Raw genomic sequence first — 60,948 nt, forward strand, 5'->3', positions numbered from 1 at the left:
CCCGAAATGTCACCTATTCCTTCGCTCCATAGATGTTTCCTCACCCGCTAAGTTTCTCCAGCATTTTTGTCTACCTTAAATGCTTAAACAAGATATATTTATTCATTACTTACAAAGTTAAATCCTGACATTTGTGGTGGTTGAGGAGGAAGACGATGGTTCCAAGAAGACTGATCCATTCTTGATTTTGGTTTGGTTTCATTTGATTGACGTGGTTTATTTTTAGGTGAAACAGCATCACTCTCATCTGTTGACTGTTGGCCGGTTCCATTTTTCTACGTTCAAAAAGAAAGTGTGCCCCTTAAAACATTACTGACAGATCTTAATTAATAGAATGTGCCTCAAAAGCAATTGCCGCTTACCTGTTCAACACTCTCATTCTCTGCTTCAGATACATCAACTGCAACCAGGTCTGATAAATTCTGCTCCTCCTCATTTCCATAACCAGTGTACACTACGACACATGTTCCTTGCTTTTCATCAATAGACTGAATGGTGGCCAAGTACACGCTGCCATCTTCTGACCACACTGCACTACAAGCATCACCAACTTGCCACTGTATGTAAAAACAACATAGAAATTATCCACCTTTAATAATAATTTCTCTGCAACCTTTATTTACACGTTTAAGTTAATGGACACAAGAACACACGGGGGGGGGGGGGGGGGGGGGCGGCGGCAAACGGAGGAGATGAACGGTGTCTGTGAGCAGGCAGGTTTCCCACCTCCCACTCCCTCGGGGGCACCCTGGATATTCCAAGGTCAGCTGCGGGAAGCACCCTGGCTGTGTGATGTGAGGAACAGCACGTTCATGGGACGACGTGTCCTGGTTGATGTATTGTTGCAGTGGGCTGTCGGAGGCCCTGCAGCAAGCCTGGTGATCAATTGGATGGTGTGCTGCTCCAAGATGTTTAATGTGGCCAGATACTGCTCTTGATGTTTTCAAGAGAGTTAGAAATAGATCTGAGGGCTCAAGGGATATGGGGAGAAAGCAGAAACGGGGTACTGATTTTGGATGATCAGCCATGATCATATTGAATGGCTCGAAGGGACAAATGGCCTACCCTTGCACCCATTTTCTATGTTTCTGTTTCTAAGATGCAAACGCGTGGATCGGACACAGCCTGCGGCGGCACGGAGCGGAGGAGGACATCAACTGCATCGCCCGGCTGACCCTGGCAACTCAAATCCAGTGCTGCCACTAGGACAACGGGCCTTTAGTAAGAACTTTGACACTTGAAGGATGCAAGAAGGCATCGGAAATGTGGGAACCCGTGTGCTGTCTCGTGAGCTGCTTCACATTCTTATATTCAAGTTTGCTTAAGCGTGGCAAGATTTTTACTGAATTGCATGCAAAAACGGAATTTCACTGTAGCTAGGTGCAGGGGCGGAAAACCCGGGGGGGCCAGAGGGGACACGTCCCCCCCATGTTTTGAGAGGTGGGCGACATCCCCGCCAGGTTAACCTGCCTGGGCTTGCGGGAAATATGGCCAGCGCGGAGAAGCAGAGCTGGTATCCCGTCAGTCCAGACAAGGCTGTTGGTTAACCCTGTGAGACAGGCACAGTTGAGCTGCATTTAGCGCTGGATTGAGCCTCCCAAGCCTCGCGCGTGTGTGAGTGTGCGCATGCGCGTGCGGCCGCCAAAAAATTGTGTCCCCCGTCCCCTCCATGTTTTGATAGTGAGTTCCGCTCTTGGCTAGGTACAATCAACAGTAAAGTACCATACAATACAGAGCAATACAGGGGTGCAGGAGCACCCCAGGTTACGAATGACCCGATTTACGCGAATTTGATTTCACACAAATTTTCCAATACATTTTCAAAGCATTTTTCAAGTTAGTAATAAAATGCTTTGTGGTGCTCATCAATGACTGGACACAATAGATTTAGTTTTGTTTAGTTTAGTTTAGAGATACAGTGCGGAAATAGGCCCATCGGCCCACCAGGTCCACTGCGACCAGCGATCCCCGCACATTAACACTATCCTACACCCAATAGGGATATTTTTTACATTTACCAAGCCAATTAACCAGCAAACCTGTATGTCTTTGGAGTGTGAGAGGAAACTGAAGATCTCGAAGAAAACACTCGCAGGTCACGGGGAGAATGTACAAACTCCGTACAGACAGCACCCGTAGTCGGGATAGAACCCGGATCTTCGAAGCAGCATTCGCTGTAAGGCAGCAACTCTATCGCTGCACCACCATACACTGGGGTATAGTGAAAAAAATAGTTTTGTGTAGTCAGAGAAGACTACACATGAAGATGCCAATGAGTTCGATGGGAGGTCAGGACCACACTTCAGCTGGAGATAGGACGGTTCAGTTGCCTGATAACCACTGGGAAGAAACTGTCCCCAAATCTGGAGGTGTGTGTTTTCACACTTCTGTACCTCTTCCCTGATGGGAGAGGGGAGAAGAGGGAGTGACCGTATGAGAGTGGTCCTTGATTATGGTGTTGGCCTTGCCAAGGCAGCTTCAGGTGTAGATGGAGTGCATGGAAGGGAGGTTGGTTTGCGTGATGGTCTGGGCTATGTCTACAACTCTCTTTAATTATGACCAGTGTTAGAGGGTTTATTCAACTAAATAAAATTATAGCAGGTGTGCAAAGACCCATGGGATATGGGCTACTATAGAAAAAAATATGCCCGACATGAAGAAATTGGCTTATGGACATTTCTGAGGAACTGAATCTAACTGTCAGTACCACCATCAACTGGAAAGTTGGGGATGATATGGCAAGAGGAAAATTCCAAGTTCTTAAGGAAAATTATATATGCATTCACAACCTATTGATCCAAGATAAATGTGGCCAGTTACTGGCAAAAAGCAGCAACAGTTTGAAGATGGACATACTTGTTGATCTGGATGGACATTACTCTTCTTCTTATTTTTGTGTCTCTTGTTTTTTCGTTTTGTTCCAGTTCCACTGCTCTCCTTAGTACAAGGCTGAACGCATTCACCATTTTTCAGGGCATTCTGAAGAAAGAAACAGCCAAACATCAAATCAAATATACTCCACTGAGTAGCTGGGACAACTAGAGTCAGGACCTGTTTCTGTTCCCTTTCACCCACCGGCATGCCGACTCATTTACATCAATCTCATTTTATTCTCTCTGCATTTCCATCAATTTCTCCCAGTTCCTACCACTCATGTGCAGAGTGATTCCCTTTGGACCTGGCTCCCATGGGAATTTGTTGAAGGTCTTACTGGAGTCCATGTGGACAATGGCATCAGCTGTACATTTTCTCCAGAGATGCAGGCTAACCCACTCAGATACTCCATCATTTTGTATCTATCTTTAGTCAAACAAGATCTCCCCCTAGCTTACTTTTCTCAATTTAATCCTACCACTGCAAATGCAGATTGGAAAAAGTACTGAGAAGGAATTAATTTCCAATCACTAATGTTCGAACCATCTACATGGAATTACCTAGCTTCACTCTTCTTGTATAAAAAGAACCAAAATGTTGCCCACAACCAATCATCAGGCACCCCTATGGCCAGAGACCACTTGATAATTTATGTCACAGATCTGAGGTCAAGAATAGTCCATCACAAGGTCTATTCAAAGTAAAGATTGAGATTTTGGCCAGGCCGTGGGTGGAATTGACACAGTAAAGGGACACTTCTATTTATTTTGTTCTTTCAGGCAGATCTGAAACAAAACTCAAATTTGCAAATATAATAAGTCATGTGGCTATGTCTGTGCCACCTTGCTGTAGCAATCCAGAACTCGTCAATAGTCCACTGTTCCTCCTGACCTTATCTGACTTTTCTTCAAATATTTGGCCATTGAATTATCTCACACACACACAGCAGTTCAATCTGCCATGTAGGACATCCATTTGCCACTGATCATTCTCCCAATTTAACACAAATATTTATTTAATTTAACTCTTAGATTTAAAAGGCAGACAAAAAATGCTGGAGAAACTCAGCAGGTGAGGCAGCATCTATGGAGAGAAGGACTTGGTGACGTTTCGGGTCGAGACCCTTCTTCAGACAGATGTCGGGGGGGCCAGAAAAAAGAAATTAAGTAAGCGGAGACAGTAGGACTTGTGGGAGAACTGGGAAAGGGGAGGGGAAAGAGGGAGAAAGCATGGGCGTTCTAAAATTACAGAAGTCAATGTTGGGGAAGGAGGAATCACAGTGGGGGAGCAGTGAGAGAGGATGTTGCTAAGCTGTCTTCAGAGAGAGGAGGAGAACTTCTTCAAAGTAGACATACCTTGAGGAGATTTCGCAGTGGAGTGGACGAAATGTTTAAGAAAGAACTGCAGGTGCTGGAAAAATCAAAGGTAGACAAAAAGTGCTGGAGAAATTCAGCGGGTGAGGCAGCATCCTCTCGCTGAAGATAGTTTAGCAACATCCTCTCTCACTGCTACCCCTCTGTGATTCCTCCTTCCCTAGCATTGATGTCTGTAATTTTAGATAGCCCTTGCTTTCTCCCTCCTTCCCCTCCCCCTTCCCTGTCTCTCACAAGTCCTACTGTCTCCACCTACTGCCTCCCCCCCTCCCCCCCAACATCAGTCTGAAGATGGGTCTCGACCAGAAACGTCGCCAATTCCTTCTCTCCACAGATGCTACCTCACCCGCTGAGTTTCTTCTGTATTTTTTGTCTACTTTCGATTTTTCCAGCATCTGCAGTTCTTTCTTAAACAACTCTTAGATTTAGTTTGATGCAAATAAACACTTCTCATCCATTCAATGTTTAAACAGCGACAAAGAAGTAGGTGCCTAGCAGATTGTGAGACAAATGTTTGAATTCTATCCAAAATCGTTCTATTTATAACAATGCTGGTACTGGAGCAAACATTTTTAAAAACAAAAAGAAAGGTTCGGTAGTGTCTTTTATTTTTAAATCCAGCACTCTGTCTTTTCTGTAAACCAGTATCTGCTGTTCCTGGTCTTCAAAAAGCAACCGTTTTGCTCTATGCCAAGTTCCCTCTAATCCAGAATGTGATCAATTGCAGCTTTTACCAAAACATTTATTTACCATGTGTCACAAATTTTCTGTTGGTATTAGCACAGATTCAGATACCGAGAAGTGACACAGAAATAACTATACAGACTCCTTTTCTCTTTGATTAATACAAACCTAAGTGCTTGAAAGGGGTTCTTAGCTTTGAGAAATAAATAGCTTCCTTTCTCCTGGAGTGTTTTTGTACACTTTATCAAAATTAAGTACTCCCTGGACAAATACAGCACAGATGGAAACAGGAAATTCCCCCTATTCTGTCTCAATGCAACTGGATTAATATTATATGCTCCATTCCATGCATATCCAACAGTCTTCTAAATGCTACTAGCGTATCTGCCTCCACCACATCCCCCAGCAGTGTGTTCCAACACACCACCTTCTGTGTAAAGGTTTTTGATATCAAGTTTTCCATTTTCTTTGAATAGAGGTTTCTTGTAAAATTCATGACGTAGCTGTACATAGTAGGGGCATTACAGAATTTACGCATACACACATTTTGAATTATTATGAAATAGCATATTAGCTATTATTGCGAAGATATTCAAGTACAAAAATAGTGATGGGTAGAGGAAAGAGAGGGGATAGTGAGGCGATGGTGGCAAGAAATTTGTCCTCAGTGGCTCAAGTTAAATATCCACATGTTACAACAGGGTTTGGCGAATCACACTTGACATACTGTGTACAGTTTTATTTTCCTTACGGGCACACCTTAAAGATTTGACTGACCTTGTTCCTTGGAAGATGTTGAGTAGAATGGTCAAAAATATACAATGCAGGTGTAGAATGAAAAATAATCTCTAGAAACAAGACTTACGATGTTAGATTGAAGGGTGCCAGAAGTATATTTCCCAGAACAAGGAAGAAATCTTTACACAAAGGATTGCAAATCTCTACTTGAAAGTTATAGATGAATAGATTGGTCAATTGGGGAAGAGTATATGAAAACAAGATATAATCAACTTTATTGACACCAAGGGAACCAAGGGACATGGGAATATAGTTGGAAGCTGGAGAAAGGGAAACGATCAGCCAAAAACCTATAACAGATCAGACTCGAAGGGCAACTCTTGCTGCTTTATATTCCTGTGGAAAAGAGGTTCCATACAACCCAATTAACTTCCTTCATTATTTTGCTCTGCTGAGTCTGGCAATAACACATAGAAACAAGTGCTGGGTTATAAGGTCATGAGATCATAAGTAATAGGAGTAGAATTAGGCCATTTGGCCCATCAAGTCTACTCTGCCATTCAATCATGGCTGATCTATCTCTCCCTCCTAACCCCATTCTCCTGCCTTCTCTCCATAACCTCTGACACCGTACTAATCAACAATCTATCTATCTCTGCCTTAAGAATATCCACTGACATGGCCTCCTCAGCCTTCTGTAGCAAAGAATTCCACAGATTCACCACCAAATGTTAACTCAGTGGGTCAGGCAGTTTCTGGAGAACATGGATAGGTGATGTTTTGGGTTCGGACTCTTCTTCAGACTGATTGGGAGGAGAAAGGAGGGGCAGGGCAAAGCCTGCCGAGTGATAGGTGGTTGCAGGTGAAGGGGGTTTTGATCAGCGAATGGTTGGACCAAGACCAGAGATGAAAAGACAAAAGATGTGGGATAAGAATAGAAGTGCGAATTGTGAAGAGAAAGTAATATAGGTGGAAGAGGAGTAGAAAGGGTCAAAAAGGGTGCAAGTCCAGGTGGGATACAGGGAAGGTCTAGGAGGGGGATTGTTTGTAAGTTAGTTACTTAAAATTGTAGAATTTAATGCGCATACATTCAACATTCATCTACCTCACTGCTACATGGGTCATTAATTCATGCAAATCAACTTCCATACTTCCCTTAAGCAAAACTAGGTTTCAAAATATTTAATGCGAAACCTATTTGTTCGCTTCCCCGTTTATGTTATCTGATCTGCCAAGTCTATCCAGCACTGTTTTTTCCTATTCTGATTATCAACATCCTCAACACTTAACAGGTCAGGCAACAGCTGTAAAGAAAGCATTAACAGTTTCTCTTTACGATCTGCTGAGTGTTTCCAGCAAGTGTGTTTTAATTTCCAATTTTGAATCTTTCATATAAAATGCCTTCCAATCTTTAATAGCAAAGACTCACAAGAATCATTTGCTGCCCTTTCCTCGCATTGCAATTCTGACTAGAGGTTGCAGTGATGAAACCTTACAACCAAAAGAGCGAGAAGGTGGTTCTCAGCACTCTTACTTTGAACGAGGTCACCGCCTTGTCATAGGCTTTGATCAGCGCTGTGTCATCCCAGATATCTGAGTCGTCGCTCTAAAAGAACAAACCAGACATTGAGGGGAGACCTGATAAAAGTATGTATACTTATGAGAGGTATCGATACAGTAGGCAGTCAAAACCTTCCCCCCCCCCCCCCCCCCAAGGGTGAATATATCAAAGATTAGAGTGTATAGCTTTAAGGTGAGACGGGCAAAGTTTAAAGGAGGGCATGTTTTATTTTAACAGAGTTAATGATGGGATGCCTGGGATGGTGGTAGAGGCTGGTATCATAGTGGCAATTATGCAGGTTTTGGATAGGCACATGGAAATGCAAGGAGTGGAGGGCTATTGTGTGCAGACAAGATAATGTTTGCTCTAATCATTATGATGAGCACAGACATTGTGGCCCAAAAGGCCTGTTCCGATGCTGTGCTATGTTCTGTGTATATAGGAACTTGAGGAGCTGGGCAGTGCGTGAAATAGGGAGGGAATGGGGGAAAGGGGAAGCGGCGACTGGCGGGACCCGTGGTTGAGAGGGCAGCAGATGACTGGTGGGGCTGGAGGTTGGGAGTGCGTGAGGGGGATGCTACTGCTGGGCTCACGGCGAGGGTGATGCAATGCTTAAGAAACAGTTAGGCCGGTACATGGATAGGGCAGGTTTGGAGTGATATGGACCAAATGCAGGCAGGTGGGACTAGTGTACCTGGGACATTGTTGGCTGGTGTGGGCAAGTTGGGGCCGAAGGGCTTGTATTCCACGCTGTTTCACTCTATGATTCTGCATGAAGAAACGATTGAGCAGTATTCTTCCATATCGCAGTTATGAAGAATGAAAGGTGATCGTATTGAAATATATGATTTTGAGGGTGCCCAGCAGGCTGGATGCCAACAGGGAGTTTCTGCCAGCGGAGGTCTGTACAACAAGGATGGAGGAGCTGGTCCTGGGGACCAGGAGAGGGGGGGATGGTTCCGGGGTTGGGGGATGCGAGGGAGTTGATGTTGTTGGGTCTGTGAGGGCGGGGGCTGAGGTGTGTGTGTGTGTGTGTGTGTGGGGGGGGGGGTGAGGGAGTTGATGTTGTTGGGTCTGTGAGGGCGGGGGCTGAGGTATGTGTGTGTGTGTGTGTGGGGGGGGGGGGGTGAGGGAGTTGATGTTGCTGGGTCTGTGAGGGCGGGGGCTGAGGTATGTGTGTGTGTGGGGGGGGGGAGGGAGTTGCTCCTGGGTCCCTGGGGAAGGGAGATGTAGCGGGGGCTGAGGTGTGGGGGGGGTGAGGGAGCTGATGTTGCTGGGTCTGTGGGGACGGGGGTGCGGTGTGTGTGTGTGTGTGTGGGTGGGTGAGGGAGCTGATGTTGCTGGGTCTGTGTGGGGGGGGGAGGGTGAGGTGTGTGTGTGTGTGGGGGAGATGGTGAGGTGTGTGTGGGGGGGTGAGGGAGCTGATGTTGCTGGGTCTGTGTGGGGGGGGGGGAGGGTGAGGTGTGTGTGTGTGTGGGGGAGGGTGAGGTGTGTGTGGGGGGGGTGAGGGAGCTGATGTTGCTGGGTCTGTGTGTGGTGGGGGGGGAGGGTGAGGTGTGTGTGTGGGGGGGGTGAGGGAGTTGCTCCTGGGTCCCTGGGGAAGGGAGATGTAGCGGGGGCTGAGCCCGGGGTTGTGAGGAGTTGCCGCCGCCGTTGGGCCTTCGGGGCTGAACGTGGCTCCCACGACCCCCACCGCCACCTCGCTTCCTCACACGGCCCTGGCGGGGCGGGGCAGCGTTGTTCCGTTCGGCCCCGCCCTCGACTACCTACCTGTCCGTAACCCCGGCGGAACACCAGGTCCCCGGCCCGGCTCTCCTCGCCCATCTTGGCTCAGCAACGCCGTCCGTCCGTCCGGCAGTCCCGCCGATGTCGTCATCGACCCGCGACACGCCGCCGCCGCCGATGACGTCAAAAACAGAGCGACACGGCGCGGGCTTTGCGTTAAAAGGGAGCGACACGCGCTGGTTCCGCGTCATTTTCGAATGACGCGGGGCCTCGAGCTTTGTTCAACAGCTCCGCGCTCGCGACCTGGACCTGGACCTGGAGTTATCACACGAAGATCACAGAGAGTCAACGCCGTGGAAGCAGCACAGAGAGGTCACTTGTTTATCCGCAACGTTTTATTTCTACCTTTTTAATATAAAATGTATTCTCTCACTTCGGCTAAAGTACTAATTTGTATCCTAACTGATACAATTGGCACTGGTACAGTATATATGGCACAGTATGTATGTATGGACAAACATGCTGGAGAGATTCAACGGGTGAGACTGCAGGAGGCGGGGACCCGCGTGGCGTGGAGGCCCGGGGCAGCGAGTAACGGTGAGGGGGCGATAGTTGGAGGTAACGGTGAGGGGGCGCTGGTTGGAGGTAACGGTGAGGGGGCGATAGTTGGGGGTAACGGTGAGGGGGCGCTGGTTGGAGGTAACGGTGAGGGGGCGATAGTTGGGGGTAACGGTGAGGGGGCGCTGGTTGGAGGTAACGGTGAGGGGGCGATAGTTGGGGGTGAGGGGGCGATAGTTGGGGGTGAGGGGGCGATAGTTGGGGGTGAGGGGGCGATAGTTGGAGGTAACGGTGAGGGGGCGATAGTTGGGGGTAACGGTGAGGGGGCGATAGTTGGGGGTAACGGTGAGGGGGCGCTGGTTGGAGGTAACGGTGAGGGGGCGATAGTTGGGGGTAACGGTGAGGGGGCGCTGGTTGGAGGTAACGGTGAGGGGGCAAGGGTCGGCGGTCCTAGGTGGGCAGGTGAAGGTCGGCGACCGACCCTTGCCCCCTCACCGTTACCCCCAACTATCGCCCCCTCACCGTTACCCCAACTATCGCCCCCCTCACCGTTACTCGCTGCCCCGGGCCTCCTCTTGACATACTGTGTACAGTTTTATTTTCCTTACGGGCACACATTAAAGATTTGACTGACCGCCTATTAGGAGGACCTTGTTCCTTGGAAGATGTTGAGTAGAATGGTCAAACATATACAATGCAGGTGTAGAATGAAAAATAATCTCCAGAAACAAGACTTACGAGGTTAGATATAAGGGTGTTTAAGAAGGAACTGCAGATGCTGGAAAATCGAAGGTACACAAAAAAGCTGGAGAAACTCAGCGGGTGCAGCAGCATCACCCTGCTGCACCCGCTGAGTTTCTCCAGCTTTTTTGTGTACCTTAGATATAAGGGTGCCAGAAGAATATTCCCCAGAACAAGGAGCAAATCTTTACACAAAGGATTGCAAATCGCTACTTGAGCGTTATAGATGAATAGATTGGTCAATTGGTGAAGAGTATTTGGAAAAACAAGATATAATCAACTTTCCGAGGGAACCAAGGGACATGGGAATGTAGTTGGAAGCTGGAGAAAGGGAAACGATTAGCCACAAACTTATAACGGGTCAGACTCGAAGGGCAACTCTTGCTGCTTTATATTCCTGTGGAAAAGATGATCCACTGTGGTCCGGGCCTGAGGTCGGTCAGGGAGGCGATGAGTGCTGGAGCTGCTCCTCGTGGCCAAGATGGCGTTGCGGGCCTAGGCCTCGTGGTGTTCGGGCAGGAGGTTTCTATATGTTCCTTTGTAAAATATCCACAAAACTAGATATAGTCGCGGAGTGTTTTTGAAAGTGTGTGTGGGGGGTGGGGGTGTGTCCTGATCGATCACTGGCCTTGGGGGTACCCAGCGAGGGAATGGAGTGACCGAGTGGGAGGGGGGCGACCTCCTCCCACGGTAGGGACATTTTGAGATGTGATGTATTAAAATCATGTTTTAGTGCATTGTAGAAGTATGATTTCAATGTTTTTGTTTGAAGTATTTTTAAGATAATGTAGGACCTGCATGAGAGTTTGGAGCCGGTGATTATTATTTTTGTTGTTGCTCGACCTCCAAAAGCTATGGGGTAATAATACAGGCCATCCCCCAACTCAAAAGTGGATGTGGGGGGGGGACTATATCCCCCATCCTCCCGGACCGACGCCAGTGCCTTCCACGGTACAGAAAATGTGCTTTTGTATGTAATTGGAAAAGGGGACAAGAAATAATCATAACATTTCCTGATTTTGCAAAGTCATACAAATAATGTTTTGCTCGGGGGGGGGGGGGGGGGGGATCAGTATTTTGACATATAAATTCAAATCAAAATGAAATATAATCAAACCATGACATTTATAAAGGGGGTATATGTTTGGAAACTTTTTTTTAAAGTAAGACTTTCGAGAAATCTAAATTGCATTAGAAATACACATTTCAATACACCACGTCCCTTGCCCAGAGTAGGTGAATCGAGGACCAGAGGACATGGGTTTAAGGTGAAGGGGAAAAGATTTAATATGAATCTGAGGGGGTAACATTTTCACACAAAGGGTGGTGGGTGTATGGAGCAAGCTGCCAGAGGAGGTAGTTGAAGCAGGGATTATCCCAACATTTAAGAAACAGTTAGACTGATACATAGATTGGACAGGTCTGGAGGAATATGGACCAAAAGCAGGGTGTGTAGCTGGGACATGTTGGCGGGCGTTTGCCCGAAGTGCCTGTTTTCACACTGTACCACTATCACTATATTATACCATACATGAATGCTTCAAAATCAAGTGGTCGAGATTCATTACCATATACACAAGCATAGAAACATAGAACACAGGTACAGAAATAGGCCATTTGGCCCTTCGAGCCAGCACTGCCATTCAATATGAGCATAACTATTCGTCTATAATCAGTGCCATTTTCCTGTTTCTCTTCCCCCCCCCCCACATTCCTTGGTTTTGCTAGCCCCAAGAGCTAAATGTAACTCCCTTGAAAACATCCAGTGAATTGGCCTCACTGCCTTCTCTGGCAGAGAATTCCACAACTCTGGGTGAAGAAAGTTTGTCCTTATCTCAGTCCTAAATGGCCTACCCCTTATTCTTAAACTGTGACCCCCTGATTCTGGACTTCTCCAACATCAGGAACATTTTTCCTGCAGGTACAGTAAGTGAAGATCTAGCAGGCAAGCAGGATGCTTTCTCCAACCACCCCATTTGAAGGCCACTATCTTCCACCGCTCCTACCCAGTGCTTGGTACCTACTTCCAGCTGTCACAGGGTATCCTTCAGGATGCACCAAGCCACAGCCTGTTCGATGCCAGGGTGAATACGGTGCAGAGATTCTCATGGCCACGGCGCATACGACGGCCCGGGACTCTTGCACTGAGGCTGCTCCATGGCCAGAGCTGCAGCGAGTGACTCACCAGCCCCACAAACACTCGCCAGCCCCGGCTCCCCATCTGCATCTGCCCCCGCCACTGATTATGTTTCCATTCCTCTCTCCGCCCCGGCTCTCCAACACCCACGACCAGGTTGCTTAGAGCACAACAGCTCCTCGTCCAAAGCCGGAGACTGTGAAACATGTCTAACCAAACAAGTGGGGGGGGGGGGGGGGGGTCTGCAGCCCATCCCCAGCTCCCCCCGGTTCTGCCGCCCATGTATTCTGTATTCCCACAAAAGGCTAAATGGTGTAGGCTAATAGAATGTGTACTTGTATTTAATTCAAGTAAGAACTGCCATTTAAAACTTCCTCATGCATAATTTAGACAACATTTAAATGATTTAATGGGACTTCAAAAAAATCAAGATCACGATTTTCTTTTGGTAGACAGAAATCGGTGCATCACATCTGTTTTAAATGATAATTAGTGGTAGACGCTGAATAATTTACATGTATATGCTAAATCTATTTCATTTGTATACTTCTCGTTTTTACCCCCATTCTCATGATTTTTTTTTTTCCTTTTCTTGTCAGCGTCACACAACATACAGGCCGAACATTCTTTCTGCTTAAGCTGCAGACCAAGTTCACGAGATTGAACCCAGCAGTGTTTCTCCAACCCCTGAACGACAGCGTACTTTCCGCCTCAAAAAAAGAGTAGAACACATTAAACTACCAATGGAAAAGGAGATTAAAAAAAGTAAAATTCGTGACTTGATCAGAGGAGCTGGTAATTTTTTACGTGAGCCAGCACGGTCTTTCTTTGCTTCACAATTGCGTAATACGTCAGGACGTAGAATTATAGCAGGAAGACGATGGACTTATTCAGACATGGTAGCTGTCTGGTCCCTCTACCACCAGTGTCTCGATGTATACCAGACCTGCCAGCGCATTTTCACACTTCCATCAATCACATCCCTGCGTATGTGGTTGAATAATATCGAAGTGAGGCCTGGGTTTCTCCCTAATGTTTTTGAACTTTTGAAAGGCAGGGTAGCAGGAATGGCAGAGAGGGATAAGTTCTGTGTAGTCTCCTTTGATGAAATGAGTCTACGTGTAGGCCTCTCGTACAATCTTAGTGAAGATTCAGTAGAGGGTTTTGAGGACTTTGGATCCCTAGGGAAGACGTCACGGCTTGCTAACCATGCACTCGTTTTCATGGTTAGAGGCTTAATTGGAGAATGGAAACAACCTCTAGGCTACTTTCTGTTGCGAGATACCACAACGGCTGACAAACTGCAACCATTACTAGAGGAATGCTTACAAAAGGTGAAGGCAATTGGACTAAAGCCTAAGGTCGTGGTTTGTGACCAAGACTCAAGCAATGTTCAACTCTACAGCAACTTGGGTGTGACAGAAGATGATCCTTTCTTTGTTCATGGGGGCGTCGAGATATATTGTATGCATGATCCATCACACTTGTTGTTAAACACTAGGTCAAATTTGGAAAATTATGTATTTGAAGTCAAGGAAGAGGATGGCAATAAGAAACATATCCGGTGGGCACATATTTGCGACTATTATGAACATATTTCGCAGTTGTCCTTTAGAAGCCATCAACTGACCAGAGGCCACTTTGAACCAGTTCTATCCGGCTTCTCTAAAATGAAGGTTGACCAGGCAGAGGAGGTGTTCAGCCATTCGGTAGCAGCGGGCATCAGCCTCTATTCAGCTTTAGGAAAGTTGCCTGCGGAGGCTGAACATACGGCGGATTTTGTTGAAATTATTGATGGACTGCTTGATTCATGTAACAGCAGGTATTTAAAGGACACCAAAATGTTGAGGAGGCCTATTTCAGAAAATTCTGCACATAAGTCATTCTTTGACTTATGCTTGCCTGTACTCCAAAGCTTGACAGTGCTTGGAGCAAAAAATGTGTTGTTTGTCGAAGGATGGCGGCTTGCAATTTCTTGCATTTCACAGCTGTGGCAGCACATGAAGGACAGCGCTGGCACTCGTTTTCTGTTCACATGTCGGCTTAATCAGGATGTTGTTGAGAATTTGTTCTCTACTATTCGGCGTAAGTGCGGATGCCGAGACAATCCATCAGCGAAGGAGTTTCGATGTGCTTTTCAAATGGTTACGATAGCTGAACTGAAAAAGCCAGTCGTGGATGTAAACTTTTCCCCCGACTCTACCAAATTTATCTTAACACTGCATAGACTGACAAAGAACAGAGTAAAGAGACCATTTTCGTCTCTCTCCTTTGCCAATAAGACAAGACAAAACCATGCAGTCTGCAGCATTTCGCTTGATCTACCTGAAGAGAATACACTGGCTTGCATCGCAGGTCACATCTGGCGCAGAATCATCACTTCACATGAACTGTCCTCAAAATGTCGTGCATGCAGAGAAGTTCTACTGCGACCTGATGCACCTTTAGTTGATCCTGCCATCGCATTCGTCCATCACAAAGCACATGGCACATCTATGTCTGAATTTGGTTGCTTGATGTCGCCATCTGAATACTTTCTAGAGTTCTGTGAAGTGTGTGAGAAAGTGTTTTGCACAGAATTTGACGATGTCAAAATGGCCAGGAACAGCATTTCCCATCTAATAAACACAGCAATACATAATACACGAGAATACAAGGACATGAACTTGTGCAGCGAAAGAATCAAGGCTAGAATTGTCGCAATCTTTGTGAGTGTTCGCATACACATTGAACTCAAATTTAAGAACAGAAAACTGCAGGACTGTTAAAAGGAAGTGTAAGAAAGCTAAAAATGGTAAGTAAAGTATGTAAGTTGCTTAAAATATATATTTAAAGTAATACACTTGTTTAGCTACATAGTGTGAAATTTTGATTTGTTACCCACACAAAATGATGCAAATAACGATTTAATTAGTGTCTATAAATTGGGCATTTTGGCCTTTGTGGTAAGGAAGGGATGAGGCTATCATTGTTTGAAATATGTTGAATTTTACATAATTTAACATGCTTTTAAATATATATGATACATAGTGGAATACTTGACTAGGTTGTAGCTTGTGTTCCTTCTCAAACAGGCTTTCTCTAGTGGATTGATGTGAGAGAGAGAGAGAGACAAGCCCAGGCTCGTCTCGGGTGGATGTATATTGAGACAATGACTAAGATGCCTTTGAAATGTTTTGTCTTGGAAGTTCCAATTGATAAGAGACCTCGCTGGGACCGTCAACGGATGACTGTAAGAGGCTATAGAATGACCGGGATCGGACATGGAGAAAACTGAGCTCTAATCGGACCCTTTGAGACCAGACTCCCGTAGAAGCTCCCGGGAACATCTGTGGTCCTTCATCAGAGGTTGACCTGGTTCCTGCCGAGGTCCGTAATACAGACAAGGGTAGGACCAATTTTGTATATATTTGCTACCAAGAGAGTAGTCGTCGGCGATTGGGCATGGCAAACTAAAAAGGTTTGGTGTATTTTACTACTAAAGAAAGTAGTCGGCGATTGGAGAGACCATGTGTTATTTTGCTCGACAGGTTACTACTGTCGCCCCATGCCTCTGCCAAGGTACTGAATTCTGCACATTGGCCTTTGTTAAAATTCCATGTTAATTCAGTACATGCAGTATTGTGCTAGTTGATTACCTCAGACTGTAGCTTACAAAAGGGGGTTTGAGGGAACTCACTACGGGAGAGTAAAAAGTGAAAGATAAAGTAGATTGGAGAGGAGAAACCGATTTGGACAATTGAAGAGAAAAATACCAACTAACCCTGACCTTCCCAGCGCTGGGATTCTCATATTTGACTAAAACTCTACCATTTGTGCTGTGATAATGGAAGAGGGGTACAAAAAGTGGTGGTAACAGACCATGAAGACGGAATGAGGCCAGTTGCATGCTGTACAGTGCTAGCTGGGCTGCACTGATGTGCGTAAGCAAGTGACTAGGTGATTCTTCAGTAACTGTATACTTTGGTGTTTGAAGCTATATATAAGGAAAATCCGTAATTCTATCCCATTTCTTTTTCTCTATTGTTAATGAACATAATCCTCATAAATAAAGATTAAACCCTAAATGAATAAAGTCCCCAATATTCGATGGCAGCGCCCCCTCCTCCGGGAAAACCGCACAATGGTTACTTGTAAAAATTTGTCAGCATATTTATTTAATGGGCTGGTTACTTTTAAATGGTAAATATTAATAATTAAAATATTCATCAGCTTTAAATTTCTCTACTCTTGATAAAATTATTAATCTTTCCATTTTTCCCAAAAATGCCCCGATGATTGGAATGGTATACCGCCACTCGCCTGTGTTGAGCCACCCCACATGGGTATAAATGGAATGGACGCACACTTCAGCCCTCAAAAGACCACGGAATTAGAAAGTCATCTGCCCTGTGAATTTCTTCTAATTCGCGGGACGAGAAGCGTGTGAAAGCTCTGCTTTTTGCTGCATAACAGGTGAGCACCTTTAATCAGCCTTTTCCAAACGATTAAACTCTTAGAACATTAAAAAAAATGTTCTTTTTTGATTTGTGCTGGAGATGTGTTCGTGTCATGTTCCATTCGTCCATAGGCCATGCTGGGCTAAAGGCTTGGGCCACCATACCCGTCACGGCCATCTCCGTCACTTAATCTCCGAACTCCATCTAGCTCCAGCTTCATCCCCAGCTGGACACAAAGGCCTAGTTACCTGGGGTGGGGAGGGGGGGGGGGTGGTGTGCCTCCCGCAGCCGGCCTCGATACACGGAGGATAAGGTTCCTGGGTTTTCTCACCGGGCCCCTGTGCAGCGTCTGCCTCCGTTCTCTTCTTTCACCCCCCCGCCCGCCACCTCTCCCAGTCCACGGGAGTGTCCTTGCTCACCAGGAGTGTCCCAGCCCGTTAGTTGATCCACGGGATAATTGCCAGGACTCACTGTCCATACACAGACCGTGTTTATAGTTTGCAAATGGCATGTATAACCCTGCCCCTAGTCCTAAAGGCAGTTTTGGTCATCTCCGTCATGAGTATTTTATGCTCATACTGTGTAAAATAATACAACAATGGCCATTATCGATTGTAATTGATAAATAAACAGTATGCTTCTGCCTATTCGTCTGAAATTAATATTGTTTTAGAGGAAGTTGGTGAAAAGTTATGTGACTTTTACCATTCTTGCTGCAAATCACCACTTTTTTCGGGAGTAAACTTATGAATCAATGCCTGAAAATTTTTGGTGGTTTATTTGAGGAAGATACTCTATAATTTGAAAGACTGACAAAAAAATTTGATTTTATTTTCTTAAATCAGTTATATGTTAGTGTTGTTCATCATAAATGTGACGGATATGACCAAATGCAATGGGCAACCTGGAAAAAATTAAATTCTCTAAAGGATTGCTTCAAACATATTTTTCCCTTAGTAGAGCTGTTCATCTATGTGGAACAACATTCACAGTTGCAAAAATTAAAGTTTTATAATCAGTTTTCCAGAAACTTAAAAGTAGACACTTACTGAAGAATCACCGACTACGTAAAGATATTCCCATGCCAAGATAGAACAGCTAGAATTATGACATGGAGTCAAAGAGATAATATTTAGGTGGGGGTCCCTCTTCAGATAGACTCTGATTAGGGAACACATTCACAGGGAAGGCAATGAAGGGGGCTTCTGCCTTGTCAGTAGTTAAAGACTGATTTCACATTTCCAAACCAGCTGCAGTTTTGGATTAGTGGAGGGAAGGAATAGGACACTAAAGACTTGTAAAGTAAAGCCTTGACCAAGACTGGACAGCCGTTCTGGTGGTTCAGAACAACCCCAGCTAGAGAGACAGGACTAACGCCTTTTGAATTGACAACAAGAAAAGCTATGAACCTACCAGAAGATGACCGTCCATGAAATGAGGGTGACCCAAGGCTACGTACCCCTGTGGTGCGACTGGTGTGTGGAAGTTACACCTACAGGCCCTTAACTAATTATGTATGCACAGCAATTAACCCATGCTTTGTCAGGTCTGCATTCCCAGGTACGAGAGGCACCAAAGCCACCACCAACCAGTTGAACACAGGGACGAGTCCATACTGTCAGACTACGTACTGATAAGGTACAAGGACCGGAAGAAATTGAGTCTGTTGAAAGGGATTGTACCAAGTGCTACCACCATCAACCGCAGTGAAGATTGAAGTTCACCCCCGTTGGATACATCTGATTTGACTAAACGGTTCGGAGAACCAAGAAAGGACAATGGGGCCATTGATCCTCCTTTTTATTCTACCAACTGATAAGAGACCGATGCCTTTGAAATGTCTTGTAATGAAAGTACCATCTGATAAGAGACAAAGATGCCTTTGAAATGTCTTGTCCTGGAAGTACCAACTGATAAGATGAGTTTAAAATGTATTTACTAATTTATAAGACAACCAACTGATAAGAGACAATCTCAGACGTCCTGTAGTGATGTATATTGGCTGCATCTTGTGACAATGGCTGACATCTTTGGAATGTTACTAAGTAAAACACCGTGCAAATCTTTGTTCATTGAAGTGGTGGCGCAGGGAAGTCAAGTGTCACTTCCGCCAGCTGATAGAAACATAGACATAGAAACATAGAAATTAGGTGCAGGAGTAGGCCATTCGGCCCTTCGAGCCTGCACCGCCATTCAATATGATCATGGCTGATCATCCAACTCAGTATCCCGTACCTGCCTTCTCTCCATACCCTCTGATCCCCTTAGCCACAAGGGCCACATCTAACTCCCTCTTAAATATAGCCAATGAACTGGCCTCGACTACCCTCTGTGGCAGGGAGTTCCAGAGATTCACCACTCTATGTGTGAAAAAAGTTCTTCTCATCTCAGTTTTAAAGGATTTCCCCCTTATCCTTAAGCTGTGACCCCTTGTCCTGGACTTCCCCAACATCGGGAGCAATCTTCCTGCATCTAGCCTGTCCAACCCCTTAAGAATTTTGTAAGTTTCTATAAGATCCCCTCTCAATCTCCTAAATTCTAGAGAGTATAAACCAAGTCTATCCAGTCTTTCTTCATAAGACAGTCCTGACATCCCAGGAATCAGTCTGGTGAACCTTCTCTGCACTCCCTCTATGGCAATAATGTACCTTCCTCAGATTTGGAGACCAAAACTGTACGCAATACTCCAGGTGTGGTCTCACCAAGACCCTGTACAACTGCAGTAGAACCTCCCTGCTCCTATACTCAAATCCTTTTGCTATGAAAGCTAACATACCATTCGCTTTCTTCACTGCCTGCTGCACCTGCATGCCCACTTTCAATGACTGGTGTACCATGACACCCAGGTCTCGCTGCATCTCCCCTTTTCCTAGTCGGCCACCATTTAGATAATAGTCTGCTTTCCTGTTTTTGCCACCAAAATGGATAACCTCACATTTATCCACATTATACTGCATCTGCCAAACATTTGCCCACTCACCCAGCCTATCCAAGTCACCTTGCAGTCTCCTAGCATCCTCCTCACAGCTAACACTGCCCCCCAGCTTAGTGTCATCCGCAAACTTGGAGATATTGCCTTCAATTCCCTCATCCAGATCATTAATATATATTGTAAATAGCTGGGGTCCCAGCACTGAGCCTTGCGGTACCCCACAAGTCACTGCCTGCCATTGTGAAAAGGACCCGTATACTCCTACTCTTTGCTTCCTGTTTGCCAGCCAGTTCTCTATCCACATCAATACTGAACCCCCAATGCCATGTGCTTTAAGTTTGTATACTAATCTCTTATGTGGGACCTTGTCGAAAGCCTTCTGGAAGTCCAGATACACCACATCCACTGGTTCTCCCCTATCCACGCTACTAGTTACATCCTCGAAAAATTCTATAAGATTCGTCAGACATGATTTACCTTTTGTAAATCCATGCTGACTTTGTCCAATGATTTCACCACTTTCCAAATGTGCTGCTATCCCATCTTTAATAACTGATTCTAGCAGTTTCCCCACTACCGATGTTAGACTAACTGGTCTGTAATTCCCCGTTTTCTCTCTCCCTCCCTTCTTAAAAAGTGGGGTTACGTTTGCTACCCGCCAATCCTCAGGAACTACTCCAGAATCTAAAGAGTTTTGAAAGATTATTACTAATGCATCCACTATTTCTGGAGCTACTTCCTTAAGTACTCTGGGATGCAGCCTATCTGGCCCTGGGGATTTATCGGCCTTTAATCCATTTAATTTACCCAACACCACTTCCCGGCTAACCTGGATTTCACTCAATTCCTCCAACTCCTTTGACCCGCGGTCCCCTGCTATTTCCGGCAGATTATTTATGTCTTCCTTAGTGAAGACGGAACCAAAGTAGTTATTCAATTGGTCCGCCATATCCTTGTTCCCCATGATCAACTCACCTGTTTCTGACTGCAACGGACCTACATTTGTTTTAACTGATGTCTGATGATCAGTAAAGCTTGAGTTGGTTTACCTAACGTTTTTGTGAGTTGTCTGTTTTTAAAGTAGTGAACTGTATCATTCATTGGTTAGCTGATATGCGAAACACTGCAACCCAACCCTGTTATTTGCACTACCAGTTTATTTATTCATGTGTGTATATATTTATATCATGGTATATGGACACATTTATCTGTTTTGTAGTAAATGCCTACTATTTTCTGTGTGCTTAAGCAAAGCAAGAATTTCATTGTCCTATACAGGGACACATGACAATAAACTCACTTGAACTTGAACTTGAACTTGTATATCTCTCACGCAGAATGATGCAAATTATGTAAATCTTACCATGAATGACAAAGTGTTACCCTTGTTAATGAGGTTCAATTTTGAATTATTTTAAATTGAGGTTGGTGCAACATGTGTTGTTATGAGATATTCACACTTGGAAAAAGCCAAAGATCACAAAAAAAAAGCAAGCAGGCGCCTATGTTATTTGAAACTTATTGGTTGAATTTAAATAAGAAATTTCTGCATGTTGTAGGGTCGTGGGTAAGGATTGTGTTAATGCACGCAACACAGAAACAGTAAGAAAGAATAAACTCAGATAAGAATAAGCAAGGGGAAACATTTAAAAAGAAAAATAACACAAATGTTTGAATTGATTGGCCTATATTCTGCATTTTTAGAGTGTCATCACACAACACTGATTACCATGCGCGAGGCATCACGGACAGTAGGTTTTGCATACTAAAATGGCGGACATTCCGCTCCGTTGCGTACTACACCTCTGCATGGGATTTTGCAAGAGTTGTCTATCTTGCTCTGCTCTATGATCGTTGATATCAATGGAAGAGAAGCAAAATGCTGGAATAGCACAGCGGGTCAGGCAGTAACTCCACTGCATCATTTTAATGGTTGAAAGCAATGCTGCAGTGCAGGAAAGATCTGCCTTACACCCAAAATACTGGCGTAACAACGGGACAGGCGGCATCTTCTGGAGAGAAAAAATGGGTGACGTTTTGGGTCGACCCTTCAGACTGCGTCGGGGTAGAGGGAGACTGGATTTATGGAAGGGTGGAAAACGGATCAAAGCAGATATTGATCGAGGAAATGTACAATGGTTCATTGTGTAGAGACTAATTAACCAATTGGAAAAATATCCATGTTAAATTTTGTTAGCCATTTCGTGTAGGAAGGAACTGCAGAAGCTGGTTATCACCGAAGATAGACACAAACTGCTGGAGTAACTCAGCGGGTCAGGCAGCATCTGTGGTGAACATGGATGGGGCCGGGACTCTTCTTTACACCAACCCTTTTTCTGTCTAAGGATGGTGCCTAACCCACTGAGTTCCTCCAACAGGCATGTGAAACCGCAGATGCTGTTTTACAAAAATAAAGTCGTAAAGTGCTGGATTGACTCAACGGAGTCCGGGACCAACGCTGGAAGATTTGGATAGGTGAAGTTTTTGCTTGGGGCCTTCAGATTTATTTGGGGGGGGGGGGGGTGGCTAGAAAGCTGAGAGAGAAGAGCAGGGCAAAATGGGGCAAGTAATGAGGGGGTGTGTGTTTGTTGGTAAGTTATCTAAAATTGAAGAATTCAATGGACCCAACATACTGATGGAATTATGAAGAAACCTCATCAATGCCTCTACTTCCTGAGAAGATTGCAGAGATTCAGTATGTCAAAGAGGACTCTCTTGAACTTCTACAGGTCTACACGAGAGAGCATATTGACTGGTTGCATCACAGCCTGGTTCAGCAATTTGAATGTTCAGGAGCGAAGTCTGCCAAAAATGATGAACACTGCCCAGTCCATCATGGGTTCTGACCATCCCACCATCTAAGGGGTTTACAGGAAGGCAGAAATGCTGGACAAACTCAGCGGTGAGGCAGCATCTATGGAGCGAAGAAAATGGGAAATGTTTTGGGTCGAGACCCTTCAGAGGGATTTACAGTTGCTGCCTTGAAAAGACAGCCTGGCCACACACTCATTTAACCCCTACCAATAGACAATAGGTGCAGGAGCAGGTTATTTGGTCCTTTGAGCTAGCATTGCCATTCACTGTGATCATGGCAGAATATCCACAATCAGGACCCCGTTCCTGCCTTCTTCCCATATCCCTTGACTTTGCTATCTTTAAGAGCTCTAACTCTTGAAAACATCCAGGGAATCATCCTCCACTGCCTTCTGAGACAAAATTCCACAGATTCACAACTCCCTGGGTGAAAACGTTTTTCATCATTTCCTTTCTAAATGGCCTACCCCTTATTCTTAAACTGGCCCCTGTTTCTAGACTCCCCCAACGTCTACTCTTTGTTTCCTGTCTGCCAACTGCTTCTCTATCCATGTCAGCATTCTACCCCCAATACCATGTGCCCTAATTTTGCCCACTAATCTCCTATGTGGGACCTTATCAAATGCTAAAACAGGAAAGTAGACTTATCTGAATGGTGGCCGATTAGGAAAAGGGGAGATGCAACGAGACCTGGGTGTCATGGTACACCAGTCATTGAAAGTAGGCATGCAGGTGCAGCAGGCAGTGAAGAAAGCGAATGGTATGTTAGCATTCATAGCAAAAGGATTTGCGTATAGGAGCAGGGAGGTTCTACTGCAGTTGTACAGGGTCTTGCTGAGACCACACCTGGAGTATTGCGTACAATTTTGGTCTCCTAATCTGAGGGAAGACATTCTTGCCATAGAGGGAGTACAGAGAAGGTTCACCAGACTGATTACTGGGATGTCAGGACTTTCATATGAAGAAAGACTGGATAGACTCGGCTTGTACTCGCTAGAATTTAGAAGGTTGAGGGGGATCTTATAGAAACTTACAAAATTCTTAAGGGGTTGCACAGGCTAGATGCAGGAAGATTGTTCCCGATGTTAGGGAAGTCCAGAACAAGGGGTCACAGTTTAAGAATAAGGGAGAAATCGTTTAGGACCGAGTTGAGAAAAACATTTTTCACACAGAGAGTGGTGAATCTCTGGAATTCTCTGCGACAGAATGTAGTTGAGGCCAGTTAATTGGCTATATTTAACAGGGAGTTAGATGAGGCCCTTGTGGCTAAAGGGATCAGGGGGTATGGAGAGAAGGCAGGTACAGGATACTGAATTGGATGATCAACCATGATCATATTGTTTGGCGGTGCAGGCTCGAAGGGCCGAATGGCCTACTCCTGCACCTATTTTCTATGTTTCTATGCTTTCTGAAAGTCCAGGTACACTACATCCACTGGCTCTCCCTTGTCCATTTTCCTAGTTACATCTTCAAAAAATTCCAGAAGATTAGTCAAGCATGATTTCCCCTTTGTAAATCCATGCTGACTCGGACCGATCCTGTTACTGCTATCGAAATGTTCGGCTATCTCATGTTTTATAATTGACTCCAGCATCTTCCCCGCCACCGATGTCAGGCTAACTAGTCTATAATTGCCTGTTTTCTCTCTCCCACCTTTCTTAAAAAGTGGGATAACATTAGCTACCCTCCAATCCACAGGAACTGATCCTTAGTCTATAGAACATTGGAAAATTATCACCAATGCATCCACGATTTCTAGAGCCACTTCCTTAAGTACCCTGGGATGCAGACCATCTGGCCCTGGGGATTTATCAGCCTTCAGTCCCATCTATCCAACACAATTTCCTGCCTAATGTGGATTTCCTTCAGTTCCTCAGTCACCCCAGATCCTCTGGCCACTACTATATCAGGAAGATTGTTTGTGTCCTCCTTAGTGAAGACAGATCCAAAGTACCTGTTCAACTCATCTGCCATTTCCTTGTTCCCCATAATAAATTCACCTTTTTCAGTCTTCAAGGGTCCAACTTTGGTCGTAACTAATCATCCTCTCATCCTTCTAAATTCCAGTGTATAAAAGCCCAGTCGCTCCATTCTTTCAACATATGGCAGTCCCGCCATTTCAGGAATTAACAAAGAGTAGGTATTAACGGGTCCCTTTCAGAATGGCAGGCAGTGACTAGTGGGGTACCGCAAGGCTCGGTGCTGGGACCGCAGCTATTTACAATATACATCAATGATTTGGATGAAGGGATTCATCGTAACATTAGCAAATTTGCAGATGACACAAAGTTAGGTGGCAGTGTGAACTGTGAGGAGGATGCTATGAGAGTGCAGGGTGACTTGGACAAATTGAGGGAGTGGGCAGATGCATGGCAGATGAAGTTTAATGCGGATAAATGTGAGGTTATCCACTTTGAGAGCAAAAACAGGAAGGCAGATTACTATCTAAATGGTGTGAAGTTGGGAAAAAGGGAAGTACAACAGGATCTGGGGGTCCTTGCACATCAGTCTATGAAAGTAAGCATGCAGGTACAGCAGGCAGTGAAGAAAGCGAATGGCATGTTGGCCTTTATAATAAGAGGAATCGAATATAGGAGCAAAGAGGTCCTTCTGCAGTTGTGCAGAGCCCTAGTAAGACCACACCTGGAGTATTGTGTGCAGTTTTGGTCCACCAATTTGAGGAAGGACATACTTGCTATTGAGGAAGTGCAGCGTGGGTTTACAAGGTTAATTCCCCGGATAGCAGGACTCGTATGCTGAGAGAATGGAGCAGCTGGGCTTGTACACTCTGGAGTTTAGATGGATGAGAGGTGATCTCATTGAAACATATAAGATTGTTATGGGTTTGGACACGCTAGAGGCAGGAAACGTGTTCCCGATGTTGGTGGAGTCCAGAACCAGATGCCACAGTTTAAGAATAAGGAGTAAGCCATTTAGAACGGAGACGAGGAAACACTTTTTCTCACAGATAGTGGTGAGTCTGTGGAATTCTCTGCCTCAGAGGGTGGTGGAGGCAGGTTCTCTGGATACTTTCAAGAGAGCTAGATAGGGCTCTTAAAAATAGCAGTCAGGGAATATGGGGGGAAGGCAGGAAGGGGATACGGATTGGGGATGATCAGCCATGATCACATCGAAGGGCCGAATGGCCTACTCCTGCACCTATTGTCTATTAACCTCGTGAACCTACACTGTACTCCCTCAATAGCAAGAATGTCCTTCCTCAAATTTGACAATATACTTGGGGATGATTGGTTTTGTGTTTTTGCACCATTACTGTTTTGGGTGGGGTGGAAGGTTGCAACCTTCACGTGGTCCGCCCTGTTTCGACTAATGCAATTAACTCGACGTGCACAAACGGAAGATCAAATAGAACAAGTTGTCCAACAACTTTAGGCTGTGCACGCCACACGAAAGAAGACGACTGTTTTGGGTTTTTTGTGTATGTATACGTGTGTATATATATAAATATATACACAGAATTAACTTTTTCTCATTTATTTTTATTGTTTGCAATGTACTATGTTTACATATTCTGTTGTGCTGCTGCAAGAATGTCATTGTTCTATCTGAGACATATTACAATAGAACACTCTTGACTTTTAACTTCATATCGTTGGGTTGTAAACTACCCAGGCGGCAGAAGAGGTGCTGTTGTCTACATTTTATATGTGGCCTCACTCTGGCAAGGGAGGAGACTCAGTTTGAATTTAGTTGATTGTCACGTGTACAGAGGTACAGTGAAAAGCTTTTGTTGCTTGCTGTCCAGTCAGCGGAAAGACAATACATGATTACAATCGAGCCATTTACAGTGTATAGATACATGATAAGGGAATGACATTTAGTGTTAAGTATGGACAGATCTTGTGGTGATATAGTATCATGAAAACTAAAAGTTTTGGTATGGGTGAAAGATGATTTAGAATATTTAAAAAATCATCTCATTGTGGCGATTGAATAATCTCCCTCCTGCTTTCCTTCTTCACTTATTCCTTCTCTTTCACTTTTTCTTTATGTTTTTCACTTTTCACCTCTTTTTCTTCTCTCTTTTCTCACTTCTCTCTTAAAAAAAAAAAAGGGAAGTTGTACAGAGAATGTAATATGTTAACATAATTTTTGTACCAATGCATTGTACTCACTTCTAATAAATTAAAAAAAAAAAAAAAAAGTATGGACAGATCTGAAAGTTTAAAAAGATTAAAGGAATGTTGGGACGACAGATGGCACAATGGGCTAAGTGTTCGGCTGGCAACCGGAAGGTAGCTGGTTCGAATCCCGCTTGGAGTGCATACTGTCGTTGTGTCCTTGGGCAAGACACTTCACCCACCTTTGCCTGTGTGTGTCCTTGGGCAAGACACTTCACCCACCTTTGCCTGTGGATGTAATTATGTGAAGCACTTTGGGGTCAATGCAAATTGACTAAAAATGTGCTATATAAATAAAATAAAGAAATAAAGAAAAGAAAGAAATGTTGCTGGTGGAATAGAGATTTAAGTGTGGAGCGATTGTAATATGTGATCGTAGATCTACTTCTGTGGATAGCATGCAAATAGTCTCCTGGGTTGGGCACCATCTTGGAAACAGAGGCTGGACAGAAAAGTCAGTATGGGAATGGGAAGCAGAGTCAAAATAGTTAGCAACTGGGTGATCCAGCAGGTCTTAGGTGCCTATCCCACTTAGGCTATTTTTTAGGCTACTACATGCGACTAGGCTGTGGCAGGGGTGTCGCCTGTATGGTCATGAGTCGTCTCCTCAGTCGCCCAAAGATTCGTAGTGTTTTTTCTGGTTGCCGCTGGATTTTCAACATGTTGAAAATTTTCAGAGACAGTCGGCAACAGTGGGTTTGACGCCAATGAACATAGAATTGAATTGATAGAATTTATTGCCACACAACCAGGGTCGGTGGAATTTTGGGTTGTCAGCAGCGGTACAATAATAAAGAACACACAACCACAATAAAAATATAACACAAACAACCACCACAGCATTCATCACTGTGGTGGAAGGCACAGAACTTGGCCAGTCCTCCTCCATTTTCCCCCGTGGTCGGGACCTCCACCCTCCGCAGCCGTTGCTGCGGGCGTCCAGATGGTAAGGGACAAAGTCAAAGGCAAGGTAAGTCCAGGATCGGCTCTTCCCCACCGGAGACCGCAGCTTCAGGCTGGTGTAGGCCGCAGGCCGGAGGTCGAAGATTTAAAGTCCCCGCCGCGCTGCAGCCAGAAGCTTGACTTCTCCTGACGTAGGTGATGGTGTAGTTTTCGCCAAGCCAACATGGGTTGTCGCCGGTGCTGACTTCATTTTTTTTGTTGTTAAAGTAATGATTCTATTTCAAATTTTATGTCGAAGGGGGATCCAATCGCCCGTTTTTCGGCAACCTTCTACGACTATGACAGTCGCCTCAATATAACCTAAGTGGGACACGCCCTTTACCAGACTGAGTGCCTAAACAGTTATCTAATCTACACTTGGTCTTGCCAATGTAGAGGACGCCATCAGGAGCACTAAATGCTAGATGAGGTTAGAGGTGGTGCATGTGAACCTTTGTCTCACCAGGTAGGACTGCTGCAGTATCTGGATGGATGTGAGGGAGGAGGCATAGGGGCAGATGTTTCATCTCCTGCGGTGCAGGGGGAAGGGGATGGTTTGTCGGGATGGGATGAATGACCTAACGAACTGTGGTGGGAGTGGTCTCAGCAGAACCAGGAAATGGATGGGGATGGGAAGTTGTGACAGGTAATGGGATCACGTTGAATGTGGTAGAAACTTCAGAGAGGATGTGGAGGTTGGTGAGGTGAATGGTAAGGGAACTCTATCCTTGTTCCATCTTGGGAGAGGGGATTTGAGAGCAGAACCACAGGCCACAAAGGAGTCACGGGTAAGGATCCATCTACAGCAACAGAGGGAGAACATGTTTACTGAAGAAAGAGGGCAACTCGGATATCCTTGAAGGGAAAGTGTTATCCTGTGAGCAGACATTGTAGAGTTCCTCCAGTAGTTTCTATCTGCTCCATATTCCAGCCTCTGCAGTTTCTTGTGCCTCTGAAAATGCAACGTGTGAGAAAAGTGGAAACCAGCTTTTTTAATTTAAAAAAGAAACTGATCTGATCAGAATTTTTTTTTTTAATTTAAAAATGTAGGAAATAATACTTTTAGTGTCTAAACATTATGTAGTGTCGTTCTCAGCATTAGCAACTGTCTTTACACAAAAACAGCTTTGCCACATATGTGGCCCATGGGCTGATATCCCTTCCATTGTTTGAGGGGCACAGCAAAGTTCTTCTTCTTGCGTAAGGCGTGCACAGCCTAAAGTTGGAGGACAACTTGTTCTTGCTAGAATTTCGAAGATTGAGGGGAGATCTTATAGAAACGTACAAAATTCTTAAGAGGTTGGACAGGCTAGATGCAGGAAGATTGTTCCCGATGTTGGGGAAGTCCAGAACAAGGAGTCACAGTTTAAGGGGGAAATTTTTTAGGACCGAGATGAGAAAAACATTTTTCACAGAGAGTGGTGAATCTGTGGAATTCTCTGCCACAGAAGGTAGTTGAGGCCAGTTCATTGGCTATATTTAAGAGGGAGTTAGATGTGGCCCTTGTGGCTAAAGGTATCAGGGTGTAAGGAGAGAAGGCAGGTACAGGATACTGAGTTGGATGATCAGTCATGATCATATTGAATGGCGGTGCAGGCTCGAAGGGCCGAATGGCCTATTCCTGCACCTATTTTCTATGTTTCTATTTGATTGTGTACACCAGGTTGATTGCATTCGTCGAAACAGGGCGGACCGCATGAACGTTGCAATCTCCCACCCCAAAGCAAGGTTCACAACCAAGAACATGACTATTCAATGGTTCAGATCAGCGCAAAACAACAGTCAAGTCAAGAGAGTTTTATTGTCATGTGTCCCAGATAGGACAATGAAATTCTAGCTGAAGTTCATTGAACAAACCGAGCTGCTGGGGAAACTCGGTAGTTCGTGTTGAGACATCCAGTATCGCCATCCGAAAAATCAACCGTCTCTCTGCCCCCGAGCAGATGCCAAGTTCAGTGAGAAAATCTTTCTCGGAAGATATCCTAGAAATTGTTTGACATGGCACATTTTTTGTGCCTCAGTAATGAATTGTAAATCAAAATCCCAAATATCTGAAGCAATTTTGTTCTTTATGTACAAGGACAGTGAACCTTGCAAAGTCTGGGGACTGGTGTCTAAACTGGGAGAGTTGTCAGAACAGATTGATGTGGTCTTTTGGATTATTTGGGTACATGACCTCCTGCACCGAAGTCTTGTCAGAATATAATACACAATTGACATTAATTGTATAATTGTATAAATGTCTACGATGCAAATGAGGATCATAAAAGTTACTGCTTACTTAAGAAAAATTATGTTAACTTAAATGAAAATGCATTCTGCGGTTTCATGTCATGCATCTATAAGTATAAATTTTAAATATCTTACTGTATTAATAACATCTGAAAAATACACTTTTGAGGTGAATGGGTCTTTGCAGACAAAAAGCAATTGAAATTGTATTATTTTTAAAATTGAACATGTTTTAATGATTTCTCATAATACAAATTACCATTAATACATTAGTTATATAAAATCCTATCAAGGAGACACTTTTAATTTTGGAACGTCAGTCTTGTCTAATAGATAGCTATCTATTATGTCTAATTAGCTATTGCTAATAATATTTCTCCACTTATCTCTTTGAAGCAAAATAACCCAAACTTCTTGACATTAGGAAACATTATATGCTTCAAATGGAAAGACAATGTAGAGTCCCAATAATTCATTTTGTGCAAAGCTTCAGATTTAACACAATCAAACTTAAAACTAATAGTTTTCAACAGTCATACCACTTTTCGAAAAGATTCAGTTAGACAATTGACCCACTGTTATAAAAAAAGAATCTTCCCATTAGTTAAACATTAACTTAATAATTCCTGTCCAAATAGCACCTATGGTGTTCCTGCACAAACCTAATCTGGATCATCACATGATCAACAATAATTTGCTCGAGTTTTGCCAAACCTTTACACTTCCTTCACAAAAACAATCTTAATATCTCTTGATAAGTAAACTATTTCCCATCTTTCTCAATCAGAAACTGATTATTAAAACTAGCATCTCTAAGACAAAAATGTACTCTTGAGTTTGTTATGTGCACCAGCCTTGCAGGTAGCACCAGTGATTAAGAAAATGGTAGTGTCAATTATAATGTACAGAAAAGAAGCATTGTAAATACAGTATTATTTCATGGACTTTGGAATGATGAGCAACTTGAAAGGTTTAATTATATTGTAAACTCATAATTGCCAAGAAAAAATTGTCACTAAATGCAAAATAACATTGAAATCATAGGTTCATCATTTATGAAAATCACCCTCTATGTTTATGCCATATTCATTTTTTATATGTAAATGTTTGTGCTTTCTTGAAATACTTTGGTCTTCAAGCATCAGATCTCTGAGACCAGAAATTCCATCCACATTGAGATTCTAATGCACTCTATTTTTGTTCATCATTTTCTGTGTTATATTCCATAGCTGTTACCACAAAGAAAGTAAGCATGTTCATAAAAAGATAAGAAACATTTATAGATTAGTTGTACTTAACAGTGCACAGATAGTAAAGTCACTGTCTTGCATTGCCATGTTTAAACCTGACCCTAGTTGCTGTCTGCATGGAGTTTGCATGTTCTTTCTGCATCCACATGAGTTTCTGTTGGGTGCTTTTCTCTGTGTACGTATAGTTCTTCCATCAACCCAAAGATGTACAGGTTGGTAAGTTAATGTTAATTGTGTAGTGAGTAATACAATCTGTGGGTGGGTAGGGGTGGCATAAATTGATGAAAACGTGGGGAGAATATTTTAATAGGATTAATGTAAGATTAGTGGTTGGTTGATCATCAGTGCTGACTCAGTTGGCCGAAAGGCCTGCTTTAGCATAATCCCTACGAATATGAAAGTCGACAAATATTTAACAACTTTCACATCAATCTTGTTGCATCTTTTTCATTATAGAGTATTGCTTACACTTTAAACAGAAAATAGTTCTGACAAAAGGGGAATAAATCCATGGATTTTTGCTAAATTTATCAAAAATTCTTCATTTCTCAGGAGATGCTGACTTAACCAGGGCTCCATGTGCAGATGCAGACAAACCTTAGAACATGTGTGAACTATCATTCTCCATGTGGAAACTTAAGACAATGTGTTTTTGTTGACAATTTGACCAGTCCACACAAGGCATATGCAATTTTAATCCCGGTGGGCGGCGCGACTCACGTCGCAGCGGCCTCTACAGTCCGTTTGTCTTTTTGTTATTTTTTGTCCCGTTTTAATGTAGTTTTTATTATTTTTTTGATGGGGTATGTGTGTGTGTGTGTGTGGGGGGGGGGGAACTTTTAAAATCTTTCCCCTGCACGGAGAACCCGACCTTTTCCCTGTCGGGTCTCTGTTGTCGTTGGGGCTGCAACGTGGAGCGGCCACCAACAGGAACGTCCTGGGGCTCCAGTCACGGAGCTGCGGAGCTACTCACCATCATGGAGCTGGCCGAGTCCGGAGCGGGAGGAGCTGTGGTGGCGCGCTGCTGTGACCCGACCCCGGGGATTCGGAGGCTTACCGCAGGTCTGGCAGACAGTAATATCGGGAGCCCGCGGGTCCCTGGTGGGAGACCGCTTTTCGAGGCTTCTGCAACGGCGACTTCTCCCGCCCGAGTAGCGGGGTCGAGGATGACCTGGAGCGGGGCCTTACATCATCGCCCGGCGTGGCTTCAACGGCTGCGGGACTTTGCTAGCGCCCGCCGGGGGCTCCAACAACAAGACCCGGAGCGTGGCCTTGCATTGCCCGGCGTGGCTTTAATGGCCGCGGGACAATTGCCATCGCCCGCCGGAGGCTTTGACTCTGACATCGGGAGGGGAATGGGGAGTGCAGGGAAGAGAAGTTTTTTTGCCTTCCATCACAGCGAGGAGATGCGCTGTGAAGGATGTCTGTGTAAATTGTGTTGTGTCTTGGGTCTTTTTTTTCCATGTGTGTATGACTGCAGAAACAACATTTCATTTGAGCCTCTATGAGGTTCAAGTGACAAATAAATTGTATTGTGTTGTATTGTGCATTTCCCTTTGGACTACATTGCTTCTTGTGGAATTAGTTTGGTGTTTCAACGTGATAGAGTGCTTCTTGATCACAGGGTTCAAGGTAATTACTTACAAAGTATTAACTAATCAAGGCTCTCCCAATTTGGAGGTGAAACCCAAACAAAAATAAATTTACAGAATTATGAATGGAGAATCAATAATTACGATTGCGGATTGTTTTACATGAATATCATATGTAAACAATATTTTGTCATTGTTTACATATGCTTAAAATTAAATGCATATGAACAATGGTCTTGAAAGCTGCCTTTTCTTCACAGGCAATGGTTGTAAAGTTTCTGATCAGAACCAACCGTACCTAGAACCAACTGTAGTCTAGCTCTTGTTTGTCAGCTATGAACACAGATTATTATTTTCACAACAGCAGCTAAAATAATGTTGGTTATTCATTAATTTAGTATTTTATTTGACAGTCATTACGGATTGGATTGGTTATGAATACATCCAGGACAACAATGTAAGGTGTCATGAATAAAAATATCACACTCCACGCAGTAGATGTTCTGGCACAAGTTGCAGGTATACACCTACAAGAAATAGAAGAATTATAATCCAAACCTCGCAAAAACAAATTTACTACTTCCATCCCCCAAAGGAATCCTATGCTTCTTATTCTAAAGTGAATGAACGGGCTGAAAATGCAGTTAAATCTATCAATTCCATAACTCAGCCATCTACAATGGGATACAGGCAGTTTGTTCCCCAATTCCCATTCAAATGAATATCAACCAAGATTATTTAACTAAGCTAATAATAATAACTAATTATTTCAGGGAATAAAATTCTGCCATACATTGTCATGATTGCAAGTTGGGTAACATATTCCAGCATTCAAACTTAAAACAAAACGTTACAACTGGACTGGATTTAAACAATTACACTGTTAATTTATAGGTGCAACATTCATTTCAACTGGAAGTTTATTCACCTGAGATCTAAATACGATCACTGATATGGAGAACATAAACAAAATTGTAATTCATCCAAGAAATCCAGTGTCATAGACCTGTACAGCATGGGTACAAGCCCTTCTGCCCACCGTGTCCATGCCAACCAAGTAGGCATATTGAGTTCAAAGCCCTCTAAACCCTTCCATATATCTGTCCAAACATATTTTTAAAGTTGTGATTGTATCTGCTTCTATAGCTTCCTCTGGCAGCTCATTCCAAACATGGACTGCTCTCTGTTTAACAAAGTTGTCCAAGGTCCCTCTTAAACCTCTCCCCTCTCACTTAAGTCTTTGCCCTCTAGTTTGAGAATGCACTGGGAAAAGGTCTGTCGGCCTTCACTGTATCTATGCCCCTCATCATCTTGTATACCTCAATAAAGTCACCCCTCAGCCGCCTACACGCCAAAGAAAAATGTCTGAGCCTATTCCACCTCTCCCTATAACTCAAGCCTTCAGGTCTAGGTAACATTCTGACAAATGTCACCTGTACCCTTTCCAACTGAGTGCCATCCTTCCTATTGCTGGACTATCAAAACTGCACAGGGTACTCTGAGTCTCACCATTCATGGTATTGTTGCATCAATATGCTCCAATGTTGTGCCCTCTCTCGTAGGGCCCTGGATATATTGATTAAGGTGTGGGGCGTAAGTCCCGAAATGAAAGCGAAGAGCCAGGTGTTTCCAGAGGCAGCTTTTATTATGTCCTTCTTGGTATCAGGGAAGTCCGCCAGAGGAAGATGGCACCCAAACCCTTGCCTTTTATCCCTCTAGCTAAGGGCCGCCTCTGGACCCAACCATTCCCGTGCCGAGGGGTTTGATAGTTGGGATGGCCCGACCCTTGGGAGCCGGCACAAAGGAAGCTTTATTGAATAATCACCAAATTATGCCCCGTCCAAGCCCTTTACTACATCGATGCTCCAGTCAATATAATTAATATTGGTATCTCCCACCAATACAACTCTATTTGTGTCTTAATATTTCACAATAAAATATGCCCACATTACTTTGACAACATATACATGTAATTAATTAATCCATTGCATCAATTTGGCAATTCATCCAGCTCTTGTATGGCCGAAACACTGACAACATCCAAGAACTAATTTTGTAAAAAGAAATGACCTTTGTATAAGATCGACACAAAATGCAGGAGTAACTCAGCGGGTCAGACAACATCTCTGGAGAAAAGGGATAGGTGACGTAAATTGAATATGTATAAGACTTACGATTGGATCTTGCAAATCCCCTTCACAACCTTGACAATACCTGAACAAACAGAGGACACAGTTGATCTGAACATTTGTATTACTCATAAAAAACTTAGAAACAGAAAGCATGAGGCTTTTCAGCCTCATTGTCTTATTAAATGGCTCATATGTGCACCAGCTCTTATATATTACTTTTTTAATAGCCAATGTATCCACATACAACAAAACAATGCTTGGCTAAATAATAAGCCAACACCAATACCATGTTTCTCGTTTAACAGAAGATTATATTTATATTTATGTGGCTTTACCTACCGTTCTCCCTGAACCTCTTCTAAGGAACTTTCTCTGAAGGCATCCAGTGGAAATAGATGATGGTAGGACCTTGCCAAGTGAGGTGCAGAGACTAATGTAAGACCTACCAGAAACAAAAATAAAACAGTATCTCATTAACTTATGATTAGGGATGTTTCTCAGTATACCATTTATACAGGCCAAACCAGATAGGCAAGTACACAAACTACAAATAAAAGTTCAGAACAGTTTGCCCTATTTATTTGCAAACATTAATGCTCACATGAAGGGTGTAATGGGAACAAACACAAAGAGCATCCACTAAAAAAAAGGCTAAATAGTGTTCTCAAGCATCATCTTTATAGTTGCACCAAAGTAATTATCTCAACTGGGTTAGAGATACAAGGGACTGCAGATGCTGGAATATGGAGTAATAATCAATCTGCTGGATTAACAGGTCAAGCAGCATCTGCGGAGGGAATTAATAATAATAATAATAATATATTTTATTGTCATTGCACACAAGCGCAACGAGATTTGGTATGCAGCTTCCATCCGATGTCATAACATAAATAACTAATAACATTTAGATTTAGATACCCCGAGAACATGGATTGTAAAAAGAACAGTTCAAACAGACTAAAGTGCAGATGTGTCTGTGCGACGTGCCCATCCGAGGGAGACAGTCCAGGGGGGTTGGGGGGCACTCAGCAGGGCCGGTTCAGAGCCGTTATAGCTCTGGGAATGAAGCTGTCCCCGAGTCTGGAGGTTCGGGCGTAGAAGGCCTTGTAACGTCTGCCGGAGGGAAGTAGTTCGAACAGTCCATTACAAGGGTGTGAGGAGTCTTTATGGATACTGACGGCCTGGATGGATGGGCCTTTGTAAATTAAACTCCCAGAAAAGGATAAAAAATGAATAATATTGGTTCACTTTTTTAACATCAGTGACATATCTGCAAGTTATGATTTTGACAAAATTCCAAGGTTCCAAACTGCGGCCCATTATCCATGGCTACATGGCTTACAAAATACCAGACCAATTAAAACAGTTATCTCATAGCCTTCCTCAGGTTGCTATGGAATCTGGTGCTTTGTATTACCGGTGCACTCATCTTAATTCAAACCTCTTGGACCCATTTTCCAATCCACACTCAGGGCCACTTCAAATATACGGAGCAGTTAGGGAACCAGAATTAAATATATTTACGACAGCAGAGGTTGCCACTGGCTCACCCTGCCCAGCCAAAAACAGGATCTGCAGACAAACCCATTTTCCAACTCTGTTTACAGGCATGTGGACAACATTGTGCGCCGTATTCATACAACATTTTTTTTAAATGCACAATGGAATTCTGCCTGTACAGCAGCAATTTTCAGTTCATCACCATTTGTGGACAAAAAAAATGATACTCAGCCACTAATCATTGTATTAATACCTGCTATTTATTGACTCTGCTGCTAAGCTCGTCATCACCCTGATCCATTTGTACCACCATTTTTATCCAATCTTCAGACATTGCCCTGACATCAATCTTCCTCAAACTTAAATCCTCCAACCCCAGTAACATTTTCTTAAATGTTTTATCTTAAATACTTGGGTGCATTCTCCGTCCTATCACCTGGGTTCAAGTTCCCACAACACGTTTACCTTCACCGTGACCTTGGTTCCCAGGCCCCTTTGAAACTTACCTGATAACTGGAAAACATATTATAAACACTGCCTCAAAACTAATAAAGTACGTTGGGGTTTAATTACAGCACGGAAACAGGCCATCTCGACCCTTCTAATAGTTCCAATCGTTCAGGAAATCTGCTTATTCGGCATTAAAATCCCAAACATGCTGAATTATCAACGTTTCACCGGAATAACTCATTACCTCGCCTTATCCTTTTTCACTAACTTTGTTAGCTATCTTCTGTTAGTTATCTCTCTGCCAATCCTTTCCTCAAATTTTTCATTCGTATCTTCATCAGTTCAGTTTAAGCAGATTTCTTGCATTTTCCTATTTACTTTTCCACTGTCATGCCTGCTGTAACATTATATATATTTTTAACATAATACTTTTCTAAGTTTGGAAGTACTCACCACAGACTTTACACTCCACAGGCAACTCAGCATATTTTGCTCTGCACTGAGGGCAATAATATCCACCAAGTGTTAATGTTGGCCCACTGCTGCTATCCAAGTGTCTGAAAGCAGAGGAAATTAAATTAACTAAACTCAATTTGTAAATATAACTGTCATCGGTTCACAGCATGGAGTTTGCAAATCTCAAGATCCTATAATAAACAATACCAGCAAACAAGGATGGATTAGGCCAGTCAAGTTTCACTGTTCTAAATTCCAAATCTAGAGAAATGGGTAGGTAAAACTTCAAGAAGAATCAGTGACGTGTCCATAGAAAGGGAAGAAATAAGGTTGTAGACCCCTGCCTGTTTCAGGGAGTACGGACAGTATTTTGAATTATGTTTTCCCAATGTTTCAGCTGAAGAGCTGCAAAGCTAGGAAGGTAACACACCCACTATCCGGAATGATTAAATGCAAAAAGACAAGGCTTAAAGAATTTGCAACTATGTTCAGGCAAAAACACCCAGTGGATTCTTTATCTAGGCTTCTGAGAGGTCTTAATCACATAAATCGGCCTCCATACAAGTTGAGTGCACTAAATACAGCAATAAGACCAAACAAAATCCAGGTATAAGGTGATAAAGTACTGACCTAGAAACAGTTCACTTTGATGTACCAGCCCAAGTTGTACAAAGTTGCATTCTCCTTGAAAAGCAAAACAAATCAAATGTGACCTTTGTCACCTTGGTCTCCCTCCAGTGATTAGCAAAATGAAGGATGATGTTATGAAGCAGTTTCTCACCAGTGATCTATCTGCTGATGTACAGATTTCAGTTTTGCAAAGAACACTTAATTCTAGATTGACACAAAAAGCTGGGGTAACTCAGCGGGACAGGCAGCATCTCTGGAGAGAAAAAGGAATGAGAGACGTCACCCATCTCTGTCCCCACTGCGGCCCCACATCATGGAGTTGGCGGCCTTTCCTGGAGACCGACCCGGCGCTCCAAGCCACGGGAGTCTGCGGGACATTAACATCGTGGATTTTGCGATCCCTTTGCCGGGGATCGAAGCTCCAACCGCGGGGCCTGTGGACTTTAACATTGTGAAGCCCGCAGTCTCTAGTAAGAAGAGGTCGACTCGGGAGCTCCATGCCGTGGAGAGTTTCAACCACCCTTGACACGGGAGTTTCGATCATCCTGACTGGGGCTTCGATCGTCGGCTTTCCGGGTCCTTTCAACGCCCCGAATGCTGTTGTTTTGACTGCCCCGACCGCGGGAGAACAAGAGGAAGAAGAGTGAACTTTATTGCCTTCCATCAGTGAGGAATGTGGAATCCACTGTGGTGGATGTTTATGTTAACTTTCATTTTATGTGGTTGTGTGTCTTGTTGCTTTTCACTTAGTATGGCTGTATGGTAACTCAAATTTCACTGTACCTTAACTGGTACATGTGACAATAAACTGACCTTGAAACCTTGACCGTGAATTAAAATGCCACTGCCTTCTTTTGACAAGTCCCTGCCCGTTACTCTAGCTATGCAATTTAGCACAGTGGAAGTTGGCTCCACATCCATCCTTTCCCAATAATACCATGCATATTGCAGGGGTGCAAGAAGATGGTTCAGCATTATCTTCTCTGAGACAATTAAGATGGGCAGGCAATGCTGTCTGTGTGCGTACAAATAAAGAAAGTTATGGCAAAAGTATGGAAAATTAATTTGCGCCAATTGGTTAACCAAAGTAGCCTGTATAAAACTCAGTCTGAAACACCTTAATTAAAAAAAGAATGCCAATCAATTTATGCTTAACTAGAATGATTTTGATAAGCAACCACGTGTATCAGATTAGTTTAGTTTATTGGCATATACACCAGGGTGCAATTAAATTCATTCTTTGCATGAAGCTCAGAGTACACAGTATAAATGCTGATAGATATAGCAGTTCAGTTCACTTTTTGTTTCAAAGATAGACACAAAATGCTGGAGCAACTCAGTGGGACAGGCAGTATCTTTGGAGAGAAGACTGAAGAGTCTGAAGAAGGGTCTCGACCCGAAACATCACCTATTCCTTCTCTCCAGAGATGCTAACTGTCCCGCTGAGTTACTCCAGTATTTTGCGTCTATCTTTCGTTTCAACCAGCATCTGCAGTTCCTTCCTTCACAGTTTTTGTTTCACTTCAGTTTAGTTTCTTGTTACATGTACTGAGGTACAGTGAAAAGCTTTTGTTGCATGATAACCAAATAGCAATAAATGCTGTAACAAATGCCAAACAGCAGAAGGGTGTAAAGATTGTAATGCAATCTGAAGTAGTACAAAACAAATATTAAAGTGCAATTTTGGAATAACCGAACAAGATAGAGTTAACGTGCATGACCACACCTCCAGGAAGGTGATGTGAAAGTGATAGACACTAGGAACTGCATAGGTTTCCAAAAAATGATCAAGTGCTGGAATAACTCAGCGGGTTAGGCAGCATGTATAAAAGTCAGGGTTTCACTAGTGGGAGAGTCTAGGACCAGAGGACATAGCCTCAGAATAAAAGAACGCATCTTTACAAACGAGAAGAAGAGGAATTTCTTTAGTTAGAGGGTGGTGAACGTGTGGAATTCATTGCCACAGATGGCTGTGGAGGTCAGGGACTATCCCAACATTTAAGAAGCAGGCACATGGATAGAACAGGTTTGGAGGGATATGGATCAAATGCTGGCAGGTCGGACACGTTGGCCGGTGTGGGCAAGTTTCCACTGTATCACTCTATGACTCTGATGAAAATAGTACCCAACGCCAGCTTCAGTTGCATTATGTCTGCTGATCTGTCACAACTTGGCAACACATTAAATGCAATCCAGCTCATTGCAAACAGAATTTACAGAAAAACTTAGAAGAGTGTGTTCTGAAAGAACACATAATGTGTTAACAATATTCTCAGTAATACATGGCTGACCTTGTAAAACATGAATCTAAGGATAGCAAGTAAGCAAATAAGGAGATCTAGATGTACAATTTCATCAAGCTACCCATTGTTTACCATACTTACGCCATGCTGAAACATGGTTTGGCATCCTGATCGGATAACGATCCCATTGTATGCTGGGGGAAACCTTACAAAAGAAAAATCATGTTTTATTTACAAAATTAAATTCTTAACACAATGAACATTATATCAACCCAAACATCATTTTGGCAAGAAATATGCCTAGTTATTGATGTTAATACCAATGCAAATATAATGCACGTTAATAAATGATCTACAAAACCGTTGTCCAACCACCTGCCAATAACATAGAAACATAGAAAATAGGTGCAGGAGTAGGCCATTCGGCCCTTCGAGCCTGCACTGCCTTTCAATATGATCATGGCTGATCATCCAACTCAGTATCCCATACCTGCCTTCTCTCCATACCCCCTGATCCCTTTAGCCACAAGGGCCACATCTAACTCCCTCTTAAATATAGCCAATGATAACCCCCCCCCCTTTAGTCACCCTCATCTGCAAGGAATCACTTGATCACTTACCAGGCTTTGTTCCGCCCCCACCAGTCCCCACCACAATTATTCTGTAGAGTCCAGACCTGAAATGTCACCTATCCATCATCTCCAGAGATGTTTCCTGACCACTGAGTTACTCCAACAATTTGTGTATTTTTAAAAAATCTGCAAAACTAATCTGAATTTGACCACAACTATACTTTTTTTCCACTGGTCTCTTTAACCTTTGATTATGCTACAGTTCAGAAATCTGTTTCACAGAGCCATAAATATGTTCAATATATCAGCCTCATCAGTTCTATTGTATAGAGCACTCCAAAGTTTTTCAACTAAGGTTGGCTCTGCCTTAAATGGATACTCCATATTCTGAAAATATGCTTAATTGAAGACCTTGCTATGGGTGATAACATCTCTGAATATCCACCCATAATGTTGGCTCTGTTTTTCTTATATCATCCCTCATTCTTAACACTCAATTTTTCATCATTAGACTCTCCCTTAATCTCAGGAACCTTCTTTGAACTGACTCCAATAGAAGGATACGTTTCCTTAAATAACAAAACTAAAGCTGTACACAATACTTCACATTAAGTCTCATTGAAGTTAGCAAAAAAAACAGGAAGAGACAAGAATTTTTAAAGAGGTGTAATTATTCAAGATGAAAATACTGAGGTGACTTAGCTTCCCACAGTACATTCAAAACCACAGTCACCCTCTGTAGTCCATACACTGCCCAGCCTCTCACTGTCCCTCTATATCTTTCCAGGTAACTGGTTAAAGACAATAGGCTAGATATTATACTCAGTGACAGATAGAGTGATACAGCGTGGAAACAGGCCCACTGACCAAAATGTTCCAGCTACACCAGTCCCAGGTTTGGAGGGATATGGACGTTTGGTCCATAGCCCTCCAAACCTGTCCCGTCCATGTACCAGTCTAACTGTTTCTTAAACATTGGGATAGTCCCTGCCACAACTACCTCCTCTGGCAGCTTGTTCCATACACCCACCATCCTTTGTGTGAAAAGGTTACCCGCACAGATTCCTATTAAATCTTTTCCACTTCACCTTAAACCTATGTCCTCTGGTCCTCGATTCACTTACTCTGGGCAAGAGACCCTGTGCATCCACACAACTAATCCTCTCATGAAAGAGATAGTCATAGAGTGATTCAGTGTGGAAACAGGCCCTTTGGCCCAACTCGCCCACACCGGCCAACACATCCCAGCTTCATTAGTTCCACCTGCCTGTGTTTGGTCCATATCCCTCCAAACTTATCCTATCCATGTACCTGTCTAACTGTTTCTTAAACGTTGGGATAGTCCCAGCCTCAACTACCTCGTCTGCAGCTTGTTTCATACACCCACCACCTTTTGTGTGAAAAAGTTACCCCTCAGATTCCCATTAAATCTTTTCCCCATTACCTTGAACCTATGTCCTCTGGTCCTCGATTCCCCTATTCTGGGCAAGAGATTCTGTGCATCTACCCTACTACATCTTCAGTTCATGTGCAGAGATGACAGAGATCTCTGCAGAACTTGAAGGTCGCTCATGGTGATCTGCGTGCTTTGGTTCTTCCGTTTTCAGATAATGGTATATGATCAAGAGTCATTTCTTGCGATTGTTGATGCTATCGAGTTGATTGTTCAGCAAAACATATTGGAAAATGCAATCAAATGCCACCAACTGGCAAATTTTAATGCCTATGGTAACTTTTGCCTATGGTGACTTTTAATTAATAATTTTAACCAAATATTTTACAGTTTGCAAAACAAATATGACAAAGGTGGAAACTAAATGTTAGATTCTTATTAGTTTGAAATTCACCCAGCCTTAATATACCTTTGCCAGCTATTCCATAAAGAACCATGGGACAAGCATTGGGTAAGAGAGACTGGCAGACTGGATTGAATAAAAGATACCCCATTATATTCCATGCAGAATAATTGGAAGTTAGAAATATGTTATGCCTCACTAGCTTGGGACATATTTTCTGATTCTGGAAATATAACATTCTATGGTACAACATCAGTCTAAAATTGCTATCGACAGAAATGAAGAAAAAACATCTTAGCTATCACATGCAAAGAAATGACAAGATGCAAAGAAAATCATGTACTCATAAAGGTTTCCTTTAGTAAGAATGTGCTTACCCATACGAATGAGTGAACACTCTGAATTGGAGTTAGCAGGTGGAGGTCGAACGTGGTAATTAAGCAGATCTCTAAAATGACTCTCGTCTAAAATAACATTGTGTACACCTAGGAAAGGACAACATAAAGTCACATCTCCAATTAAATGTGAGGGAAGCAATTTCCCCGACTTTCAATTCCTTAGATCCTATAGCTTTACACGGGGTGATTTCGTACCACATAGATGGAGGATATTTGACACAATGAGACTACACCAGATCCCTGGGCATTCCAATCAGTCCCATTCCCTCAATTGTTTCCCTATAATCTTTTCTCTCTCACATACCCCTCCATTCCCCTAATTCCCTTACCAAATATATTAATCTACCAGTCTGACAAGAGTGTGGGAAGAAATCAGATCCCCAGGCAAAGCCCCTCCAAAGGTTTTGACAATGCTAACAAATAATTAGCCAGCAAAATATTCATGAGAATCCCTTCAAACCTTGCCTAGATCTTCCCTACAGTTACATGACTGGAATTGAGAAAAGAGTCAAGGTTGTAGAACACAGAAATGGCCTTCAGCCTGTCATGTATAATGCACAAGGTGCAAACTGTTTGTATTTCAGACTAAATCCCTGCAAAAATCATGATTCAAGATTGGCTTGATAGTTTAAAGACAACATGTACATTACTGAGCAACTGACAAATATTTCTCAAGAAACATTACTCAAACTATGTTTCATCCTCAAAAGTCACCTGATTATGTGATATGTAATACAGGTGCACAACCTTTTATCCGAAGATCCAAATAACGAAAACCTCCGAATAGCGGACATTTTTTCGGTCCTTGAAGAAAGGTCCTTGAAAACGTTCACCGAGGGCGGCCCGCAGAGATGACAGCGGAACCTCCGGTCGGTCCTCGAAGAAAGGGGAACTAAATCCCCATTCATAAAAGAGAAGGTGAGAGTATATTGCGCGGGAGGGTTAATAATTGACAATCTGCTGCTGCCTGCCCGTTGAGTTAAAAAGTTCCCACGGTCACGATACACAGTGTATCGTGAGTCTTGCGTGGGAACTTTTTAACTCAGCGGGCAGGCAGCAGCAGATTGTCGCTCCCGTCAGTTTCACCCCACCTACACCCCTCTGCTTCCCGGCCATGTGTGTGACCCCTTCCCTCCCCTCTCCAGCTCCCCGCCCATTGCACCGGCGCAGGGGCTTTGCACTGTCTTCACGTCGGCAATGCTAGCAGGTCCGTGCCAGTCACCGGAGACATCAGGACCAATTGGACATCGACCACCAGGCCCACCGCAAGCACGGAGAACCCAGAGACCCACAGCCAACAGCAGCCCAGCCCAGCCCCGCTCCAACTACAGAGGAACCTGGGTTGCGGATGACGGGACGCAGCTCGGGGCGTCGTTGGGGCCCATCGGGGAGCGGGTTCCTGTTGGTCCTGACGTCTCCGGCCACCTGCCATCCTCCGGGAACTGTACCGCCCTTGCAGGAGAGTGGGGTTGTTTGCAGTTGCAGAGGGAGGGGGCAACGGCGGTACAGTTCCGAGTCTCAGCTCCAGTCCAGGGGGGTGGCCCGGAGACGTCAGGACCAACGGGACACCGACCCCCAGGCCCACTGCAAGCACGGAGATCCCAGAGACCCACAGCCAGCAGCAACTCCAGCCCAGCCCCGCTCCAACTCCAGAGGAACACGTAGGGGCAGAAGCTGATGGTGTGCAAGGTACGTCTTGTTCTTGGGGTGGCGGATGAGGGGGCGCAGCTCGGGCTGTGGGCAAACTGCCACTTGTCGCCGTAGCGGCCCATCGGGGAGCGGATTCCTCTGGAGTTGGAGGGGGAGGGGGGTATTGTGCTGTTTGATCGCCCCCTGCTATCCCAGGGACAGGGAGACACAGCGGATTTTTAGACTGGTGGGCAATCACTTCCAAAGTTCTGCCCACACAGTCAGTACACCTCTCCTACACTGCATTTCATACAAACATTTATTCTGCAAGAAAAAACTACATTGAAGACTCAAACTCGCGACCGAGTAACTGCCAGGATCGAGACGCAAACTCGCGACCTAGCTCGGGGATTCAAGAATCCCCGAGCTAGGCCGCCTAAGGGCATGTAGCCCCGCTAGGGTGACATGAGTGCGAGAGGTGATTCAATGCTGCGGGCACATTTAAAAATTCAGGAATTCATTTAACACACTGCATTTCATACAGACATTTATTCTGCAAGAAAAACCGACATTGACGACTCCAACTCGCGACCGAGTAACTGCCAGATCAAGGTGCAAACTCGCGACCTTGCGGATATGAGCCGAGCACTCTACCACTGAGCCAGCCATTAAAATTCACGCTAAAAAATTTCCATTCCGAAGGCCGACAAATTCTGAATTACGAAAAGTGTCTGGTCCCAAGGCTTTCGGATAAAAGGTTGTGCACCTGTATTAGAATCATTTGGAGGCATCCGATATATTAAATAATTACCATCTTCCCCACATATTAAAAAACAAAAATCGGCCGATGTAGGAAATTTGAAAGAAAAACAATGTTGGAGATATTCAGTAGATAAGACACCAAAAGCCAGATTCACTCAGTGGGTCAGGCAGCATCTCCGGAGAAAACGTTTCAGATCGAAACCATTCATCAGACCGAGAGTCAGGGGAGAGGGAAACTAGAGGTACAGAACAAATCAGAGGCGGTACTGATGACAGTCTGACAGAGGCAGCGCTGGGGCCCACAATAGTCCATTGTTGACTGCGGAAAAGGTGATAACGAAGGGATACATGGTTGCGAACAGTGGAACTGGCAGGACGACTAGGGTGGGTGAGGGGCAGAGAGAGAAGGAAAGCAGGGGTTACTTGAAATGGGAGAAATCAACAGCGAGTTGGGCAGCATACAAGGAAAGAGCAGCAGTTAATATTTCAGGACAACTACATTTTATCTGGTGAAAGATTGAACTGAAAGATTTGTTTCATTCACCACAAATCCTGCCTGACCTGCTGAGCATCTCCAGCATTTTATGCTAGGATCTCCCCCAACAAAATGATCATTTTACATTTTTCAACAAAAACTTTCCTTCCCATCCTTCTTCCAGAACTCTGCCCAATTGGCAATATTTCAAATATGAATCTACAGCACAGATTTTAGCAGACTTGTTGAGGACACCAGACATTACATCGGGGCCCAATTATCCACTAGACCAACATTCAAGGACAGTTTCAACAAAAAAATCTAAATTGCAACCTGAAGTAGGAAAGCATTCAAAGTTGCTTCTTGTTAATGCTATGCCTTCATGAATCTCATGGTTACAATCACGTAATTCTGCATGATTAAAGGGCCTGCCCCACCAGCATGCGACTGCTTGCGGCAAGCGCGGCCTAACGTGGTCGCTTGAGCCTTACGGCCTCGCGGGGCCGGTCCCACTTCGATCGCCGGAGCCGTATGGAGTTGTGCAGAGCTGGTCCTGACATCGCGCGGGGCTCCGAAAAACTGACACCGTCCAAAAATTCTGCGCGGCAACGGCCTGCCGGCCCGCAGCCGCATTGAGGCCGTACGCAGCGCCTCGACGGGCATGCACAGCGTCTCGACGCCGTACACAGCGTCTTGACGGCGTACGCCTTCGCTCGAACTTCACGTCAAGTCGTACGGGATCACTCGACCTCCGCGTGGCCTCCGCTTCCGGTTTGGTCGCGCTTGCCGCATGCAGTAGAATGCTCGTGGGACAGGTCCTTTACTCAGTCACCTTCTTGATCACTGAAACCATAATAAGAACTCAAAGCAAGCACGCTAAAATTAATATGCTTCATTTTTTAACACTGGAAAAAACAAGTTGATTCAATCAGATGACCTACCATCAGTCTCACGTGCAAGAACAGTGCAAACTCGAACTTCGGCCGAGAGACCTATCACCGACACGCGGATTTTAGTAGCTTTCAAACACTTTAAAAAAAAAAAAGGGAACATTACCATCACAATTACAAAAATGTTAAAATACCACAATGAGTATTTCACAGGTTACACTACAATTCATAGAAACATAGAAAAATAGGTGCAGGAGTAGGCCATTCGGCCCTTCGAGCCTGCACCGCCGTTCAATATGATCATGGCTGATCATCCAACTCAGTATCCTGTACCTGCTTTCTCTCTACTCTGACTATGATTACATTCCCTGCCCCCCCAGCCTTGACTCCATGCTGAGGTACTAAATGCCACCCAGTACCTCACCAGTGTAATCGATTTTTTATTTACACCGAATGCCAGAGGTTGAGGGGAGCCCTGATAGAAGTATTTAAAATTATGAGAGGCATAAATAGTGTAGTCAGAGTTTAAATGTTAAAGACTAGAGAGCATAGCTATGTGAAAGGGATAAAATTTAAAGAAGATGTGCGGGGCAAGCGTCTGCTTTACACAGAGGGTGCTAAGTGTCTGTAACGCACTGTCAGGGGCACTATTGGAGGCAGATACGATGCAGCATTTAAGAGGCTCTTAAATAGGCACATAGATATGCAGGGAATGAAGTAATATGGATCATGTGCAGGCAGATGAGATCGGTTTATCTGGGCATCATGTTCAGCGTCTGTGGGCCCAAGAGCCGGGCCCGTGCTGCACTATTCTATGTTCTAATACAATTTATTCAATGCAGCTTTACAACTTCCAGCAGAGATATACCAGACAGCAATGAGCAGTGCACATTCTGCAGTTTTCTCTTTAATCCTGGAATTCCAGCCAATGTAGCCCCTCTTCACCACCCAAGCAGGGACAATTAACTATAAAGTTAACAAAAATGCCTCCTAAAATTGCACTTGTTGGTGGAACTATAGCACTTTCTGCAGTTGCATCTGACCCAGCTTTCTCAAGGGCAAACTATACTCTCACTCCCTGACCCTTATCACACAAAATATATTGGCTGCGAAAAGAACAATGAATTGTGAGGAAATATGGAACAGTCGTTCAAAGTGAGGCTTCCTTCGGCCCAATTTCTATTCAGCTGCTCTGTGGAAATGTCTGAACAGTATTAATCAATTCAAGCCCCCATCCCAGCCTTGCTCGTGGGAAATTTGTCACATGAAGAATCGTAAGCAGTTACTTCCACTGTAAAATTCCCATTATAAAAACTTCTCAACACACTGTCCCCTCCCAATATACATTACGTCAGCAACACATTAGTTATGACATAAATATATTAAATATTTACCTTAATAAGATCATAAATGTTAGATGGGTCACAAGTTGTAAGACTACTGAAAATGACAAGTACTTCACGACTGGTATGCCCTGGCATGTGCCTTTTGGTTGAGAAGAGAAAATAGGTTGAGAAGAGAAAATAGAGGTTATGTCATTTGTACAAATTTAAACCAAATCGCACTTTCAAAGCACCTCCGGAGAAAGAGGAACTAAATATTGAATGAAACTGCAGTGGATGGGCGGAGGGAGAAACAGTGAAAAGCTACAACGGTATTAATCATATTCTAAAAACACTTACTTCAGGGTATCCATGGCAAGAGAGAGTGAGTTATAAAGAGAGGGTTCGCCACTGCATGAGCCACCAACAGCTTTACTTAAGGCTTCTTTGTGTTTCTTCGGATTTCCTAATGTAGAAACAATGAGAAACAAATCCTAATATGAGATTACCGCAGTTCTCAGTGGCAGAGAGAATTAAAGAAAATAGATCACAAATGGTCCGTCTTCCTGCTACTAACCTAATGCTGTACATTAAGTTTAACAGAGCTTAAAATAAAAAGGTGTACAGGGCAACTTTTCTTTTTACACAGTGATGGATGTCTCCAGCATGGATGTCCAGAACCAGGAGCCACAGTTTAAGAATAAGGGGTTAGCCATTTAGAACGGAGATGAGGAAACACTTTTTCACACAGAGTTGAGTCTGTGGAATTCTCTGGTGGAGGCCGGTTCTCTGGAAACTTTAAAGAGAGCTAGATAGGGCTCTTGAAGATAGTAGAGTCAGGGGATATGGGGAGAAGGCAGGAACAGGGCACTGATTGTAGATGATCAGCCATGAGCACATTGAATGGCGGTGCTGGCTTGAAGGGCCGTATGACCTACTCCTGCACCTATTGTCTATTGTCTAATATGCTACCAGAGAGGTGGTGAAGATAGGCACAATAGCGACAGTTAAGAGGCTTTTAGATAGGCACGGATATGCAGGGAATAGATGGATATAGACCAGGTGCAGACAAAGATTAACTTGGCATCATGCTTGGCAGATATTGTGGGCTACATGGTCTGTTCCTGTGGGCGGCGCGACTCTCGTCAGCAGCGGCCTCTGCAGTCCGTCTGTGTTTTTATTATTTTTTGTCTTGTTTTTATGTAGTTTTTGTTATTTTTTTTGTTGGGGTATGTGCGTGGGGGGGGGGGGGGGGGGGGGGGGGGGGGGTAACTTTAAAATCTTTCCCCTGCCCGGGAGACCCGACCTTTTCTTTGTCGGGTCTCCGTTGTCGTTGGGGCTGCAACGTGGAGCGGCCTCCAACAGGAACGACCTGGGGTTCCAGCTGCGGAGCTGCCGACTACTCACCGTCACGGGGCTGGCCGAGTCCGGAGCGGGTGGAGCTGTGGTGGAGCGTGGCTGCCACCCGACCCCCGGAGCTTCGGAGGCTGCAACGGCGGGTTTGGCGGACGGCAACACCGGGAGCCCGCGGGTCCCTGGGGGGAGACCGCTTTTCGGGGCTTCCGCAACGGCGACTTCTCCCGCCCGAGTTGCAGGGTTGAAGAGCACCTGGAGCGGGGCCTTACAGCACCGCCCTGCGCGGCTTGGAATGGCTGCGGGACTTTGCGAGCGCGAGCCAGGGGCTCTAACAACTAGACCCGGTGCGCGACCTTGCATCACCCGGCGTGGCTTTAATGGCCGCGGGACAATCGCCATCGCCAGCCGGGGGCTTTGACTTTGACTCTGACTCTGACATCGGGGGGGAGAGTGCAGTGGAGAGATACGGTTTTTTTGCCTTCCATCACAACGATGTGATGGATGTTTGTGTAAACTGTGTTGTGTCTCGGGTCTTTTTTGTTTTGTAATGTATGGCTGCAGAAACGACATTTCGTTTGGACCTCAAGGGGTCCAAATGACAAATAAATTGAATTGAATTGAATATGTTCTGTAAGTTGATTCACATGATTTCAAAATTATTTGTTGTCAGATTTGACAATTCCAATACCCTTGCAACAAGTTGGTTAACGGCACTTACTGTTAGGCTCACACAACAAGGAAACTCACTCAACAAAGGAATCAAAGGGTTGCTGGTGTCTTTGAATCACTGATGTCAAATGAAGGAAGGAAACCAAGTGTAAAACAAGGGAATAAAATGATATTCAATGAGAAAACCTCTCACGCTAAAGAAACTAAATGCTCGTCTTGATGCACTGCATTGATGATTGCCCTTAGTGGATGTAAGTAGGTCTCATTGGACTTTTTTTTCCAGTGTCAAAAGAAGATCATGATGAAAGCAGCTCCGGGAAGCAAACCGGCCATTTCATCTTTCCAAAATAAAATCTATATCCATTGTGCAAGGAATAACAAAGATGTAGGTACTACTAATTTGCCTAAATTATACTAACTTTATCAAATTTGAAGAAGCAATTAGAGGCAACAATTCTGGGAACGCAATATAGGATGACTGAAGCATTTGTATATCCATCTGCACCCCATTGTACAGTTGCATGTTCATTTGAATGCTACATCATCCACTATGAATATTCATGAAATATATTTCAAGTTGCATTCACAATGGGCAGAAACAAGGATATAGACTGCCCTCGGTATTACGGGCCACTTTTTAATAGATTTCAGTTATAGTGGGCGGAGTGACCACTCGGTGGCGGCAATGGGCAAAGAAAAATAACACGAATTTATAAAGGCCATAAGGAATAGGAGTAGAATCAGGCCATTCGGCCCATCAAGTCTACTCTGCCATTCAATCATGGCTGATCTATCTCTCCCTCCTAACCCCATTCTCCTGCCATCTCCCCATAACCTCTGACACCTGTACTAATAAAGAATTACGTGCACTGTTTATATGAACCTTTTTCCAAATACAATGCAATCCATGATGGAATATGTGAAGTACTGCTGGAAGTTGGCTTTTTTATCATGCTTTCAGTATCTATTTTATCTTTCATATACTACTTCAGATATAACATTTAGAATATCGGAACTAACATTGCCTTACTCGGTTGTAGCAGACAATCGACAATAATGACCACCATTCCCTCCCCCCTCCCTCGCCGCTACTCCCCTCCCCCGCCACTCCCCTCCCCCGCTACTCCCCTCCCCCGCCACTCCCCTCCCCCGCCATTCCCCTCCCCCGCCACTCCCCTCCCATTATGGTCTATTATGATGGGTTATCTGTATTTTCAAGAGCAGAGGTGAGAGCCAGGTTCCAACACTTTAAACGGAACAGCAAGTTCCTTCATTGCATATTAATACTAAATGTAATGGCAACTAAACTATTTGTCGCCCAGACAATATTACCGCCGTGCCTATTTCTTATTTTAAGGTAGTATTGAATACACCATTACCTGCAAGTTCGGTAAGCTTTTCTGCCCTTTTGTTTTTTGTAGAAATTATACCAATCTAAAAATTAAAAAGGAACAACAATGCAGGTCATGGATATTTTGCTGCAATGAAAAAAATACTTTTAATCCACACAAATGTCTTTCATCCACACAACACCCATTGTCAATCTTGACTTATCCCTCATATTTAAAAGATAGAAAAAGAATCATGGCCAAAGGCTCAAATGTATTACAAACCAGTTCTGAAAAACAGTTCTGAGCACAAGGAGAAAAATATTAGTTACTCTTTGTAATGCAATTAATCCCACTAATTGTTAACTTGAAATAAAACTAAATACAGATACACATTATACAAGTTGTGTTTCCATTAGGGCTGAAGGGAAAATAACAGTAATCATTGTATAAACATAATCAGTAAAATGTTTGAAGGAGCAAGTGGATAGAGTTATGATAAGAGACATGAAAAGACAAGAAATGCATTCACTGAATTTGTCTTGACCCATAAATATTCATCTTTAAGATAGGTATAAAATGTTGGAGTAACTCAGCGGGATAGGCAGCATCTCTGGATAGAAGGAATAGGTGATGTTTCGGGTCGAGACCCTGCTTCAGAAGCATTTGTGTCTATTAATTCCCATTTTCTCCAGCATTTTGTGTCTATCTTCCGGTCAAACCAACATCTGCAGTTCCTTCCTCCACAATATTAATTCTTACCTGACTAATGGGATTTTGGTCAAAGTATTCATCTACAAAGTATTCTAGTAACTGGAGAAAAACAGAAAAGAATAATGATGATTGAATGTAACGAAGCAAGCAATTGATGCAAACTACAAGCTGAAAAAGACAACATGCATCTTCCACAACCCAGTTTCACATAAAGGCTTGCTGTAAGCTTCTGATGCAGATAATCCTGCTTGTATTCCTCTTGCTCTTTGACAGGAGAGGCTTGTAGAATTACACCTAATCACAGCTTCAGAAACTCAGTTCTTATGAATTATTTTAAACTTGAACTTAAAATTAATTTTGACAGATACTGCCTGGCATGCTTAGTATTATTTCATATTTCCAGCATCTCCAGTATTTGACATCTGCCATACCATCAAATATCAGTGGCAGACAACATGGAAGGAACAAGGAAAGAGCAACAGTAATATTTTAAATGAAGATAGCAATTGAAAATTGTAAGGGTGTCAGGGGTTATGGGATGAAGGCAGGAGAATGGGGTTGCGAGGGAAAGATAGATCAGTCATAATTGAACGGCAGAGTAGACTTAATGGGTCAAATGGCCTAATTCTGCTCATAGAACTTCTGAAGATGAACTCTGAATTCAGCAATGATCTGTGTGGGGTTTCTTCCTCCAAAGGTTGATTAATTATCCAGTGTAAATTGTGCATAGTCTGCAGGCGAGAAGTAGAATCTAGCAGGATTTGATGGTAAATATTTATATTATGGTATATGGACACACTGATCTGTTTTGTAGTAAATGCCTACTATGTTTTGTGTGCTGAAGCAAAGCAAGAATTTCATTGTCCTATCAGGGACACATGACAATAAACTCACTTGAACTTGAACTAAATGAGTTTAGCATGAGGTAGTGCTTAATGTTGAACATGAATTCATTGGACTAAAGAGCCTGTCTCTGTGTTATCACTATAATTCTGCCTTCTCAGTTCCAAAAATAAGAGAGTCCTTCCCATTCAAACCTGATCAAGTAATTTAACATAAGAAGAAATTACAATTCTTAAGTAATTGCATCCCGTGAAGTGATTCTGAACCAAGTGAAACAGACCCTTGCCTATCAAATCATCAAGTCTACTCAAATTCATGACATACTCGTGACAAATGGGAGAAAATGGGAATTGAATATCTGAAGTTTGGTTTACTTTCCCTTTAACAGTTTTTTAATTTTAGAAAATACAGTATGGATATCATCAGGAAGAGAGAATTGAGCTTACTATTTCTGCTTTTTCTTTACTGTCACCACAATGGATGTTTACTAAGACTCAGTGAACACCCAGGATGAGTGGGAAAATAACTGAAGTTAAGGAGCGAGACTGCCTTAGGTTAGGATTCCACTCCTCGCAAGCTCACAATTTGTCACACTGCAAGTGATTTGTTTTCAGCCATCAGTCAACTTAACAGTCCAACATTTTTCTTTCAACTAATATTAAGGACTGATATTTCTGGGGGTAGTAGGTGCTGACACATAACGTTTAAGGACATTAACTTTATCTCTTACTCCAATTTTCCATTTTTGTGTAACATGGATTAATGATTCAATTAGCTCAGAAGAATAAGTAATACAAAACAAGGACATGGTAGTGTGCACAGATATACTAAGGAAAATAGAAGAGTTATAAGCTCTTTGTTACACATTCTTACATTATATTACATATTATTTCAATTAAATCAGAGAACATTATATAAATGCTTCAATTTGTTATTACAATAAGTAGCTAACATGATACACAGGATGTTAAAATAAGAGAACATAACTTTTATTTTACCTTTAATGTTGAGGTAAGTCGGTTCGGTTTCAAGTCTTGGTCTTCCATTGATTTAGACATGTCTATTATCACATATAAGTGCCGCATCTTTAAATTTGAATAAATCATACAAATAAAGAATAATTAATATGCAGAATATCTTGTAATGTGTACAGCATACACACCAAAATCAAAGTGTAATTATCTGCTAAATCAGTATCTTAAAGATTACATATAGAATACTTACCATTCCGAGTCTAACTTGCCCATGTGATTCAAAGACTCTACATAGGAGAAACAGGCACAATTAAAGAGGTTTTTGTGAAGCCCATCTCCTTCGCTCCATAGATGCTGCTGCACCCGCTGAGTTTCTCCAGCACTTTTGTGCACCCACAATTAAAGAGGATTATTCTAAATAGTTAAGCTGAGTTTTAAGTCAGCATAACTTTCAAATCCAAATGATATTTGAAAATATCTGGTCAAAACCTCTGCTATTTCCTCACTTCTTAAACAGACATCCCAAATGTGAGTTCATAATGTAAAGAAATGCATTCTCATGTTACTGTACCTCAATGAATTAAAATGTATTCACTAGGAATCTGTTACCTTTTTCTTTTCTCTTTGAATAGAAGATCATCCACCGTGGCTTTAAGGGAACCCGACTCATCTTCTTTGAGGACTTCCCTGTTAATAAAAGTAAAAGATTATGAGAGAGAGGTGTAGGGTACGTTTCCATATATTAAACCAAGATATTTTAAACAAGCATTGTTGTGATGCTGTGCAGGATGAGAGCATGTAAATATATATTTAAGTAGCAGGACAAGTGGTTAGTGATACATATGGGATCCTGCGATTTATATAAAGGGGCGAAGAGTACAGAAAGGGAGTAGTGACATTGAACTTAATAAACACCAAGGTAGCCTCAAGTGCAGACTAAGGAAGGATGTGACAGTCTTCAAGAAATGCAGAAAATATATACTAAAACAGCTCCAGGGATAAGGCATTTGGGGCAAAAGGCTAATCATGTGAGTCTGCCTTTGTTTTTCAATGAGCAAAAACAATTAAAAGATGGAGGTGGTTAAGATCAAATCTGATTTAACAAGGGAACCTGTTCTTATTAGTTATTGGACATGTGGACAGAAATATATTTTTATTTCCTAGACAAAATAAAGAAATGTTAGTTAATAAACTTTATTTGCAAAGTAGATACGATTTGTAATTTCCTGTCTACAATGATTGTGGAAACAGTCAATCAGCCCTTACAAAAAGGGAATCGAGTAAACGGTTGAGCAAAAGTAATTTGCAGGGTTCTGGCAAGAAATATAGGGGAACGGGGCTGATGGTATAGTTCTAGAGAAACTGACACAGACTTGACAGATCGAATAACTGCCTCTGTGCTGCAAAAATTGCATGACAAAAGATCGTCTAAGGTAGTAATAAGATTTGATTACCAAATCATTAAATTAATAATAATAGCTCAGTTGATAGTTCTCTTGATTTTGAGCAAGAAGTTTGTAAGCTTGTCTCCGTCTAGAATACAGGCTGACACTTAAATTGATTTTTAAAAATGTCCCCTTTTCCAATAAGAAACAACTTGGAATTATATACAGCCTCTCATAACCTAGATATGACGCAAAATACCTCGCAACCAATGTTTTTTTATTAATGCAACTATTCATGTAATGTAGGAAATGTGGGAACCGATTTGTAAACAGCAAGGTTCCACAAAGTGATCAGATAATCTTTTTTGATGATTGAGGTATAAACATTGCTTAGGAGAACAGAAATAAGGTTCTTGCTCATCATTGAAATAGTGCCACAGTATGTTTCATTGTCCTCTGTAAAAGCAATTTAACCACTTAGGAGCTGCAGTCTGTCAGTGCTACAGTGGAGAATCAACCAGGATTTTTCTGCTCAAGCTACAACCAATTGACAAAGGTTCAAAGCAGAAAGGAGTGAGATATCAAATTGAATGCCCAATTAGTTGCTGCAGAGTAATAAAGTACATCTGGATATAAGTAATACAGCACAGAAATATTCAATCTTAATTATACTGCAGTACATACCAAGTCCGTTCATAGCCACCTTCCCACCTCTTGGTTTTTTCTGATTCTTCATACATTATTTTATGCTTTGTGTTTGGTTATTTCCTTTGAAATGTAAAAAAACCTGTTAATACAATTCAACTAAAATTATCACACTCCTTCCATTCCAGCAGTAATTAACATTACACATACAATTTCACCATAATCTGTTGGGGAAAAAATCTCCAAATGTGGGTTCAGCTCGGGCATCTTGACAGCTCGTAACACCCGAGAAATTTTGGAAGCAAGACGTATCAAAATAGTTTAAAAGTAATACATTTTTCATCTGACAGAATTTATGCTGGGAATATCTCAACCAATGAGACCTATTGTGTTAGTATCCTGAGTTCCTGTTTATTTATACATGCATGCTAGTTCAGTGGAACTATAAGTTCTAAGCTATAAATTGGTGGAAATATAAGGAGCTGATGGCTTCAATGCCTAAAGCAGGGTGAAAAAATCGTGCAGAGATTTATACAGGAAAATAAACAAAAGAACATTTGTTTTAAGATCCAAGTAGCCAAATATACATCAATGAAATTGAATATGTCGAGTCCATCCCTCAAAATGTATCCCATCATCCAACAATTCCTGCAAAATCCACCTCCGCTTCTAAAATCACAACCTTCCTCCAAATCGTAAACATTTTCAAACCATGACCCCCACCTCCATCAATCCCAAGCCCCCAACCTGATAGACCCTGAATGAATAAATATTTTATTGTCACATGTAACAAGTCACAGTGAAATTCTTTGCTTGCGTACCCAAGGTGTGCAAATAGTCGCCATATAAAGGGCGCTTACAAAATATCCGCACCAGGCCCCTCTTTGTTCTCCCCCCCCCCCTTAAACCTTATCTCTGTAATCCAGAACCACAACACAAATCCCTGTCACCAATGCACCCCTTACCCTCCGACTGCAATTCCCAGCTTCCGTCTCTATCCACATCCCCATGGCCATCCCCTCCCCATCCACAACCCCTATCCCTTCCTCGTCCCCCATCCCCTCACCATGTATGACCCCCATCCCTCTCTATCAACGACCCCCGTCCCATCCACAACATGCCTCTCCATCCCCCACACCGACATCCCCTCCCCATCTACGACCCCATCCACGACCCCATCCCCATCCACGACCCCATCCCCATCCACGACCCCATCCCCATCCACGACCCCATCCCCATCCACGACCCCATCCCCATCCACGACCCCATCCACGACCCCATCCCCACCTACGACCACCTCTCCCCACCTACGACCACCTCTCCCCACCTACGCCCACCTCTCCTCACCTACGACCACCTCCCCCCATCTACGACCACCTCCCCACGACCCCTCTCCCCACCTACGACCACCTCCCATCCCATCCCCAAACCCCCTCCACAGCACGACCCCCATCACCTCCCCAAGACCCTGTCCCTGTCCCTGTCCCATCCGCATCCCCGTCTCCACATCCGTGCCCCGCACCGGGCTCCCTCCTTCTCTCCCCCCTCTCCCCCCGGCCCCGCTCCGCTCTGCCCTCTGCCCTCTGCCCTCTCCCCCGCTCTGCCCCGCTCTGCTCTGCTCTCCCCCCCGGCCCCGGCCCCGGTCCCCACCAGCAGAGATACTGGAGCCGCGAGAGGATCTTTGTCCACCAGCGCCGGCCCGCGGTGTCGCACACAAACCCCTCCCGCCCGCCCGCCCGCTCACTCACATACGGACAGAGGTTCCGCCCCCGTTGCAGGAGCCGCTTCATCCAGACGCCGCGACCGCGTATTTACCTTCCTCTCCCCTCCTCATCCTCCTCCACTCCTCCTCCGCCTCCTCCTACTCCTCCTCCCCTCCTCATCCTCCACCTCCTCCCCTCCTCCTCCTCCACCTCCTCCCCTCCTCCTCCTCCACCTCCTCCTCCTCCCACCATCAGAATCAGACTGAAGAAGGATTCCAAAGGATTCCAAAAGGTCGCCTATCCATGTTCCCCAGAGATGCTGCCTGACCCGATGATTAATCCAGCACTTTATGTTTTTTAACAGTCAAGTCAAATGCTCAAGTCCATCGATGTGCAGGCATCATCTTCTGCAGCAGCTTCACGGACTCACAGACAACACACAGATAAATTACACATAACTTCTGCAAGAAAGCGAAAGAAGAAGCATGTGCAAAAACGTTACATTTATTAGTTCAAGAATATGCCATTTTGAAAACAGTGGTGATCCGTTAAGGATTAGGTTTGTGGAGATGGGTTTAAGATCCCGATAGTTGTTGGAAAGTAACTGATCCTGAACCTGGAGATGTGCGACATCAGGTTTCTGTACCTCCAGCCTGATAGTAGCAATGTTACAAAATTTTGAGATTTTAAAAATCAAGTCTGCAATTTATCCCATCAGATAAAGCATAAAAAGAAGTTTAATTTGACACCTAATTCACTTTCATATCTTCAGTATTAAAAAGGTTATGGCCATGTTCATACTCGGAAATTAGCATCATGTTCCCTATAGGGAGGTTTCACGGCAGTCGGGTCACGACCCATGACCCGTACTGTTGCTACGCTACTCCAAATGGATTACACGCGATGAACTGCAGGTAGGCACTTACCATTGTTTCCAGTGTAGCGGGCCCGTTAAAACCCGCTGAAAATGTCAATTTTTGCGCTGTAAATAATTATGGAAATCGGGATAACCGTGTGAGACATTTATCCTACTTCAGAATTCCAAAAGTGAGGAGAAATGACGGTAAATAGAAACGAGAGCTCAAGGGACAACAACAGCCAGAGTGTTTGGCGAACATTGGCCGTTTGCTCACTGCATTTCATCAACAGTAAGGCATTATTTGTGTTTTTTCTTGATTCCTTTGACATCTAAAAAGTTTCAGAAGTGATAAATCTGGCTGTTATTTTTTTAAATCGCCCTTGGTTCTCGTGGGTTTTTACATACAAAATGAAAACGCATCTGAAGAAAAATTTACAGCCAGACTTATCACTTCTGAGAATTTTTAGATACCAAAGGAATCAAGAAAAAACACAAATAATGCCTTACTTGATGAAATGCAGTGAGCAAACGCGATAATTACCAATATTTTCAATGTTTACCAATCACTTTAGCTGCTGTAGTCCCTTCAGTTCTCGCTTCTCTATACCTTCATTTCGCTTCACGTTTGGAATTCTAAAGTTGGGTACATGTCTCTCACACATACCCCGACTCCCACAATTATTTTCAGCGTAAAAATTCAACATTTTGGCGGATTTTAACAGGTAGGAAAGTACGCGTTTCTAGCATTATTAACATATACCGGAAGTGACGGATGTCTTCCAGTTGGAGTTAGCGGCTCCGTGCGTCGAGCCCTATGACCCAGTGACCTTTCGTGCAACCTCCCTATTGCTTTTCCATTGACTTAACACAAAAGCTGTGATCGAGGACAGTCAAAAGCCCTTAACTTTCTTAAAAATTAAGAGAACTGAATGACATTTTGTGTTATTATAGATTGAAGCATTCTGAAACAAATATGAAACAATCTTACTTGGATGACCCGAAATTAAAGCATATAATTAGTTAGTTACCTAATTGTAGCTAATTACAAAATTCAATTACTAGATCTAAACATCTATTCAATTCTTAAGAAAAGGTTAACATTTTTAATTAGCCTAAATGTCCAAATAACATTCACACAAGAATTCACAATATAACATGATTTTTAAATCTCATTGTCATGAATTTATAGGCCAAATGGAAGGAATTTAGTGTTTAATTCCAGTAAATTAATGGCTATTTAAATCATCTTGCGAGTGAGATTTTGTGGAACGCGATCGATTGGAACGTTGCATTTGCGGTGAATTTAAACCGCATATCGGCAGGAAAAACACTGCCGGTTCGTATGGAGCCTTTACGCGACGTGAAATTTTGATTAAAGGCATCCTAAGAAGCACGTTTATATGTTAAAATAAACGGCGTACCTTGCTTTGTCCTGTACGTGAGATCCATCCCGTTGTCGGCGTTGACGGCTTTAGAAGACGATTTTCATTTTACTCCTGCTATTAAATTATCCAGCGCTATTTTTAATAAAGTTGATAAAACGGATGTCGGATCGATTTTTCTTCAGCAACTAAACAGCCTGACAAAGATCGATTTCAACAGGCTGGAGAAAACGGCATTTTAAACACGCCCCCTCTCATAGGCGCCAAAGTCACGCACACGGCCAGTGACAGAACTGCAGCGCCGCTGAAGGTAAGTTTTGTAACATACCTAATTAGTGCAAGAATATGCCAATTTGAAAACAGTGGTGATCCGTTAAGGATTAGGTTTGTGGAGATCGGTTTAAGATCCCGATAGTTGTTGGAAAGTAACTGATCCTGAACCTGGTGATGGGCGACATCAGGTTTCTGTGCCTCCAGCCTGATGGTAGCAGCAAGAAGAGGGTGGCCTGGATGGTGGGGATTCTCATGGCAGATGCTTCCTTCTTTGGGCAGTGTTGCGTCCTGGAGTCACCACTAGAGATGAATGTTTCCTCAGGGAGGGTCCATGGGGAATCTGCAGGGCTTGAGCAGCAGCCATGTTTGGCTTGTAATAAATACACTTCGGGTTCTGGACATCAAGTCCTCGAATACAACATCTGGTGACGAGGATGGCTGGTTTAAACCTCGCTGCCCCATCTCCATTCTTGGAAACTCCAGGAGAGCCTCCTGTACCATGGATACGCTGGTATGAAAGTTTCAAGACTTACTTGATCGCAATTGGCCTGGACGGTGCGGCCATTTCGGACATTCGCCGCCGAGCGATTCTGCTGCATTGCCTCGGAACGGAGGGACAGGGAATCTTCGCGCAGCTCGACAGTGCTGCAACGAGTGAGTACAGTACTACTGTTAATGCACTGGGCAAATAGTTTGGCCCAAAGACAAGTGTGCTGATAGAAAGATACCGGTTTCGCCAGCGGTCACAGGGATAGGGCGAACCAGTGAAGCAATTTGCTTCTGCATTGATAGAACTGGCTGCAAAGTGCAATTTTGGAACACTGACTG

General features: G+C 43.6%; 2 protein-coding genes across 5 annotated transcripts in view; both read right to left on the reverse strand.

Moving 5' to 3' along the window:
• The window catches only part of LOC116971489 (survival motor neuron protein 1-like), a 17,493-nt gene extending 8,353 nt beyond the window's left edge, over positions 1–9,140 (reverse strand). Inside the window, exons 1-5 of one of the 2 annotated variants that reach the window (XM_033018707.1) lie at positions 9,001–9,140; positions 7,204–7,275; positions 2,857–2,979; positions 363–557; positions 114–275 (exon numbers count right to left, since the gene is read on the reverse strand). In XM_033018707.1, coding sequence (XP_032874598.1) covers positions 114–275; positions 363–557; positions 2,857–2,979; positions 7,204–7,275; positions 9,001–9,054 — 606 coding nt within the window. In that variant the 5' untranslated portion in view covers positions 9,055–9,140. The remainder of the gene's footprint in view (positions 1–113; positions 276–362; positions 558–2,856; positions 2,980–7,203; positions 7,276–9,000) is intronic. The other variant, XM_033018708.1, reaches the window with a different exon arrangement.
• A 23,972-nt stretch (positions 9,141–33,112) lies between these two features.
• On the reverse strand, positions 33,113–57,638 carry gtf2h2 (general transcription factor IIH subunit 2). Of its 3 annotated transcripts, none has more exons than XM_033018710.1 (16): positions 57,578–57,638; positions 55,943–56,030; positions 54,483–54,560; positions 54,124–54,160; positions 53,898–53,984; positions 52,105–52,155; positions 51,394–51,448; positions 48,350–48,455; positions 48,062–48,152; positions 46,719–46,806; positions 42,891–42,998; positions 40,287–40,350; positions 37,270–37,373; positions 35,206–35,308; positions 34,909–34,948; positions 33,113–33,261 (listed from the first exon to the last, which is right to left on the reverse strand). In XM_033018710.1, the coding sequence occupies exons 2-16, from the start codon at positions 55,996–55,998 to the stop codon at positions 33,151–33,153; spliced, it is 1,179 nt and encodes a 392-aa protein (XP_032874601.1). In that variant the 5' UTR covers positions 55,999–56,030; positions 57,578–57,638; the 3' UTR covers positions 33,113–33,150. The 3 variants fall into 3 exon arrangements, with proteins under 3 accessions (XP_032874601.1, XP_032874602.1, XP_032874600.1); XM_033018711.1 differs by having other exon boundaries at positions 55,943–56,034; positions 57,583–57,630; XM_033018709.1 differs by lacking the exon at positions 57,578–57,638 and having other exon boundaries at positions 55,943–56,685.
• Positions 57,639–60,948: the final 3,310 nt, after the last annotated feature.

Source organism: Amblyraja radiata, chromosome 3, assembly GCF_010909765.2.
Source record: "Amblyraja radiata isolate CabotCenter1 chromosome 3, sAmbRad1.1.pri, whole genome shotgun sequence".
Lineage (NCBI taxonomy): Eukaryota > Metazoa > Chordata > Chondrichthyes > Rajiformes > Rajidae > Amblyraja > Amblyraja radiata.

Excerpts from the sequence above, each read along its gene's own strand:
- gtf2h2 (XM_033018710.1), bottom strand. The coding sequence starts at position 55,998 with ATGTATGAAGAATCAGAAAAAACCAAGAGGTGGGAAGGTGGCTATGAA. Across the intron at positions 52,156-53,897 it reads GACTTACCTCAACATTAAAG|TTACTAGAATACTTTGTAGA; the intron begins GTAAAATAAAAG and ends GTTTTTCTCCAG. Across the intron at positions 35,309-37,269 it reads TGTGGAGTGTAAAGTCTGTG|GTCTTACATTAGTCTCTGCA; the intron begins GTGAGTACTTCC and ends TGTTTCTGGTAG.